Genomic DNA, 69,776 nt, shown 5'->3' with positions numbered 1-69,776 from the left:
TATATAACCTTCACTTTGTAAATTATATAAATACCTAACCATTATGCAATACACATGAAACATATGAAATAATATTGAAAGTCAACTCTAATTGAAAAATACAAATTAAAAATAGTAAAATAAAATAAACTTAAAAGCACATTAAATATTGAGATTCTCTGAAATCACAAGTGTAAGTACCTTTAGGAGGACAGCACAGAGCCGGGGTGGAGGTGGGGTTGGAGAGACACTGAGAGAGTTGCATGGAAGAATACATCAGAATCGTCCTTCCAAACCGGTCAGTATTTTACCTTTTCATGTAAACCTTGCTAAGCTGCTTTGTTAAAATATTCGAGTCCTTTGTTTATATTATTTGGATTATCAAATTTTAAACATTCTAAATGTTGTTCAGGTTCATATGCTCTGATATCTTAGCAAGAAGAACATACCACTCAATATGAAATTAAGAGAACAGGAAAGGGTGCCTGAAACACACAAACAATAAGGAGTTGGGCTCTGAATAGAGAGATAGTGCATATTAGCAAGTGAGCTGTGCTAAGCTATTTTTAATGACTGCCTTCCTTCATTAGTACAAATTTCTAAGTGAAACTATGGTCAAAATAATATATGACACAAAGCATAATGAAGAAGATAAACATACATGTTAGGCAGAAACTAAATCTGATAAATTAATTAGAAACAAAGTAGGTGGTAATATTTTAAAATAAAAGAGTTGCAATTCCACTAATGGAAAGTGGTTCTGCAATGGTTCTTCTGCTCATTGCTCAATTAGGTCTCCAACTAAAAATCATTTTGTATTGGAATAATTGTATAAGTAGAAACATTATCTAAATACCTTTGCTGTTTCTTCACAGATATTTGGCAAGATTGGATTATTTGAACAACATTATATCCTGTCAAGGAATTACTGGAAAAAAGCTGTTAAATTTTTAATTTCTGCCAGAACACTTTAGGTGTCAGAATAATGAACTTTTAATACCCTGGCAACAGATTAAATTACATCTTTAAATATGGCTTGACATTTATTTGAAAGAGGTGTATATTTTTCCTCTTTTATTAAATTATGGCTGTCACCATGTAAAGATGAAAAGAATATATTTTTAAAAGGCCACAGACACAATAAGCAGACATCAGGTCTGCTCAATTGGTTAAAAAACTTGCTTTTCTCAGCAGGTTGACTTCTTAATTATCCTACCATTTTAGAGCTCTGCTATATATTTTGCTTAATGATCTAATTATATATTTTCATTTTCCCCAAATAGCGTTGTTGTTGCTTGTATGTGTTTCTGCCATTATATAAATTAAGATGGAATTGGTAGGCAAAGGTTACCTTAAATCTTGGTCACCTGTTCTTGATTTCCTTGGAGATAACCTCTTTATCCATTCCACTACTCTTAATTAAATGTAAGTATGAAAAGGAACTATTAAAATAATTCTTACTGAGTTTAAAATACTACGCATCGCTTATTTTCATTTTAAAATGGAGCAAATGAGTAGATTTAAATTATGGAAACTGAGGCATCTATAAAACACTTAAAGGAAAAAGCTTTAAGGGACAACAGCTTCTGAAGACAAGTATTATGAGCGCCTCATCATAATGCTGGCCTCTGGTTAACCTTTCATTAGTAACTAGATATAACTAGTATTATATGCAATGCTGAGGTTTGGGAAAGAAGAACTGTGTAGTTTTTACATGATTTCCAGTAGGTTGAGTATCTCAAAAATGAATTAAGTTCAAACTTAAAATTAAGAGGTTTCTAAAATATTTTAAAGAGTACAACAGTATATTAAAATAGCACATCTTTAGTAATTCAAACTTAAAATAATAAAGGTATATAGATTGGAAATGATTGACAAAGTAGATCTGACTACCACAGATTTTGATGTCACCTGGCCTCTAACTTCTGTGAAATTTCATGGTGCTCAGGTGTCAACCTGGTCTATTATGTTAAACCTCAAATACAAACCAACTACAATCTCATAGTTTTACATTTTTCTGTAGTCATTTTTCGTAAGTGTAGAAATTTCATTTGTAGATAAAATTCATAATACTGTTATCATCTACCAGAACTGAAGAGAAACATCTCAGATGTCCATCGATTTTCAGCTCTGGGTACCTAAGTAAATCTTTGGGTTTTACAGTGGCCAGCTCTTGCTCTACATCTCATATACATTTTCAAATATGAGGGAAACATGCTGCTTTAATAGACGCATGTCTGTAACCCTCTGTTGAAAACCCTATTAGAGCTTTCAAGTTATTCTGATGGTAGCTTTATATAAATATAACAGGTGTCTGTGAAATTATTTTCAGAATCTTAAGTAAAAATTCATTTACATATTTTACAAGGGCCTAAAACTAACATATCTGAAACTGTGATTGAAACTGGGTGATAAATTCAATTCAGCCAAAACATCGGCTTCTATACACTGAAGGAACAAACTCCAAAGTTCACCTCTAAGATTCTTTTCAAACTTGATCTAAACTTTTAATGTTCCAACAAATTTATTTTACATTAGTTGGTTTCCTGCATATCACTTTATTTAGAATGAAACAAGACTTGAGAAATAGAAGGTTGGATTTAAGATTGGGTTTTATCATTTTCTGGTTGTGTGCTATTGAGCAATTAGTTTCTAGCTCTTGGTTTCTGATTCCAACCTGAATTGTAGCCCTGGGCCCCCTGAGAAGCGAAGAGTTCTCTGAAGGGAGTAGATCATGTCATTATCTTCAGGGCCACTAACTGGTTAACTATTTCAACTCTGAGCTCTAGAATTTAAGTACAGACATTTTTGTTACTGGGCCTTTTGCCATTGTCCTGGAAGTGACATGGGTGTGCACTCTTCTGGCTAATGAGTAGTAATAATTCCATTGCAGATTAAGAAGTACTAATTTCAGTCCGTTCCATTGGGCTACTGATTATTCTGCTTAGAATCCATTTTGCAGTAGGCATGGCCCTTCCAGCACCACACTGTTGCCTCTGCTCACCTATGTATCTTGTTCTCATCTGACTACTGAGCTACCAAGTCGTATGAGCCTTAACAACCCATAGAATACCATGAAGCTTCTCCTGACCCTTTAAGAGGAGTCTTGCCATATGTGAACTCTAGATCATATTCATTTTATGCCACTTAATGACCCTTGTTTATAATGTATTTACTGACTATCTGAATTTCCATATTAAATTTGAAGACCTAAACTTTGCTTTTCTGTGATGTTTAGGACAATGTTTCGAATATAGCTAGCGCTGAATAAATGTTGAATAAATAAATCAAAGAATGGACAAATGCAAAAATTATATTTTGAATACTCCTTAAATATGTATCTCTTCTTTATGAACAAGGAACCATAAGACTAAAATTCACTGCCTAAAGCTAACCTCCTATTATATTTTAATTCTGTTTGCGTATGACCTTAAAATGCTGGTCCACTGAAAGCTATTAAAGAATATGAATGATTCTCTCTAGTGATTGAATTCAATTCATTTTTGACTATCAACCAAGGCCTGAAGAAAAGATCAGTTACTCGCCCCTTCTATTCATAGGAATTGTAAAAAAAAAAAAAATGTTATGCATGCCCAACCACTATTCCAACTAAGAGCTGGATTCAAATAACTTCTAAAATATCAAATTGTTTAAATGGCAAAAAAAAAAAAAATCTTACTTTTAAGATGCTATATTTCTATATAAAACTAAATACTAGAATTAAACCATACCATTAAACTATGTTACAGGTGGTTAATGCTTGTGTATCAAATGCCAGCTTATGATATAATTATTAAATTAAAAAATATATATCGTATACATGGCCATTTAAAATATGTATGTATCTTATGATTCAAATATTGTCAAATTAGACCACAATCATTCACATTTTAATGACTGACACTCCAAAAAAGTGAAATCCAGGTACAATGTTTTTCTTATTTTTAAAATCAAAGGCATTAAGTAACTTTAGGATAGGTTTTATCTTTCTAAAGAAGAGAGAGAGTCTTATATTTTTTAAAACATGTACGTGTCAGAAACAGACTGAAAGATACAGAGAACAAATTGATGGTTGTCAGCTGAAAGAGGGTGAAAAGAGTAAAGGGATTAAGAAGTACAAATTGGTAGTTACAAGATAGTCATGGGAATGTAAAATACAGCATAGGGAATATGCTCAATAACATAGTGATAACTATGTATGGTTCCAGGTATGTTCTATACTTATGGAGGGATCACTTTGTAAATTATAAAAATGTCTAACCACTATGCTGTATACCTGATACAAATATAAAATAATATTGAATGTGGACTGTATTGAAAAAAATTTTTAAAGTTTTGAAAAGTAAAAATTAAAAAATAAAAGAAAATAACTAAAATATGTACCCATCATTTTATTTTTAAACATGTTCATAAGAAAGAATATCTAAGATGTAAGATTTTTTTTTATTATATTTTTAATCCAGGTGTCTGTGAAATTATTTTCAGAATCTTAAGTAAAAATTCATTTACATATTTTACAAGGGCCTAAAACTAACATATCTGAAACTGTGATTGAAACTGGGTGATAAATTCAATTCAGCCAAAACATCGGCTTCTATACACTGAAGGAACAAACTCCAAAGTTCACCTCTAAGTGGCTCCATGGCCGATACTTTTCCTTTTATTCCACTTTCTAAAATGCTCATTCCATCTCCATCACTTTTCTATGTAATTCTTCAATAATTAACTGTGACTTGCTTTTGCTTTTAATATAAACTTATGATATAATTACTAAATAAAAAAAATAAGAATGATGGTCCTATTAAATAGTCAATATGAGATAAAAAGCCAATTAAATCTCCAGTGGTAGTGATACTTAAGAGAAAATAGCATAAATGGATAAAGGTAATTAGTTGATTGGTTTATAGATCTAAAGTTCCCCAAAGGATGATTTAAATGCACATAGTGGCCCAGAATGCTGAATTTTGCATTTGGGAGCCTTTATTAAACTAAAAGATCCTTAGAAATCTATGCTCCCTCTCGGCTTCATATCCAAGGGAAACTCAAAGGTAAGTTAATTCAGTCAGTGTAGAATAAACTGCCCACACATAATAAATTCACTTCAGAAGATCTTTGTCAAATAAGCTGGAAGCTACCCTATTATAAATACTGATGATCAGATACAAAGCCATAAATTGGAAAAGGCAGAATTTCAGTGGTTCGATATTTGACAATATATTTATTGTTCTCTGTAGAACTATAGTCATTCTGTGTGTATCTGTAGACTACAATATGATACAGCTCCCCTGACTAGCTAGGCTTATAAAGTATGGCAATAGAGAAATACATGTGATGTATTACTCCCTTCTCTTTAAGCTGTTCAGAATTAATGACGCAGCCTTACAAGTGTTGCAAAGGGAGCCATAATTCATAGATCATCTGCTGCATATATTCTGAGTCAGAAATAAGACAAAAGAAAAGAATAAAGGGTAGATAGGGGACTCAGTCATGATACCATGATACACGTAGCTTACATGTAGGAGCAAAAATTTTATATTTTAACAATGAAGTGCAATACTTTAAGCATAAAGTGAATCAAATCAGATATTATTAGCTTTGCTTCTTGCTAGTTACAAATATTGAACATGTATTTTTTTAATAAAAATTAAAGAGGATTTACTTCTCTGCTGAAAAAAAAAATCTATACTTCAGTATTAAACATAACTTCAGGCTTTTTTAGTCTATGGGTGGCTTAAACAACGATATTTATTTTCTCATGGTTCTGGAGTCTGAAAAACACAAGATCAAGGTGCTAGCAAATTTGATTTCTGGTAATCACTTTCTTCCTGGCTTATAGATGGCCACCTTCATGCTGTGTGCTCACATGACCTCTTCTTTAGTACAAGCAGTAGGGAGAGAGAAAGCTGTCTCTTCCTATAGGGACACTAATCCTATTGGATCAGGGCCCTACCCTATGACCTCATTTAACCTTATTTACTCCTTGAGAAATCCCATCTGGAAATATAGCTCCTGAAAGTTATGGTTTGATATATGAATTTGGAAGGGACGCAAACATTCAGTTGATGAAAGCTTAAAAAGATTATTTTGTTCTCCTATGCTTATGCATTACCCCTTACACATTATATTCTTTCAAAAACCAATATATATTGTTTGTATGTGTGCATTTGTATTTTTGTATTCTCTACTTTTATATGAATTCAAAAATTTACTAAACCAAATTTATATTTACTATGAATAAACTGGCTTTTCTTATCTACTTTGGTTTCTTTTTGTACATCATTTTCCATCTTTTACATAAGTGGAATATATATACATGACAGATAACTTACTTTCTTTTACATGTCTCTTAATTCTCTAAAGATGCAATGGCTTATATTTATTCGAAACTTTAAATTCTACCTTCTTAGAAATAAATATTTTAAAATGTTTCCAGAAGACATATCTTGCAATTTGATTAAAAATTTGTTTCCATTGAATATGAATTATAACACTGTTGAAGAAATAGAGAAAATAAGAAGTAATTATTATAGTACATTGGAAAGACTTGTATGTGAATCCCAGGGTTGCCACTTTGTGGATGTATGACCTTGGGCTGGATAGTAAGCCCAGTGAGTTTCTGTTTAGATATCAGAAAAGTATGAAAGTTATTTAATAATTGTCTTTTCCATATATAAGGTTGTGCCATGACAAAATTAAATACTATACATGAAAAATAGCACACAAAATCAGTCATTACTGAAAGAAACAATTAAGCATAAGACTACGTTTTTAAAAATTGTTTCCTTTCCTGTAAAAAAAAATAAAAACATGAATAATGAAGAATAAAAATTTTCATGTGTTTAAAAAATTAAGCATGACAGGATTCTCTCCCATTTTTATTAGGTTTTGAAGATTTTCTTCTTATATTTTTTAACTTATATTTTACCTATATTTTACCTAACTTTCAAATTTAGTAACTATAATAAAAATATTTAGAATTACCAATTTAATGAGGTTTTGTTTGGTAAATATTTTAGTTTCACCTGTACAAATTTAAATATAAGTGGCATATTTATTCACATAAAATGGCCTTTCTACAATGGCATAGTATGAGAAAAACAAATATATAAAGGATAGTTATATATATGTATACAGTCATCCATTTTCTTCTGTGCGTGACTTAACTCTATTCCTCTTTGTGAATTTGGATCTTTAAATCCTCCCATTTTCAGTCATCGTTGTCTCAATTTGTCCCTATGTATGCTGAACATTCATTACTATCTTGCTATAGCAAATCTCCTCTAATTGTATAAGCTTATAATGCCCTGTTCTTAGTAAGAGTTGCCCTCCTCTGCTTCTATTTGCTTGATAGTCACCTTACTCTTAATTATGTATTTTTTGTCATTTTGTTTTAGGTGAGATAACCGCTTTCAGTATTTCCTGTAGTGCAGGCCTCATAGTGGAGAATTCTCTCAATTTTTGTATGTCTGCAAAGTTCTTTATTTCTCCTTCATATCTAAAGGAGAACTTAGCTTGATACTTTATTCTTGACTGGTAGTTCCTTTCACTTAATAGTTTGAATTTTCATTCCACTCTTTTTCTGGCTTGTAAAGTTTGTGCTGACAAGTCTGATGATAAGCTAATGGGTTTTCTTTTATAGGTTATCATCTTCTTTACCCTGGCTTCCCTGAGAATTCTGTCTTTGTCATTGATTTTTGATAATTTTAATAAAACATGTTTTGGTGAAGGCCTTTGTGGGTTGAGATAACTGGGTGTTCCGTTTACTTCTTGAATTCCAAGCTCCAGCTCATTCCTTAGATTTGGGAGATTCTCCTCAATTATTTGTCTGAAAATGCTTTCTAGTCCCTGCTCCTTTTCCTCCCCTTTGAGAATGCCCATTATTCTTATTTCTTCTCCTGATGATATCAGTGAGCCTTTGTATTTCTCTTTCATTATTTTTCATTCTTCAGTTTCTTTCCTCTTCTTTCTGATTTATTTCTAGATTCTGTCTTCGATATCACTGATCCTTTCCTCCATTTTGTCGACTCTATTTCACAAGCTTGCTATTTCATTTTCAATTCTTGTAGTGTGTTATTTTAATCTCCAAAAGTTACATTCTGTTCTTTTTGAGGCTTTCAATGTCCTTGAAACCTTCATTCTGCCCATCTAGTTGTTTCTTCAATTCCTGAAATTGTTGATATGAACCATTTTTGATCTTTAGTTTTTTCAGAAGTACCATCCTGAATTCTCTGTCATTTAAGTTGCATATATCTATATCTGTAAGCTTATTTTCTGGAGATTTTTCTCTTTCTTTCTGAGATGCCTTGTCACCTTGGCTGTTCATGGTGTTTAATGAACTATTTCTCCACCTGGGCATTAATGGAAGTGTATTCTTTTTTTTTTCCCCAGAAAGAAGATTTATTATTTAAAGGTCTCTCTTTAGCCTGTTGCAAAGAAGACATTTTTCTTTTGGTTTCCAGTAGGTGGTGTCTAAGCCTCTTGGATCCCTGCTTTATAGAAAGCCTTAATAATGTCTTTTTCTTCCCCCTTTATAGATGTTTAATCACACTCGCTACCCTCAGTCTCAGTCCCTGTCAGTATTAGCGAAAGTTTCAGTAGTATTTGCTCAGATTACCCTGGGACTCCACGGTGTTCATTCTCAGAGGATTATCAAGAGAGGGGCCGTCTGGGTTAGAGAATGGGGGCTGCAGCTTAGCCTCGGTTTTGCAACTACAGTTGGTGAAATTCGACTGTTGTTTCTATGCCATCCCGACTTTTCTGCTGTCCCTGCTTCTCCACTTTCTGCCCTGATTATTGGGCACTGCTGCTGGCCGTGTGGAGCTCACAGCTCTCCCAGACAAGGCTGTCTGGGGAATTCGCCACTCCTTCTCCCCTCTCTCTCTTCCTAAAGGGAGCTCTGGCGGCTGCGAGATGCAGCTCTTTTATTTTCCCAGTTCACCACCAGACACCCGAGATTTTGATCTGTTATAGCTCTTATGTACACATCCCACGCTCAGACGTCTTGGTGTGCGGTTTGGGTGTTTTTTATTGAGCTTTAGATGTTCAGTTTATTGTCTCAAGGAGAGAGATCTGGGGACGTCTCTCACTCTGCTATGTTTCTCCAAATTCAGTATGAAAAATAGACCCTCTGGTCATTCTGCACATTCTTTTAACATCCCACCATTACGTCTTTCCACAAAAAAAATGCCCTCTTTAAAATTAGCAAGAAGTAAGGAATCGTGAAAATGATCTCTTATTGGTTAAAGAAAATCTTACAGTTTAATAAAAAACTTTTCTGAGAAGTTTGCTCACTGACCCACAGATGACACATAATGTAGCAAATAGAAAATAGGCATGTTCTCATTGCACTTGTGAAAATCAAACCAAAAGGTTATCAAAACTGCTTTGTAAGTATTATATGAAGTCAGAGCAGACAGAGTCACAAAAAAGAAGAAGCCGCTTCTGGTTATTCTTCTTCTTTTCTGTGGATTTTGATAGCCTGGATCCAGGGATTGTTTATGTATTAAAATACGTGAGAATTATACTCACATTGGAAGTTTGGTATTCAGTAAGTAGTATGAGCTGACTTTTCCAAAAAAGTGTAAAGTGTAAAGGAAGTTACTTGTGTAAGTGGAAGAAAGAGATTCCACACATGGAACTTACTGGGTTTTCCCATATTGTATTTGTTCTACATGGGGGATTTCTATGTGACTAAGGATTTGCAGATTTTCTATAGCTCATTGTATTTTAAAGCAGAGAAAAGAAAAAAAAAAAAAAAGACAATATCTTCCTGAATTGAGTTTTGTGGATCTTTTGTGTCTTTACATTAACCTATGTGGTTGATTGAAAGTATGTTAATTTTGGTGATGCATACATGAAATAAGATTTTCTATTTTTTTTCCTACCATTTAGATTGCCCTATAGCTTGTCAAAACTCGCTTCTGTGAATGTTATGATATGAATTCACAGGGTACTTGAAGGTATTCATTATGTGAAATAGGTGTGTTTTTACACAATTTTGTATAAATTAAACATATATTATTGAAATCAGATTTAAAAACACACAAATCAGGTATTACTTAAGACATTGCTGTGTGAGTCCTCTTGAAAAAAGAAATCTTTCATAAGGTAAAAAAACATAATCAGTATTTTAGTCTGTTTGAGGTTGTCTACATACTTAAAAGCAAGATCTGCCTGTATTTACTTTCTCTCTGGATGAGTGAGGAACAAAAACATTGAAAGTGGACTAAAATAGTCAAAACCAGAGCAAGTAGTTTAAACCATACTCTGAAATCAGTGCCAAATATGGGAGAGGAGTGAGGACAGCAGAGTGAACGTGCTGCATAAGATGCCTGAGGGAGAAAGTGAAGTGGATGTTTTTAGCAACAGAACAAGTCTCTGTGGTTGGGCAAGCCTGGCTCTCAGGCATAATAGTCTCACACCTGGCAGAATTTTAGGAGGTTGGTTTGAGGGAGCTCTGAGTCCCCAGAAAACTCTGTCACCAACCCCTTAGGCAGGTCATCAGACTACTGAATTTTGTTTCCATGGATTGATTGCAACAAAATCTGCTCTTTTTTAATGTGCACATGGTAGTAATAGCATTCATCAATTACATGGTATTTTGCAAATTTTTTTAAAGTTATTTTCCACAGTCTCTCTTGTAATCCTGGCAAAGAGTCTCTAGGACTTTCATATGAATGAGTTTATCAGGTAACTGTGAAAAACATATTGACTATCTGATTGTGGGGGAAAACAAAGGAAAGGCAAAGAGAAAAGTACAAAAGAAAGAAAGCGTATATTATTCATCATCTATTCATCCATCCATGTGGCATTCTTTATGTGCTGGGCAGTGTACTGACACAAAACAAGAATGATCCCTGTCTACTTTCAGGAAAGTCATAGCTTCATAAAAGAGATGATATTAAACTAATAAACACATAATACTCATTTACAAATTGTGAAAAGAGTGGAAAGTGTTGGCCGGGGACAGCCTCTGAAGAAGGGATATTTAATATGAGATTTGAGTATGTAATATGTACTTACCATGTGCATAGATCTACAACAGGAGGTGCTATTATTATCCAGTTATTCCTTATGATCATTTTTTGTCTTATAGGTAGAGAAACAAAGTTGTCAAGAATTTAAAAGACTGCCTAAAGTCACACATTTTAGTAAACAATGAATTTAAAGCAAATACTTGGCTTTAATGTGCTTAACCACTGCACATTACTGCCTCACAACTTAAAGGGGAATAGACAGAAATCTGGCAAGTCTCCAAAGCAGAGAAATCTGAAGATAAACTTCCAACTCTCAGTCTTGCATAAATTCGCTGGACCCTCAAGCAGAACAAAATAATCAGTCAGCATCATTGCAATTGATCTTACTAATTATGAGCTTCAGGGACTTTAACTGTACAAGTTGCCAAAAAATGTGCTTACTGTAAGGAGATAATTACTATAGGTGACCCCTGAGCCAGAGGTCATTTGAAAGTTCAAAATTCCCTTATCCCATTCAAATTGAGCCAGCCTTTATCTCTTTGTGATAGAGAATAAAGACAGTGAGTCGATACAGAGAAAAAACAAATTAACAAACGATATGACACTTCCTATGTCTAAGATTTTTTAAAATGTTCAACTATTTAGAATAATTACACCTAATTACATAATTCTTGTAAATTGGTGAAGTGACATAATTTATATGTTTAACAAGAAATGTAGATTAAATAATTATAATACATAGCTGTAATTTATCGATAATGATGGGCAAATTTTAAACTTTGCAAAATAGTGTAATGTGAACCTTCATGGAAATATGTCTCGCTATTTCTATTTCCTATTTCTAACCAAGTGCAACAGATTTGAAAGCTATATAATGTAAACTTAAGGGTTTCCCTCTGTTTCTAGGACATCCTAAATATAGAGTATTCTTAAGAGACTAATGTGGTTTTAGCCTCTTCCCAGTAATCTTCTATAAAATAAATTGCCTTAGAAAGAATTCAGGACGTCAGCTATTTCTCAACTAAAATAACCATAAGGCTGAAAACTCTGCAGAAATCAATGACCAAATTGACCGTGGAGCTCTCATTCATGTGTTATTTGTTAAGTTATGCAATATATATTTATCAGTGGTCATTATGTGCCACGTGTTTTGTAGGCTGAGTGCTGGACATTCTATAGTGAGCAGAGTCCATGGAAGCCAGAAAAAGAGAAGAGATGAGTAAGCAAGGCATACCCAATATTGCTAAGTCTTACCAAGAAAGGAGCTAACATAAGGCTCTTTCCACAAGGAGCTGATGTTGGTGACTTTTTTTGAGGAATTAGAGTAGAGTGGCGAATGTTAGATCCAGAAGGAGTAGGCTTATAGACAAGTCAGAGATTAAATTGAAAGAATGCTTCTTTTAAGAAGTTTCATAGTGAAGTAGAAGAGTGAAATCAGATAGGAATAGAAAAGGGAGTGTTGAGCTTAAGGTAGACTAATAGCTCCCCACACTCCCAATGGGACAGGCTTATTTGAATCTTGGTGGAAAGCACAATAGAAGCAAAACTTTATCAAAAACTTTTTGTGCCAAATTTTCACCTTATCCATTATTCTCATATATTCATCATCCTGCTATTATATTCCTGTTGTACAGCTGAGGATATTGAGTTTTACAGAGGTTAACTGTCTTGCCCCATATTGCTTGGCTACTAAACAATAAAACTTTGAAGAACTCTGGGTCTGTCAGAGCAGCTTTTTTATAGGTAGGATAAAACGTAAAAGGATGAGAGCATACAATCAAAAGGTCCAGGTCCCAAGAAGTCTGTAATAGATATAATCCAATGGAGAAATAGAGAGAGAAGACTCAATTTAAGATAATTTAGGATATCAAATTACCTAAAAGAAAAGAAAATCAACACTATTTTACTAGAAAGAAGAGTTAAAAATAGAAGTAAAGATACAAGTTAATAGACTCAGTGAAGAAAGTTGATAACACTTTTATGTGATGGAAAGTTGATAACACTTTTATGTGACTTCTTTTTGTTTATAAAATTAAAGGTCCTTTACGATACAGCAAATAAATGAAGGTGCGAAGACTTTGGACTAAGTGGCGAATGGTGCAAAGTTTTAACTCTGAAGAATAGGAGAAGGAGCTGCTGTAGAATTGCATTTGCTCATCTTCATTCAGGATCATGTGAAGGTTGTTGACTGAATTTAGAATAGATGTGAGGGCCAAGAACCAGGCAGATACACAGTTGAGGGTTTGCCAAGCAAGTGAGAAAGGACATCAAGAATACTGGTGAAAGGTGGTTAAGGTCACAAATGAACACTGGCCTTTATTCATGAATGAGAAGGAAGTAAAACAAGAAGGGAGCCAACAGATAAAAGTAAAGATTCTAAGGACTGGAAATTCTGATTAAACCGATATTCAAATCTATTCAGGGATTAAATGAGAAAACTGAAACATAAAGAAGCTGTAGTTACAGTAAAGAATAACTAAACTTACAGTTTCAAAGCTCAGCCAAAATGGAAGTTACTCCCTGGTATTAGGAGAGAAGATAGCTCCTAAAGGATACTATTTCTAAGAACATTTACTCTTATGTTATATCAGATACCACAGTTATATCCTCAGTCAATTCCTTAAAAAAGAAATATACATTCTGGAGATACACCTGCTTATTAAACATGTTAAACTAAAGATAGGTTTTCTGATGTAGGATTAACATGAATAGCTGAAAAAAAAATGTTTTGTATGAGTTCTTGATGTCAATACTATTTTTGATAGTGAAACTATTTTAAATAAAAGTAAAAAAAGTGTGGTTAAGGGCCAATACTATACAACAACTGAATTGATTAATTCCTGCAATTTGTGATCACAGCTGCTTCACATTGCCACTTAGACAGGAAAATAGTAGCTTTTTGAATCTCAATAGGTGGAAGCTAGATAATAAAAGATTAATCAAAAACAAGTAAATAAAGCTGAAATTAGAGGAAAAGAGAAAAAAATCAGAATGCAGTAAATGTATGTGAGTGGTATGAGAAGAGAGAAATTCACTTTTTAACTAAATGGAGATATTTCTCAAAAGTAATGATAAAGTTCAAATGATAAACTAAAACTATTGTCAAGCCATCACTGAAACATAGAGAATACATAATTAAATTATGACAAGAATACATATAATTATCAATAACTTAGAAATTGTTACCCAGAATTTAATAATTCATCATCTGTAAAGTGAACATAAACTCTACTTTTTAGCCTTTATCACAGTCGAATCCTTCAGAATATGGACCATAGTTTGTGTGGTGAAAATTGCTATTTGGCAAATGATCACTAAAATATTTATTATTTTCATTGCAAATTTGTTATTGTGGCTTTAACTTGTAAGTCAGAATCAAAAAAAGGAATATGAAGGTAAATATGTCTATGTTTATGTGTATATACACATATGTGTATGTTTATATGTGCATGGATGTGTTCATGTGCGTGCTTTATGCACGCACATGTGTGTGTCTATGTGTAGGACTTGAATACAGTGACACTCTGGTATCTTTCTGTGCAAAGTGTTAGTAGTTGTGGTTTAATTATATACATTTTCATTATATAGTCTTCCAGGTAAAATTTATTGAATAATCATAACCATGTAATTCTTAATCATATCTGACTCCTGATGTATAATCTGAGGATAGTCCATATAGAAATGTCTTCTTAAAAGTTGTAAAATCATTGGTATCATCAGTGAGACAATTAAAAATAATTTAAAAAATTTTTAAGCCTACAGCACCAGGTATTCCTAGGTGGTCTCCCATCCAAGTACTAACCAGGCTCGACCCTGCTTAGCTTCTGAGATCAGATGAGACTGGGCTTGTTGAGAGTGGCATGGCCATAGACAAAAAAATTATAATAATAATAATTTAAATTTTAAAAGCTAGAGTTATCATAGTCCCCTACATTTCTTTGTTTCTTCATATTTCCTGATCATGTTAATACAAGGAAAAAGGAACAAAGTGCACATAAAGAGAGAGTGTTTTAAGTCATGCAGGGAAAGGAAAGAAATCCCAGCTGTTTCTGTGTTTTAGAGGCTGGCCAAGAAAAGTCATCTTGGCTAAGATTGGAGGCAAGAGAAGCTGCGTGAGTGGTCTTATTCTACCTCTGTGTTTCACATAGCCATATTATTTCCTCTGAGTGGCTGAGAGAAAGAATGGCTTTCCCTTTTTTCTGATAGCTCAATGGGAACATATAAAAGCTTTCCTTATCAGGCTGCGAAAATTACATTGCTGATAAGTCAACCTACTGTACCCTTTTGAATCTTAGTCTCTAGGTAGAAAATATGGCATTTTTAGACATTAAGACTATTTTGGATTCTTTTGAATTCATCCAAGAGCAATTGAGTCTGATGTGATGTTTTGTTTTGGTTTTTTTTTCCTTCTCTACTGGGATATGAAGAGCTCTTTTATCATCCTAGCATTTGAGTTGGCAGAGTCCCTGGAATAGGTCAGAAAAAGCTCCTACGGAGATTTTTATATTACAGCATTGTTAACTAAATTAATCCTTCTGCCTAGATTTTTTTCCCTGAAGAGATATTTTGTAGAGTTAATTGGAGTCTCAAGAAAAGAACTAACAAAAGGCAGAACTTCAGCTGGGTCAAACAGACATATTATCTCAAAACCAAAAAGATATATTATGAGAGAGGATGCTTGGCTTTTAATACAATTAAAGCCTGAAAGGAAACTTAATTTCATTCAGTCCATTCCTTTTCCCTCAAGGTAAGACAGTTCATGAACATTTCTAGAGGGATATTTTTTAAATCTTATTATTCAGGTTCTACAGACAGAGGTATTTTGTAACTTTTCATAAAATTTCATAGTTATCAAGTATTTTACTCAGTAACCTCTACTCTTCTCTAGCTTAAATATTATATTCTAAAATTTTATTCAATTTTTTCCTACTCCTTCCTATAAGGTAACAGTAAAACAGTCTTTTTCATTGTGCATGGTTAGCCATACTATTTATAATAATCTTAAGTACAATATTGACACAGAAAACATACTTCAGTCTCTTCTAAATAGTTTTAAAAACTATTTGATTATTCTTTTCCTGTACAAGGTTTTGTTTATCTATTAAAACTACATTCTTATATCTTTCATATATTGTCTATGTCTCAGATACACATAATTTTTCATTCTTTACTAAATTGTTGAATATCAAACTTTTATTTTAGTGTAAATTTGTATGTTTGCCTCATTATTAAATATTGAGCTATCTTTAGGAAGAAGGGCACATATACCTGTATATGTATATATAAAGTAGATGTGTGTGTGTCATAGACATCCTCTACTGACTTGATCAGAAAGGATGATGCGTAAAATTATTTTGCCACTAGATGGCACTGATCTGCCTTTGGAATCTGCGACCTTGACAGATATTTGCTTGAGAAGTTATTTTTTAATCAAAAAATATATCACTTTTCTCAACCCATAAACTGTTAAGTTTGCAATGAGTTTTTAATATTTGCAAATATCTGATATTGCTTAGAGCAACCACATAAAGAGATCAGACTACAAATAAATATTGCTCTTTTTTATATTAACATTTTTATCCCTCCAGCTCGACAGTATATGCAGGAAGAGTTCAACATTGAATTTAAACAGGTTTGTCCTTGTCAATGTTTATTAGCATCTTCCTTACTTATCCCTTTTTACTGATTTTAAGTGGCTATTGTTCTGGGAGTTAAAATTTTAAGTTAAGAGACCTAGTTATGCAGATTTGGTTGTCAACTTCTTTTTTGAGAAGGTGTATGTTTGCTTTTTCTTTTTTAGAGTCCTATAACAAATCTCAGTAAAAATATGATTATTTTCCTGTGTTGTGTTTACCTGACTGGTTCAATTGAGATTACTTTTTAGATAGGAAGTTAATTTTTATCTAGCACAAATGAGCATAATAAGAAAATGCTACTGTTTAAAAAGGACAGACATTTTTATTCCCTCAAAATTAAGATTCATTGTAAAATATATCAAAAGAAATATTGGAAATATTTGTCTCGGTTCATTCAACTTTAATTTGCCCTTATGTGAACTAATGAAGAGTGGCAAATGCAATATAGTAAATTAGTTTAGTATATGACATGACCATTAGATGCCAGAGTGCTTCAGACTAACAAAAAATCTACAAGTTTACTACCCCAGAAGTGTGCAACAGGATAACCTGTGGGGATTTAGAAAACTACAGAAACATAGATTCCACGACAGATCTATTTATTGAATTAGAAACGGTTAGGAAAGAGCATGGTCATTTGGTTAAAGGCTTTAAGGACTGCACTCATGTGCAGCCAGATATGAGAACTGCCAGGACTCAAAGAGGAGATTTGATTCAAGAACGTCATCTTACTTAAACATCCTGTACCATGGCTCAACACTCTGGAAGCTGAAGCCAGCTTTCTCCCAGCATCCCCACTTATTAGTCTGTAACCCAAAGCAAGTAACTTGTGTTGCTATGCTTCAGGTTTCTTCACTATATAATGGTGACAATAATAAGGTCATTATTGTCTTCTTGAGGAATAAAGGTGCTAACTTATTTAAAGTGGCTGTAATTTAGTCCTCAATATGTGTTGTTATTATTATTATTGTTATTATTATTACCATTGCAAAAATATAGCTGTTCTATATATTATAAGCTATACATTTGTGTAAATTTATATAACTTTTGCTATATTTTTATTTTTTGTCCAACTCTGGGAGAGAGTCAAATGAAATAAAGTTTATGAATAGAAGGGTAAAGAAAGTGTGATAACAATTTTTAAAAACACACAAAATCTTCATAAATTATTTTATAAGCTTCTTGAGTCGATAGGAAATTGGTCACACAGAAAATTCTTTTATTGATAGTCAAGAATTGATTTCTTGTCTTTTTCTTTTTTTATTGTCATCTAAGATTTATTTAGAAGGCCCGTTTATAAAGGTTAAAATATTACATGCATTTTATGTATAAGGGATTTATATTTTCATATAATCATCAAGACATAGAGCCAATATCATTTAATTAAGACTATAGCTAGACTCTTTTTAAAAGAAGCGCTTAGTAATTAAAACTTACTGAAACTTGAAGTTGGGATTGTTTGAACTCTATCCAAATGTTTTCAAAGCACATATATTATAATTTCTTGTACTATTGTCTGGGGTGCCACTGCATAAATAGAGTTCAAAGAGTATTCTACAATTTCTTCCACCTGAAATTTTCTTTTTTATCTGTTGATTAAAGCTATTTTCTTCCTTCAAATATAGCTCAAGTACCACTAACTCAAGAAATGTGCCCAACAGGCCCCCCCATTCACTTACTGTTAAGTCCATCACTCCCACTGTTTTTAGGCCTCTTGGGACCTTAGGCTACTTTATAGTGCTATTTAAACTCTTTATATATAGCTGTTTCATTCCTAGTTGGACCGTAAGCTTATTGAGAACAAAAAGCCATGACTGGTATATTTTAGTATTTCTAGTCCTAGCATCATGAGCCTTTAATCAAAAATTTATTATGTTGATAATATTTTTTTCTTTAAGATCTTCTTCTAATCTTAAATATGTTTATAAAAATAAAAATATGAAATTCTGGATTTCATGCCAAGTGATCAAGACTTGGATAATTGTTTTCATAGTTTATTCAGTAGGTTGGGCAAAAAGTGAGCAAATCCGGAATTTAGATGAAACAAAATTCGACCCATTGGGATCATAGAAATTTAGTAATTAGGACCCTTGAAACAAGATCAACATCAACTACCAATCTAGTGACAGCAAGAAATATTTTGGAAGGAATCATATACAGACAGAAAATAAACCAACTTTATGTATGTATATGTATTTATAGCAATGTAGATGTAATGATTGACTTTATATTATCTGTGCATGGAGACATTACATGTGATATGATGTCATATGATATCAAATACAGTATCACTTTTTTTGGAATCTCATCTAATAACTAAATTAAGTAGCTTTTACTTTATTTTGCATAAAGAATGCATTTCATGATGTTTATTTTCCAGAATTAAGCCATTTTTAAAAAGCAAACAGAAAAAGTAGAAAGGCTTATTTTGTCTTTATAAATTATAGAAACAAAGTATGTTTTTGATCTTTATCAAAGAGTTAATTGAGTCATTCATTTGCTATTTCATCTTATAGCATGTTGATGTGTGATTTAGTTTCCATTAAGTGTTGCTAGAAGATTAATCTTGTTTAAGATGCTGACTAGGCAAGCAAAATGTTCACTCACTGCAAGCGTTTTTATAATTAACTTAGCCGCACAGATAAATAAAGAAGTAATCTTATAGTTACACGGAAGCCATTATATGACTGATCTCTGAAAAAATACATTTTAAATAGCAACTCGTTGATTTATAGGTGAATATTTATAGAAGAAAAAAAGCCCTCTCACTTGTTAAACCATAACATATTGTCTGAATTTGCAATATTTTTAATTTACATGGCAAAAAAAAGGTTGAAGACAATACGATACGTGTTAAACAGTATATAGTATATTACTGATTTATAATGGTAAAATGTGTATGTGAATGGGTATAATTTTATATAGTCATTTTATCTTTCCTTATGCAGGAAGGAGACTGCTATTCCACTCTTAAGATTATAGATCAAATTTGAGAAAGGAGATATTTAGTTTAAATTCCTAAATTTCTGAAGTTTGTCTCCTATTTTGAAATGGAAATTGGTCTCAAATACACAAATAGTATTAAATGGATAATGAGACTTCTATCCTGGGAAAATATAACTAAAGCACAACCAAACATAACTTGGATTCCAATACTTGCGTTGAAATCCCAAGAAAGATTTATACGAACGAAAAGTATTATCTGGGGAGTAAACAAATGAAAGAGTTTTCCCAATCACAGACCACTCTTGTCTTTAAACTACTATAATAACCAACTATGACTCCTTGGGACATCAGTCTACTTAATCCAGATTCAAAGAGGAGACAGAAATTGTTCTCAAGTGGTATATTTCCTCTGGCCTTGCTTTTCCTTTTGGACCCCTGATGACTAACACACTTGAATCATACCACATTCCCTTGTATCGATAATAGTAGTTGGCATTTATGTAATGCTTATTTTATGTCAAACACTATTTTTTGTGTTTTATAGTTATTAAGACATTTAATCCTTGTAACATCCTTATGGGGTAGGTAGTATTATTTCCAGAATATAATTTTTCAGATAAAGAAACTAAGGCAAAGAGAATAGCCACCATGACTAAGGTCATGCAGGTGTATAAGTGATGAAGCCAGAATTCAAACAAGAAATTCTGCTCTAGAGACTGTTTTCATAACAAATATTTGAAACTACCAAAAACACACCAGCAAATTAATCTTACTTATATTTCTTCTGGGAATACAAAGAAAAATCTGAAAAATTTATGTGTAGAATGCTATCCACCCCCTTTAATTTCATGTTTTAGTCTTTCTTTGTATTGATCTATAGATGAAATTTGATTCCACTCATTCAGCTTAAGAAAGTGAGGAACTAGCTTTCATATTTTATATGTGAAGAAATAGTTCCGATTCTACAACTGGAGGAGTTTAGCGCCAGAGGTTAACAATTATACTTAAATGAGACTCATTTCAAACAAAGTCAAAATTAAGAAATCTGATTTGGCAATATGTTGTTTTTAGAAGCCTTGTATTCTATCCAAACCACCCTGTCCTCAGGGTATTCATTAGTCTACAACTAGACTTGCGGCAGATGCAGTTCAAATTGGTATTCTGAGCATGTATATACAGTCTCTAGGTAGCTGCAATTTTTAGTTAGGTAAATACTTCAGATAAACAGCTTCATTATTTTGTTTTTTCTGTGTAACAGAATAATTGTATAAATTATAACTAAATTCTATATAAATTATGATCTCCTTGCAATTACCTCCATTAATGGCTTTAATTGACATAATGATTCACCTTTTAGCTTAATACCTGAGGCATTTCCATTAACTCTGACATGAAACACGTATTGTAATTGCTCATGAGGTGCATGTCTAACAGATTTTTTGCCCCTTAAGTATATACAGAAGCCTCTTGACTTACAAACAGGGTAGTTTCTGAAAGGTGTTGTCACTCCCTTTATAAATCCAAAATAAGATCATTCAGGTGTGTGCTCTCACTACCTTTAGAGATAGGCAAAGAATACAAAATTAGTAGAGCAGGTTTTATAATTTTGAAAGTTATTTTTTAAAAGAATTTTCTTGAAATTCTAGGGTAAAATTTCTCATTCTTTATATGTAATATTCCGGCCCTATACTGGTGATCACAAGGATAAACTTCTCCAGAAGCAGAGATAAAGAGGAAATTTAATGAATCTACATGTTTGACTGACCTACCACTTCATGGCTTCCTGAATGCCCAGCTCATATGAATATTCAACCAAAGAAATTGGTTACTTTTGGCCAAAATTGAAAGTGCCCAGAAACGAAAATCTTTTTCATTAATCAAAACAAAAAATAACAAAAATATAAATGGCCCAAAGCCAGACTGTAACTAGAGGAGTATTGAAAAATTCTATTAAGTCAGGAAAATTCCGGTTTACTGGATTGTCTCATGAACCTGCCCCGAATACCTGAGATTCTCCTCAGGTCACTGGTCTCCTTTATAAATGGAAAGGCAAAGCACAGACTAGCACATTTACTAGCAAATTTCAGAATTAGAGAAGTAGAGACAAATTCAGATATTGGTATGTACAATGACATACATGAAGAAGCAAAATCAGAGACATGTAAGATTAAAAGTTGTAGAGATATTGACTGAATCATGAGCCTCCTTACAGATCCACAATATCAGATATATTATTCTTGAAGGAAATTGTATCATGTCAGCATTTTGTTAACTTATGAGTCTTATTTTCCTGAGAAGGATTAAATCTTAAGGAGAATACATTTATTCTTGAAAAGCCCTATACTAAAAATAAGTTAAATAGTAAGAAGGGGACACATACTTTCATCAAAGCATCTCATTCTGAAAAGATATTAGTTCTTCATGTTGAAACCTACTTTATTAATGAATTTTATCTAAAAATGCTATAAATCTGAAGTCAGAAATCCATTTTGTGAATATTTCTTCAAAAATAATAAGTAATGGATCCTCTTTGTTAAATACTATAGATGGTGTGTGCAAGGGAAACTGAATTTCTGAATACTTAGATTTAAAGTATAGAAATAAGCCTGCAAAATACTACTCAGGTAGTTTTTATGAAATTATTACTTATAGTTAGCATTTATAAAAATATAAAAACATTTATAAAAATGGTGATTTCACTCACATGGTTCCCACTAAGATCTATATGCTAATGACTCTGAAATATACTTCTCTGGACTTGATCCGTTATCATCATCATCATCATCATTACCACTACTACTTCTAAAAAGCTTCAACTAGAAGAGCAATATAATTAGGTGTAGTTATTTTACTCTGCTACAGTGATGTCCACTACTTGTTTGAGTAGATGATTTGTGGATTATGGCAAATGTGTCAAAATAGACAAGGAGGTAAAAGGCAGACCTGATGACAAATCTAAGAAGGTTGGTCAGTGGTACTGAAAGCCTTGCTATGATTAGAAACATTGCATTGTTATTGTGCAAGCCTACATATTTGAGTGATTTGTCCAGTGTACTCAGCTGTATGATTGCAGAGGAGCAATGTGGGCTACAGCATGAATCTAAGGCTGGAATTCTACTGGGCAGCTCCAGGGGAATGATAGAGATACAAAGTAATCAGGGATACTGATTTGAGAACAATAAAGATGGTAAATCAGGCCTTTGGAAGGAAGAAGGGCAGAAAAGATCAGAAGGAAGGTAACTGAGATAAAATGAAGGAGGCAAGAGCCTGGATATCTAGATGGGGTCAAGTGGCAAGTATGGAATGCAGAAAAAAAAATGAGGAAAATTAAAAAGTTCTAACTGTCTCTCGTTATTCTACTTGCCACATAAACTTTGGTGAGAATTAAGTCTGATTGTACATGTCGAAAGTTTAGAGGAGTCCCTGGCATATAGTAAGCGTTCAATAAATTTATCTAATAGTAGTGGTGGTGGTGGTGTTGGTGGTAGCAGCAGCAGCAGCAGCAGCAGTAGTAGTAATAGCAATACTAGTAATAGAAGTAACAGAATCAATAGTGGTATAATGCCTTTCCTGCTCCATTGCAATAACTATTTCTTTAGAACCTAACTTGTAGTATATCCTCCACAATGCCACCATTACCCTCTGTTTAAAATTTCTATTAGCTTCCTATTGGCTTTCTATTGATTGAATAAATTGAAATTATTTAGCTAGATATACAAGAATCTTCTGAGTTTAGACCCAGCACTGCCATGTCTCCACACTCAAATTGAGGAATTGAGCAGATAACAGATAATAAGGTACAACCATACTGAACTTCTCATCATTTTATAATACAGTAAGCAATCACATAACTACTCCAAGTTTAGTTGCCCATATTGGAAATTATTTTTGTATGCATGTGTGCTCATGTGCTCGTATGTGTGTGTTTCATGTATATTCTTCCCTGTGAAATTAACTCATTCAGATTCAACTAGTCAGAATTTATTTTTCTTCCCTTTTGTTTCTACTTAATCACGTATCTATTGCAGCTTTTTTCCACATAACTTAGCAATTTGTCTGTCCTGATGAATCTTAACAATTTGTCTTAAAGACTCAGATACTACTTAATATCTAATATTGACTAACTAAACATTTGGAGAATAGTGAATGCTACAGTCTAAACTAAAAAAAATAATACATTCAGTTAGCTAAATTGTCTTGTACTTTTGCTCTGATCTCACACTTTTATTATGGAAAGACACTTTTAGGGAAATTGTCAATAAACAAACTGCCTGCTTATTACTAAAAAGTTAATGTTATCCAGTCGTACAAGTTTAAAAGTTAATATTGATTCTTAACTCTTTCTAGACAGTACAATATCAATAGATTGACTAATTTAAACTAGCTTCAATTCCATTCAATATATATAATAATTGTATTCTGTGTATGTGAATTTAAAATGTGTATATATAAAATTAATCTGTCAAATTTATAAGGAATATGTATCTATTATACTTTTAGTTGATGAATTAAATAGCAAAGAAAAGCAAGAGAAAAGCAAAGCAAAGTATAATTTCTCTAGACATTATGCAGAAATTCCTTTTTCTTTTTAACCCTACATAATTTTCTGGCCTGATTAGAGAGAGTTTACAGAGGCTTTAACTCTGAAGGAAAGTAAGCTTAACAGTGTGAAGGGATTCTTCCATTTCAAGTCAGTAGTGCCACAGTTCAAAAGGAAGACAGCAAAAGGAAGATACAGCAGCAAAATGCTGTTTAAAATTACTTTTGTTGGGATTTTCGTGTGGTGAAATTAACTCAGTGGGGCCAGAGAAATGTGTAAAATGGTAATTAACTTCTTCCCGTTGCTGGCATATGTCTTGATTTGTAATTGCCAGAAAAACGGGTTGCACGTACTGTACTTTAAATCATATTCCCAACAATAGGATCTAGTACAGACATGCGTGTAAAGGACATGTCATACCCTCCTTTTAATTTTCCACAAAATTAATTTTTTTAATCAGATCTCTTTCATTAGAAATAAGTAAGTTGGCTTTTAGATAGCTTTGTCTTTCATTAAAAAAAAAAGATGTAATAAAAATATATATTATATTCCATCATTGAATTGTACAGGGATGAATTGAATACTCACCAAAAACCTTATAGAGAAAGAACTATGGGAAGTGTTATCCTAAAATGATTAGGAATTTGAACCAAAAACTTGAAAATTTCTTTTCATAAAGTGAAATCTTTTTGCCTTCCTTTAACATTATTCAAAATCAAACAAACCAATCCAATTTAAAAAATGCACACGCACACACTTTGCTAAACTGAGGTATGTAGCCAGAAATCTGTGAGCTGCTTAATTGCTATTAGCCATATAGACAATTTAAATTTAAATGAGATTTTGACATTTAAAAGAATATGAGTTTATATCATTGATTTTTATAAAGTAGACCTCGGCACGATGTCGAGTGATCATTGGCAGCTTCCTGAACTACTATGTAGTTTAATGTTTTTTCTCATGGTTGTCTCTGAGATCAAATGAGATAATCTATTGGAAAATCATGAGGCAATATAAAGCCGTAAAGCAAAATTATTTTATTCAACCCCAATTTGTCCAGTAGAGGCCTTAAAACTCATTTTTTAAAGAGCTTTTTTTGAGTTATAATTTTCATACCTTACAATTCACCCATTTCAAGTATATAGTTCAATGGTTTTTAGAATTTTCATATACAACTTCCATAGCAGTCAATTTGAGAGCATTTTCATCACATTTGTGGGATATAAACCTAAAAGTAACAAATGAGCAGGACAAACGAACAGAGACTCATGGACATGGACTATAGACTAGTGGTCACTAGTGGGGTGGGGGAGGAAGTGGGAGGTAGATGGGGTAAAGGGTGTCAAATATAGGAGGATGGGGGAGAGTGAAGTGGGTAAAGGGGATCAAATATATGGTAGCTGAAGGAAACTGGACTTTGGGTGGTAAACACACAAAGAATATACAGATGTCAAATGATAATGTACACCTGAAAATTATATAATCGTATTAACCAATGTTACTCCCAATAAACTTAATTTAAAAAATAAAATAAAATAACAAAAAAAGATTCTTTATTTTTTAGCTATTGCTTGCCTTATTCTCCAATCTCACCAGCAATAAACAATTGCTAACCTACTTTTTGTCTTCATTGAATTGCCTCTTTTGGATTTTTTGTTTAAATGTAACCATATAATACATGAGATTTTTGTAAATAACATTTTTCACTTAGCATAATGTTGTCATAGTTCATCCATGTTGTAGCATGTATATAGACTTTATTCCTTTTTATGACCAATTAACATTCATTCAATTTATCCAATGATAAACTGAGTAACATTTGGGTTGCTCCTGGATTTGTCTATTGTGAATAAAGCTACAGTAAACATTTACATACAAGTATTTGTGTGGACATATGTCTTCATTTCTCTTGGGAGTGAAATTACTGAGTCAAATGATATTCTATGTTTAACATTTTGAGGAATTGCCAGAGTGTTTTCCAAAGTGAACACACCGTTTTACTTTCCCACTAGCAATGTATGAGGGATCCAATTTTTTCATATCTTCATCACCCCTTATCATTGTCTATACTTTTTATTATAGCCATCTGAGTGGGTGTGAATTGGGATCGCATTGTGGTTTTAATTTGCAGTTCTTTGATCAATATGACATTGGATATTCTCTCTTTGGAGAAATGTCTATTCAGATCCTTTGCCCATTTATTTATCAAGCTATTTATCTTTTATCATTGAGTCCTAAGTGTTATTTATATATTTTAAATACAAGTCCCTGAACAGACATATGATTTGTAAATATTTTCTCCCATTCTTTGGGTTATATTCTTACTTTCCTGATAGTGTCCTTCGAATCTCAAAAACTTTTAATTTCGATAAAGTTCTATTTACCTAGGGTTTTTTTGAGAGGTTGTCTGTGCCCATGTATGTTTTTTGTTATTTTTTACTGTTGTTGCTCATACTTTTGGTGTCATAACTAAGAATCCATGGTAAAATCCAAGGTCTACCCTGTTTCTTCTAAGCATTGTATCAGTTTTAGATCTTACATTTAGAAATTTTATTTATTGTGAGTTAATTTTTGTATATAGTATGAGTAAATGTCTAATTTAATTCTTTTGCATGTAAACAAAGTTTTCTCAGCACCATTTGTTAAAAAGACTATTCTTTTCATGTTGAATGGTCATTGTACCCTTGTTGAAAATGTTGACCATAGCACAGAGGTTTGTTTTTGAACTCTCAATTATATTCATCAATCTATCATATGTCAGTACTACACTGTCTTGATTACTGTTGCTTTGGAGTAAGTTTTAAAATTGGGAAATAGGAATCTTCCAACTTTGTTCTTTTATAATATTATCTTGGCTATTCTCAATTCTATGCAATTCACAAGGATTTTTAAATTAGCTTTTCAGTTTCTATTAGGAAGCCAGCTGAGATTCAAATAGGGGTTGCATTGAATCTATAGATCAGTTTGGGGAATATTTCATCTTAATATTAGATCTTCAAATCCATAAACATGAGCTGTTTTTCCATTTGTTTAAATCTTTTTTTATTCCTTTTAATAGTATTTTGTAGTTTTTCACACATAAATTTTATATTCCTTTTGTTAAATGTATTTTTATATATTTTATTCTTTTGATATAAATGGAATTTTTTTATTTTATTTTTGATTGTTTATTGAAATTGTATTGAATTTAGAATTGATGTTTTAATATATTGTTCTTTTACTCTGAAGCCTTACTTAACTCACTTAGGTATAATCTTTAACCATTTTTAGTGGATTCTTAAGATATTCTATATAGAAGATCATATCAATTGTGAATATAATAGTTTTATTTATTTATTTTTAATCTGGATGCTTTGGAATTATTTTTCTTGACAAAATGTCCTGGCTGGAACCTCCTGCAAAATGTTGAATAGAAGTGGAGAGAGCAGACACCCTTTCCTTGTTTCTGATCTTAGGAGGAATGCATCCAGCCTTTCATCATTAACCATGATACAAGCTCTGGGTTTTTTGTAGATGTCCATCAGTTTGAGAAAGCACCATTTTATTCTCCTTTTTAGAATTTTTTGTTTATCATGAAAGAGTGTTGAATTATTTCAAAAAATTTTTCTGTGTCTATAGAGATAAACATGATGTGGTTTGGGTTTTTGTTCTATTGATATAATGAATTATATTAATTGTTTTTGGATGCTAAACCAACCTTACATTCCTGGGATAAATTTCATTTGGTCATAGTACATAATTTTTTTATATGTTGCTGGATTCAGTTGGCTAGTATTTTGTTGAAGATTTTTGCATCTATTTTCACAAGATATATTCGTCTGTAATTTTCTTTTTTAGTGATATCTTAGTCTAGTTTGGGGTATCAGGGTTATACTGACCACATAGAATGAGTGGGAAGTTTCCCTCCTCTTCTGTATTTTGCAAGACTTTTGAAGAACTGCTATTATTTTTTTAATGTATGGTAGAATTCACTGGTAGAACCATGTGGGCTTGGCCTTTTCTTGGGGGTATTTTTGTATTTCTAAATCAATCTCTTTGATATATATCTGTTTAATTATCTTTCTTCTTGAGTCAGTTTCAATGGTGTGTCTTTAAAAATTTACCCATTTCATCTAAGTTCTTTAATATATTAGCACATGATTGTTTATAGTATACCTTTATATTGCATTTTATTTCAGTAAGTTTGGTAGCACGGTCCCCTCTTGTATTTCTGATTCTAGTAATTGGAGATTTCTCTATCTCTCTCTCTCTCTCGTCTCCACTTTTGGTCAATCTAGCTAAAGGTCTGTCAACTATGTTGATTATTTTAAAGAATAATTTTTTTATTTCATTGATTTTTTTTCTCTATTTCAATATTTACACTTTAATTTTTATTCCTTCTATTTTTATTAGTTTCTTCATTCTGCTTGCTTTAAGTTCACTTTGCTCTTTGTTATTCCGGTGTCTTAATGTAGAATGTTAGGTCATTAATATGAGACGTGTTTTGTTTTGTTTTGTTTTAATATAGGCATTTATAGCTATATATTTTTCTCTGAGCATTTCTTTATCTTCGATCTATAACTTTTTGTATGTTGTCTTCATTTTTATTCCTTTCAAAGTATTTTCTAATTTCTCTTGTGATTTCTTTGATCCACTGGTTGTTTGAGAACATGTGGTATAGTTTCCTCATATTTGTGAGTTTCTCAAATTTCTGTTACTTTTTTCTAGCTTTATTTCACTATGATCGAAGAGCTTATCTGATATTATTTACACTTTTTTACATTAATAAGGTTTGTTTTATGGTCTAGCACATGGTCTATCCTAGAGACTATTCTTTGTACACTTGAATATATATTCTGCTGTTCCTGAGTGGAATGTTGTAAGATGTCTGTTAGGTCCATTGATTTATAGTGCTATTTTAGTCTATTGCCTTGTTGATATTCTTACTAGTTGACTATCCATTATTGAAAGTAAGATATTAACATTTACAATTATTACCAAAGTGCTGAACCTTGATGAACTTTTAGCTAATGCCATGTCTGTTGAACAAGTGATTAAAATTCACTCTGAGTCTTAATATTCTCATGAGGATGAGCAAACATGAACTTCCAGTTGATCTTCACATGCTTCTAACTACTGTGTGATTCTCTCACTTTTATTAGATTTAAGTCATAAATGAAATAAATCAATAATTCGTGAAAGCTTGTGCTAAAATATCATAGACATTTTAAAATCTTTTTTTTATTTTAAAATCTTTTGCAAAGATTTTTCAAGGTTATCTTCTCAAGCACAGTCAGAATCGGAAATCCTAAGAAATCAGGACAGAAACATTGTTTTGACTAGATTATTAGCCACTATGGTGCTACAGTTTTTGAATGTTATTAAAGCAGTATAATGTTAGTACTTAGATTCAAATGATATTATTTTTCAAATTAAATTTTTGTCTTTCAAACTGATTATTCAATCCTAACCAGTCCTGTTTTGGAAAAGAAATTTGGAATTTTGATAGTACGTTTCATGTGCTCTTTCCCTTTTGAAATGGGAGAATGCATACAGATATTTGCTTTGTCCTATACATTCGCAGTTTCTAAAATATTGGCGCTCAAATACATAAAATACATCATTCACTGGTAACTTTTGTTGAGAAGTGTACCATACAACATTAGCCAATGCCTGCCTGAAATAATTGTCACTGGAGAGAGAAAACTGTTTATAACTCAAAGTCAAGTACAAACAAGGCCTCCAATTAGATCCCTTTCCCATTTTCCAATTAGAACTAGTTTCTTAGTCTTATGCTTCCAATCTCTTTGTACACACCTATATTATGACATGTTTTTCATTGTTTTGTTTCCTGCTGCTCTCTCCGCTTAAAGAAAGACTGAATGTTTGGAAAAGAAACTTTACCTCATTTCTGCTTTTAACCATAGAATAATACTTCACATGTAAGAGGTGCAAATAAATGCTTGTATTTTAATAATAACACAATTTATTGTCACTTTGGCCGTGATACAAAATGTTTCTAAATTTTGTATTATTATCTATGTGTATTTGAAAGTAACAATAATATTAGAGTTGGCACTCTATCCCACCCAAGTCCATATGTGTGCTCTCCCACATAGAGCAACTTAACTTTTATTCACTATATACTACATTTTTCAAGGCCTGTGTTTCATTCAGTGCCTTTGTTCAAAATGAACCTCTTTATTTCTGGTTGGTGTGCTCAGGTGAGTGGGCAAGGTACTTTTTCTCCTTAGCAATTAAAAGTTATATGCTACATTTGTTGTTACACTTTTGCAAGATGTTAAAGCAATTGTTCTGCTCCTGCTTGTGGTGGCTTTCCATTAACTCAACTGTTTTATGGGTATTCTCTGGTCCTATCTCTTCTACATGGGTTTCAGGATGTTGATGTTGTATTAACATCAACTGTTATTTGGCCAATAACACTGTGTTGCTATTTATTATCTAGAGTTGACTGTGTCAAAATTACTGGACATGTCAGATGTCACTTTTGTTGCAACCTGGCCTAGATCCAGGTTCCAAGTTAAATCCCTTAATTAACTTAGTGATAAAGAGTTGTTTATTTCTCTATCACATCATCATCTTTTGGTTCCATTTCTTGAGAGGATGATTTTGGTTGTGTTGCATGTAAGCTAATACTTGACCTTGATTGTCATCAGAAATATTTTTAGCCCAACAAATATACTGACATTTTAGAGAAGTTTAGGTTCTCTACAGAAACCTAAAATCAAGCAGTTGAAGTGTCTAGTGGCTTTTAAAGGCATGCATACATTACTATTTAATGTATATTATTGAAATATTTATAAAATAAAACTAAACACAAAAGAAAATTACAACCTGTTCCCTCTGTGTTATCAAACCCTGGATATAAAAACTGTTAAAACATTGGGCATATTTTTTTCCAGACTTCTTTTTGTCTATATATTTATGTATCTATCTATCTATAAAATTATATATACAGTTTTATACACACACAAAATTTTGCTATAAGAAATGACATACTATTTTGTGTCACTTTTTTTTTTACTTATCACCATATTATGAACTCCAAAAAAAAGTAAAATTGCATTGAATACTTTGACTATCTACAATTCAAATTGCCATAATTATCATAACTCTAAATAAAGTATCGATTAAAAAACAATTTCAAATTTAAGTATAAAGTATAACTCAGCTCTTTTTCTCTGAATAACAATTCAAACTACTAAGTAGTATAATACATATGCATTAGATTCTAGAATATGTATCATTTTATAAAATAATCAATTTAAACTTTATATGCCTCAATGATCTAAGGTCGTGAACATATTTGTGAAGCTTTCCCAAGGAAATAGGGCTTCATATTGGAACCTTTTTAATTTAGAAATTTTATTGGACAAGTCAAGCTTAATTTGGAAAGTTGATGTTAATATAACATTATAAAACTTCTGAGAAGTGGTTTTATCTCTACCTAGAAAATAATTAAAGCCCGGAAATATTCAATTAGATGCTAAGTATCCACTTAGACTGCTCTGTTAAACATATCTGTTTAAATATATATATATATATATATATATATGACTTTCAAAAAGTTAACAAAGGTCTTCAGGTTCTGATAAAAGTCATAAAAAATGAAGCCAAGAGTCATCCTGGCTGTTTATGACTGATAATTTTTTACATCATTATAATTGTAGAATTACAAATCAATCCCAATATACTTCTATTCATCCCACCTGGGTTTCAGACCTCTAAAAAAATCAAAAGTATGAGAGAACAGCATCTAGAGAGTCCTGAGACCGGTCTGAAAATATGTCTATAAACTTTGCATCATCAAATACCACTTTTATTAAGTCACCACCAACCCTATTTTGTAGAAATGTATTTTATTCTCATTTTAACTCAAAAATTAGATGACAGTATTTCCCTATGCATATAAACAGTAACCAATATATAGCCATTTACATCAAAGTCAAGACAGTAAATTTATATCACTGCATTTGTTTACCTAGAATTTGATGTCTATAAAACTGATTCTAGACATTTCTCAGAATTTTTTTCTTGACCTAATCTCATATGAATTCTCCTCATTAGTAATATTTGAATATGTTGACCAGTTGTAGAAAATACAGTATTTCAAACTTGCTCTCTATTAAATCATGAAGTATCTAAGAGCACCCCTGTATGCGAAGCACTATAAAACTCTAAAAAGTATTTCTTAATATTTAGCAAGAGCAAAAAATTGTCTTTAATAAAAATGGCAACAGCATATAAACTGTCCAAAGCTGAAAGACCTGCTTTAGCAAAATTGTTGACTACCATGGAATTTATGGCAGGGTAAGGGAGAGAGATTGCAGCTTCACCGCAGCAGGAATTTAGTCACTTGTATTATCATACCATGATTAGAAAGTGGCTGTGGTAGGGTTTTAGATAGTTCAAGTAAAAGCAAAACAGTGTGGGTCTTTATCTCTTTTCCCATTTTATGTGCCTGAAGGGAGTTTTTGAAAGCTACTGGATAGTTTCCCATTCATAGGTACCACACAGGTAATTAGACCCAGCAGTGGAAGTGAAAATCTTATTTCTAATGAAGCAGTCTGAAATTTTATGTCCAAGAGAGCAAAAGCCATTTAAATAAAACAAGGAGGGAAGTGGAGTGAAATAAAAGACTGGCCAAAGATGTCAGTTTCTTCAATGACTCACGTGTCAACTGCCTAAACCTTTGCTCCTATCAGCAAACACATCCCAGACACTTCAAATGACTAAGAACAAGAAATAGTAGAAATGGTCTAATGCAGTATAAAGATGGTAATCAAAAAAATTTCAGTATCAAACCAAGACTAAGGAAGCAATCTTTCTAAATCCGAAGCACAAATACTTATAATGACAATTTCCACAGCTTTTTAATAAATGAATTTCAAGCATATTGATAAATTAAAAGAATAATAAATATCACCTTTTTCTATATTAAAATTATTAAAAGTTTAGCACATTTATTATCTCACTTTAGATATATATATACATATGTGTGTATATATATGTATGTATGTATGTGTGTGTATGTGTGTGTGTGTATATATATATATATATGTGTGTGTATGTGTGTGTGTATATATATATACACACACACATACACACACATACATACATACATATATATATATGCATATGTGGGTACATTTGCTTTAGCATTTGAAACTAGATTATAAACTTTAGCATACATACCCAAATAAAATCATTTATTTTCATAACCATAACATCACACCTTAGAAAAATAATAATTCTGTATTATACAATGGCTAGCCCATGCACAAATTTCTTACGAATCCTGAAATGTCTTTTATAGCTGCTACTACAGTTTTTAATTATTTTTAATTTTAAATTGATGTATATATTGCATTTAACTCTAATTCCTCTTTATTTTATGATTTCTCAGTCTTGGGACTATCTAAATGTTGGGCCAATAATTCTATGCTATGGGAGGGTGAGAGCTGTCCTTTGGATTGTAGTATGTTTAGCAGGATCACTCATATGTACCCACTTGATGCAAATAGAACTCCCCTTACCCCAGTTTGTAACATTCGAAATTGTCTCCAGATGTTACCAAATGTCTCTAGGAGACAAAATTGCCTTGGACTGAGAACCACTGTTCTATTTTTATCTAGAAGGGTACCTCTGTCTGCACCTTATGTAATGTCAGTTATCTATGTCTGAAACAAGTCTATATTTTATATCTGTATTATCTTAACATACACCACCAGCCCTCTGTGGACTATTTGGGAATTATGTGTCTCAATAGAAAACAATCAGCCTCCAAGCAATTATAAAAATCACCTGAGAAACCTGCCAAATACCAATTCCTGAACTTTTATCCTAGATATTCTGATTCAATTCTGGATTGTGACCTGAGAATCTGAGTATTTTATAAGGATGCCAAGTTATCTCTGTCTTATGTCAAGTTCGAGAAATAAACAAATGTGTGTGTTTTGTGACATGAAATCCAAGGACCTTAGAAAGGTTATACTTGACAAATCCATCCACTCTATTTTAATTATTTTAAATGTCTTTTTCTTTCTTTGGTGTGCTCACAGGTCAGTCATAGATTCTTTCCACATCTTTGTTTGCTAGTCTTCTGTTGAATTTTCTTCTTTCTACCACTTAAACTTGGGGACACGTATGTCTTTAACCCTCTAATTTTGTATAATGCAGCATCCAACAGTTAGTGGTTTCAGATGTCATCAATAGTGCAATATTTTCCAAATGTTTGTGTTTAATGCAGACCTCCCACTAATCCTGTCATAATCTCAAGTCTACTTTTGTGAAGATTTAATGTTCATCTTGATTCTAACATGCTTCAACACAGTTTAGCATCTGTTCTGCCATAGTTGCTTGGTTTATTTCAAATTTCAATTTTAATTTATTACTAGTGGGAATGAAAAATGATACAGTCACTTTGGAGGACAGCTTGACATTTTCTTAAACAACTAAACATACTCTTACTGTATGATCCAGCAATCATGCAACTCAAAGGAGTTGCTTATGTCCAAACAAAAACCAGCATATGGTTGTTTATAGCAGCTTTATTCATTATTGCCAAAATTTGTAAGCAACCAATATGTCCTTCATAAGGTGAATGAATAAAAATAAACTGTGATACATCCAGACAATGGAATATTATTCACCACCTGAAAGAAATTGAGCTACCAAGCCATGGAAAGACATAGAGGAAACTTACATGCATATTACTAAGTGAAAGAAGTCAGTCTGAAGAGACTTCATACTGTATGATTCCAACTATATGACATTCTGGAAATGGCGAAACTATGGAGACAATGAAAAGATCAATGGCTGCTAGGAGGTCATGGAGAAGAATGATAAATAGACAGAGCACAGAAGATTTGTAGGACAATGAAACTACTCTGTGTGATACTGTAATGATGAATATGTTATAATAAACATTTCTAAGCCACAGAATGTACACGAACAATGAACCCTAATGTAAACTGTGGACTTTGTGTGATAAAGACATGTCAAGGTAGGTTTGTCAGTTGTAGTAAGTGTACCACTCTAGCGAGGGATATTGAGAGTAGGGGAGACTGTGCATATGTCAGGGGAACAGGATGTATGAGAACTCTCAGTACCTTCTATTCAATATTGCTGTAAACTTAAATTACTCTAAATTATAATATCTATTATTTTTTTGTTCTGCTAATTGCTCAATCATTTTTCCTGAACTTTAGACCGGCTTCCATGTAATCATTGTACTCATTTTATTTTTCTCTCCTTCACTCTCAAGTATAGTCAAAATGTCCTCTTGATTCTTCCTCTAGAGCAGAAATTCTCAAACTTTCATGTAAAAGCAAAACGCATGGAAAACTTATTAAAATGCTCATTCCCAGTCCTCATCCTGAAAGAATGACATTAAAAAGTTTGGGCATGTAGTACAGGAATATAAAATTTTAACAAACATCCCAGGTGATTCTGTAATAGGTGATCCAGAAACCAAGATTTGAAACCTCCCTCATTATAGTGTCTGAAATATTCACCATTTTCTCCCATTTTCTATGACTTTAGCCTATTCTATTCACACAAGGGTTACAATAAATTCTTTGCTGGTGATCCTAATTCCGGTCTCTTTTTGCTACAATTATCCCTTTGTAAACTGCTAAAATAATCTTCTGCAAATGCCATTTTTATCACATCACCTTCCTGCTCAAGAATCAACTACTCCTACTATATCAAGTCTAAACTCTTGGCCTATAATTCAAGGTCCTCTGTCAACTGACACTTTTGTACCTCTCTAATTTTATCTTTTCTGAGTGCAGACTGACTCTACCCTCTAGCTAAATCCAGCCAACTTTCCATTCTTCCATGCTGCTTATTGGCATGCCTTTGAGTTTCCCATTAACTGGAATGTCCTCCCTTTTATTTCCCCCAACACATAATAAACATTCGTTCCTAACTCACCTACTTCAGGAAAATTATCCTGATTAAAATGTTTCATGTAGTTGTTGTGCTAATGGAATCAAAATTAACACACTGGACTATAATTCAGATGGGTAGAAATAACAAAAGGAAGCTCTAATATAATAAAGTTGGAATAGTATATTACTTTTCCAAATGGCTTATGAAAACAAAGGATTATTGCAATAAACATATTAATCCAAATTTTAATAAAAAAGCATATGAAATAAAATACTAAAAATAAGTGAATTGAAAGTTTAGTGTAAGTGTGATAGTTGGAGCAAAAACTATAAGACACAATGAGATATAAAGAACCAATCAGAAATAAGTGAATGCAGAAAAATAAGGTAGGGAGTGTTAACAGGTGAAATGAATGTAGCGGCAAATGGCAAATGTCAGATGGAAACTAGACAAGAAAGCAAAGCTTCAGTTGCTCATCTAAAAAAACCTGAATCCTTCCCAGAAGCAGTTTGGTGGGGCATAGATATTAGTATTACTATTGTATAGCCATAGTCCCCATGTCCAACTGTTGGCCACCTTAAAGCAGTCATTCTTTGAGCCTGTGTAATAAAAACACTTCCACCAGAGATTTCATCTCAATGACATGCTACATGCAAATCTAATTCATTTAATACCACTAGATTTATTTCCAGATGGTTCTTTGCATTAGGAATTCAGAAGGGTTCATGGTTTTCCATGCCCTCACCAACACTTGGGCTTACCCATCTCCAAATTTTGTTAATTGAATGGGTAAAATATGATATCGCATTGTGTACCTTTATTGAATTTATATAATTACTAGGGAATTCATGCATCCCATAAAATACTTGGAAGTCATTCTGGTTTTTCTATGTATTGCCTAACCACGTCCGCCTGACTCTTTTGTATTATCTCTAATCACTTCCCCATATTCACTCTATATCAGCTGTGTAAAACTCCAAAATTCCCCCAGAAATTCCAAGTTATTGCTAGCCTGCTTAGGTTTGCATATTTTTTTTTTCCTTTTTCTGCTAACTTTAAATATCCTTTCCGTGCACTTGCAATGCATGTCAATTATAGCACTTTACAGATATCTACAATTTTCTCACAAGACCTTGTCTTTAAAAACAAACGAAATTTTTTTTGCATATCTAGCTTCTCAAAAATTGGAATTAGATAATAAAAGGTAGTACAAACACACATTCCTGAGTAATTTTCTTCTTAACATCCTAAGAAGGAAATTATTTTCTCTCTCTTTCCTAGATGAGAGGAGCCAAGCCAAGCCAGCATTAGGTGCCTACTCAAGGGGTTTTGTCAAGCTCTACAACCCATAGTCACATCCACCCTGAACCCAGAGGCCTCACAATTTCCCTTTTCCTGGTAACATGAATTTTTGAGCTCCAAAAGTTCTTGCTCCCTCATTCAGGCCAAGATCCAAGTTTACCTGAAATGGTTTGTACCTGAGAAAATGAAAGATCGCAAGAGCAAGAGTCAGGCACTCTGAATATTTGAGTCTTGCAACATAGCTGGCGGAAATTACAACAGTACAAAGTAGTCTGGAAAGGACAGAGAAATGAATCACACATGTCTTTGGGGGTGAGGCAGATATATCTTTTGGGGTGCATTCAAATAAAAGAGAGACAAATTCATTAAAGTGATGAGAAAATCCAGCCAAAATCCAAATCCAGTGATGAGAAAATCCAATCATGGCATAAATTAGTGTAGAAAAACTCAAGTGACTGAAACTGAGTGATGGGATAGCAAGTGACTTCAGGCAAGATCAGCAGAACAAAGAGGATGTCTTATTTGTCAAGTGAGTGGGGCCAAGATTCAGGAAATCTGTAGAGTTAGAATTTGATAGACCTGTCATTAAATTATAAAATCAAAGTAACTGGAGTGGAATTTAAAGTCAGTCAGGAAATATTCCAGACTGCAGAAACTATAGTGATAAAGACACAAAACAGAAATCAAGGTATGTTCTTGAAATAACTACACTAGTTATAAACTTTTATTTATTTATTTGCTTCTATAGTAAATATTTCTGAGTGCCTTCTAGAGATTAGGCATTGGCAGCAATCAAGGTTATGCCAGTGAACAAACAGATGAAAATGTTGGATTTCATGAAGCTTAACATTTTAATGGGACAATATAGATAATACACAAGTAAAAAAATAACACATATAGTATGTCTGTGTTAAGAGAAAAATAAAGCAGGAAAGAGAAATAGGGAGTGTCCTCAGGGAGCATAGGTTAGTTATATAGGATGACTAGGGAAGAAGACAATTGAGCAAATGCATGCAAGTGGAGAGGGAATAAGCTGTGTTCAAAAACAAATGCAAAGACTTTATGGAACACAGGTGTGTTCATCACATATTGTGGAAAAGCAATGAGGCCGGGGTGGCTGGAAAAGCATGAACGAGAGGGCAAAAGATCACACAAAGTCAGAGATATAAGAGGATTGGGGAAGATCAAATAGGGTCTTATAGTCCACTGCCAGGAATTCGTTTTTTACTTACACTGAAATGTAGGAGTAGACAAGTATTATGAGCTGACTCACATTTAAATATGATCTTTCTGCTGTGCTGAGAAGAGTTGTAAGTGGAGCAAAGATGGAAGCAGAAAGACAGTCAGGAGGCTATTGCACTAAATCAGCTATGGGATGGTGGCTTAAATCAGGATAGTATTAGTAGAAAGAGGGGAAAGTGTTGAGAGTCTGGACACTTTATGAAGATATAACTAATAACATTGCTGTTGAATTAGAGGATGGTATGTAGGGTGAGAGAAAAAAGATGAGACAAAGTTAATTTCAAAGTTTTGGGCCTGAACAACATGAAAAAGGGAGTTTCCTGTCACTAAGGATAGAAAGGATGCAGGGATATAAAACCAGAGTACACTATTTTGAATATGCTGAGACTGAATTGATTATTAGATAAGCAAACAGATATGTCAACTTAATAGTTTATACCAGAGTGTGAAGTTCAGGTGAGAAATCTGAATAGAAATATAAATTAGAGAACCATTGGAAAACATTTACTTGGTATTTAAATTAATGAGACAAGAGGAAGTTGTTAAGCTAAGTGAGTATAGAGATGGAAAGATAAGAGGGCTAAAAGGTTTTTAGAAGTGGAGAAAGTACCAGCAAATGAAACTGAAAAAGAGTAGACAGAGATATAGGGAGAAAACCAGGAGAAACAAATGTCTTAGCATCCAAGTGAAAAAAAACATGTCAAGGGAAAGGAAGGATTAAAGGAGTGAAAATTAAACAATGAATTTAGCAACATGGAGATTACTTGTGACCTTACAATTTTGTTTTATGTTTTTCATTCTTGATGGAGAACATAATTTCTGTGAAAATGCAACAGATATTCAATGATATCAGTGATATGGACTATAAATAAAGTGAGCAATCAAGCAATATAACACAATTTGTGGGCAAAAATGAGGTGTGCCTATAGAGAGAATACTGATTTTTGAGTTTTTTGTTTTTGTAATGCTTATCCTGACTAAGAGTTAATTCCAAAAATGTAGCTGTTCAAATTAGGTAAACAATGACAACATTATTAAAATTATTTACTGCTTCGTAAGGTAACCAACTTAAAATAGAATACTTATGTAAATTTTGTGTCATGATTTTGTACTCTTTTGAAATGTTTAATATAGTCTAATGCATTTTAATTTCTCCAGATCATTAAACTGACTGTTATTTATTAAATACCACAAAGAGCCAAGAACTTTACACGAATTTTGTCATATGTAGCTCAACATAGATGAGGTCCTTAGCATGATTATGGAATTACATTAAACTGAAAACTAAAGCACACCTTGGAATTATACTATACAGTTGAGTCCAAATTTGGTAACTGATGAAGCAATTTTTAGACAAAATTTTAAAATAGGCAAATATGTTGTGCAAAGTGATCAGATTCTGAGTGGTGCTATGATATAATAGGCAAATAGGCAGTTTATCAAAGAAAAAAACTGGCAAATTCAGAAAACTGTTCTTGAGAGCAAAATAAATCTATTTTGAAAATATGACTGGACATGTTTGACAGAGGCAAAATAAAATTAAATGCAATCTTTAAAGGTAGTTATCTGTATAATTCATGCTTGAATTTCATAAGTAAATTTGCTGGTATGTTGGTTTAAGGTTACTTAATCAAAATTCAGAATCAACAAATAATAAACATCAAGAAATAGCTGGCATTTTATAATTATATAAAAATAGAAATTCAATGGATTTTTAAGTTTAAGATATTGAAAGCAATTCAAACTTGATTTTGACCTTTATATATGCCATTTTTATTACAATTTTTACTGATTTAACATCATAACCTAGTAGTTTTTCCTTAGAATTTACAAGCTAATATTTAAACTATTAAGTAATAAAAGATAAATTTAAAAAATCGAATACAATTAACTTTTTAATGTTCTTTGATTATATTAAAACCTTCAAAATAATAATAAAATTTTAAAGTTTTTCTCTGTGCTTTGTTTATATTTTACAATTTCAGAGTAAATTGAAGTAAACATTTTAACATATCATAGGACTATATAAACATATTATTTGACTTATATTTAATTTATTTAAATAAATATCTCTATACATTTTAATAAAGTAGATTATCATTATTAAAAGGTTATTCCAAGATTATTTCTGAGTCTATATAATATTGTCATTCCCTGATATGATTATCTTGAGCAAATATTTGTTTCTGCAGTGTGCTATACAAATATAGAAGATGTTTATAAAAATAAAATACTTAATGAATTGGTACTAAAGATCTTAAATATATTTTGAATTCTAATACCTCTACAATGGTTACTTTAACTTTTAATTTATAAAAGCAACCCAGAAAACTCAGTAAGATAGAGGAAAAACAGTTTTGCTTTTTTTTTAATGTAAGAGAAAATAAGTAAATTAAAGATTTGTTTCAAATTTGAAACAATTATTTATATGCCACAACACTACTAGTTTTTCCAGAATATACCTTTTAGTGTTTTCCAGTATATCATTGGATCAAAGATCATTAGATAAAGAATATATGTAAACATTTTTAGGTCTCTGCAGAGTCTGCTCATTCATACATACATTCATTCTGTCGTTGAACATAGATTTATTGGGCATTAACTATTGGCCAGTAACTGCGTTGAGACATAAGGATCACCCAGACAAAAGGCCTGCTTTCATAGATCTAATATTTTAGTTATAGAAGACAAAATAAGTAAGAAAAATTAGACATGTTTGATGGTGATAGATCCAATGAAACATGGTAAAAAATAGAAATGGGGATAAAGAGTGGCATGAGGCTGTGATATTAAATGAGAAGATGACAATAGGCCTCTCTGTATAAATATCCAAAGAAGGCAAAAAAAGGAAGAGTTTTGTCTATCTGGGAGCTCTCATATAAGTTTTATTATGTATCAAACACTATTTTAAATGCTTAGCATCCATTAACCTAATTACTTTTTACAATCAACTTGTGAGCTAGATAATAACTCCATTTTACAGTTGAAGAAACTGAAGCACAGAGAGAAATAATAACTTGACCAGGTTATAGGCTAATAGTAATGGAGCTAGAATTCAAACCAGGCAGTTGTTTCCATATTCTGGGTACTTAAAGGTGACCAAAGCATTTCTAGCATTAGAAACAGCATGGGCAAATGCCTGATGTGTGCAAGGATTTTCTGTGTTGGGGGAGCAGCCAGGAGGAGGCTGTGGGTGAATGAAGTGTGGAAGCAGATCATATGGGACCTTGTGGATTCACAATGAGGATTGTGTGATGGGAAGTCATTGTAGGCTTGATTAATTAATAAGGATATGTGCTATCAACTTTGCTAATGTTTGTACTTCAAATCAGTCATTTTTATAGTGCAAGGGGAAAAAAGCAAGAAAAAAATAATAATGAGAAAGGAAAATACAAATGGTCCTTGACTTATGAGGATTTGACTTAGGATGATGAGAAAGCAATATACGTTCAGTAGTAACCATATTTTTGAATTTTGAATTTTTACATTTTTCTCAGGCTAGTGATATGTAGTATAATACTCTCATGACCCTGAGCAACTGATACTCCACAGTGTACTGTGTTGCGAACAATTTTTGGATTTTTTTGTGTGTTTTTGCATCCCATCATTGTTACAAAAACATCTATGTGTGTCTCCTACTTTTGGTTAGAAGAAGAGGGAGGAAACTCAAAATAATTACCTAACTGTAGACTAAGCACTTTTAAGGTAGGCTAAGCTAAGCTATGATGTTTGATGATTAAGGTGTATTAAATGCACTTCAACTTAAGACATTTTCAACTTTTGATGAGTGCGTAGGGATGTAACCACATCATAAGTCGAGGAGCATCTCTATATAAAATCTTTCAGGCTAATTTTTGTTATTAAAATGTACTTTTTAACTACCCCTTAGTATTTCTATTCTCCTTATTCTCTTTTCTTTTTCTCCAGTGCACCATCTAACCTAACAGTACATTTTAATAGTTTATTTTTTTAAGTAGTTTTAGGTTCACAGCCAAACAGAGTGGAAAGTACAGAGAGTTTTCATGTACCCCACCCCGATACATGTGCAGTCTCCCTATTATTAACATCCCACAGTAAACCAGTACAGCAGTTAAAATCGATGAACTAGACGAGCACATTATTACCCAAAGTCCATCGTTTATATTTGAATGATATTTTATTCTTTATTTATAGCCCAGTAAAATTCATTGCTTTCTCTCCAGTGCCTAGAAAAACTCCTTGCAAATGATTGATACTCAAACACTTAAGAAGTAGTTAAGTAACTCAAGCGGGATCTTACTTTATTACCAGGAAAGATTCCTTAAGGCAATATGAAAAATGTGGCCATTTTAAAATCACTGAGATAGTGTAGATTTTCCAGGCTATTTAAGTCTGATATAGCAGTCCCAGTTATGACCTTTGTCTATTCAGCAACTGCTTACTGAGTACCTGTTATATGCCAACCATGCTTCTAAAGACTTGGGACGTGGAAGTGGAAAAGAAGTAAAGATGAACCATCAAGTCATGTGTTAAGTATTCGAGTGGAAGAGTTTTCACTCTAGAAGTCAGAGATTGTGTCAACTCTCTCATTTCCTCATTCCCTGTTCTGATGTTTGATGGCAAGCAATGAACTTAGAATATTTATGTTTGTCATATAAACTCATTTACGCATTGGCATACTCATTTTTAAGATTTGTTTTTGATACTTCATATGGATCTTGCAATTACACATCTTAGGTTTTCTGAGACAGGCCTCACATTACATATCTGCCTCCTTATTCTTTTAAGTATGCTAGTGCTTGTTATAACCTGCACGCTAATTTTTTTTCTTCTGAAATTAGATCACTATACAAATAAAGTCACATCTCAACGTCTGAGAATGATATACTCTTTTATTTTCACCAGCAAATTTCAGTCAGACAACAACTATAAGGCAGGAAAGAAACTGGTATCCTATTGTCCTCAAAGAATTTATTTAGATTCCAAATGTTTTTCACACAGAAAGGGGATTTCCTAGGCATCTGGAAAATCTGCTTCTGTTATTTGGCATTCTCTCCCTATAATACTTTTACAAGCTGTAACTGCTTCAGGTAAAAAAAAAAATTCTTAATCACCATTATATGTTTTTACTAGAAGTCCTACAATATCTGCAGCTACAGTTAATAAAGTAACCCAGGGAAATAATTCAGAAAGATGAAATTAGCACACTTACTTATTTAAAAAAAAAAAAACACACACACACACAAAAACAAGGAACTTATTCCTAATTATTAAAAACATCAGGTCTTCTGAAAATGGCTTGCTTTTAATATTATATTTGTGCTGTACTTGCTTATACAACTATTTTAGTCTTAACTAAACAAAATTGATTGGGTTAAACATCTAGATAGCAACCTAGAGAGCTTTGGGAAAATTTTATAAGATTTTCTAAGAGGTGAAATAAACTTTATAGTATCAAGATTAAATTGTTGATTTAATGGTAAATTCTAAGGTATTTAATTCTTCATTAAGTTTAGATTTACATTTTTATGGTTTTGGAGGTTATAATTTATTTGTGCTGAAGCACTAGTTTTCTAAATTGCAGTTCTGTTCTCTCAAGCATAAAAATTTGAAAATACATTTCTTAGTCCTACATTAAATGCTGTGAACCGTTTTATCAATTCTGAAGTTTACTTTTATTATAACTATAGTTATTATTCCAACAAGTCTAGAAAGACTCTGAACCATATATGTCTGTTTCTTATTGTGGCGCATACATATCAGATATATCTATATATGCGTGGCACATTTCAGAAGTACAAAACTAAAAGATTTTGGAGCATTGTGGATTCATCCAGTGCAATGTTATCATTTTTCAAATGCAGAGCTGGAATACTAAAGATTGATGATCATTTTCAAGGGACATTTACTAGTGAGAGACAAAACTAGGAGTATAACCTGAGTCTCATGTTTGTTTTGGAGCACATGTAATGAGTAGAATATTTATAACCTTGATGAATGCAAACAGGGGAGAAGGTTTTCTGTTACCTAGAAATTGAGAAATGGTTAAGGGAACTGAGAATATTTGACCTAGATAAGAAAAACTTTAGTATAGAAAGAATAACTCCAAAATTTTTTTCAAGATTTGTCATATGGGAGAGAACATAGATTATTTTATTGTCCAAAAGAGAGAATTGAAACCAATAGCAAACAGTTTTTAACAAAACACAACAAAGGAGTCATAATAAAAAAGCAAAATAACAATGGAATTTTTTTTTGAGAGATGAATTCTAGAACCTGTAAATCACCTGTAAAAGAGAAGAATCTCATAAAAGAAGTAACGTATTGGTTTACTTTAAAGACCCGTAGTATCCCTAAAAAATATCTTTAGGATCATGAATTATAAAACTTTATTATTTATAGATTGATTTTATTTACATAAATTTTATGATTTTCAAAGGTTTTGTTGTAAAACTCTGCCTCAATGCAACTCTTCAGTATTACTTTAACTCAAACACTCTGCCAGTATTTTTGAAAAATTATGGTTGAGTTAAAATATCTTTCATTTTAAACATATAAATTGTTTTTATATTTAAAATTGACAAGCAGGAAAAATAAGGTTGATTATTTATGAATTTTCTGACTAGGGCTACCAACTCTCCTTTCCAAATACCATTTTTTAAAAGATGACAGTATAAACCAGAGCATATCACAGACGGTGCCTATGTGTATTAGTATGAGTGATGCTACTTTTATGAGACATTCTCATTTAAAGTAAAACTAGGTCTAAGTCTTTTGATCTAAAATGTAGCTTTCACTTTATGAAAGAGATTATGATAATTAATACATAAGTTTTTTTTTTTTCAAAATAAGGCAACACATTTAACCAATAAATTTTATTTTCATGTTTTACAAAATTTTAATTAAATGCATTTGGTTAAAGTCTCTGAATTGTGCAAATGATCTAAAACACAACAAAGCTTGGATCTTCTCATTGTGTCTAGGTATATTACATAGAAGATTTAAATTATTCTAGCCCACCAAAGCAAATGAAAATATAATCAGATCCAGGATGCTCTGTTTCATGCTGAGTTGTGCTGTTTCCATTGCTACATTGTTGGCAGGAATTGAAATGAAGCAGATTTTGTCCATTGGTTTTTGGTTGTTATATGAATCATTCACAAAGAATGAGCCCTTAACAAAGGATTGGTGAAGACCAGAGAATGAAACACAGGGATTCTACTTTCTTTACGTTTGACTATGAAATTTATTGCTCAACACATAAAAAAAGTAACAAATGGTGATTTATTTTCACAGGATAGAAGATATTATATATTTTCCTATTCTCTAGCCATATTTTTAAAATTCATCTTGAAAAATCCATCTTCAGTTATAGAATCCTGATTAATGGCCAGGATACATGTTTTTATGATTTGAGTATGATGACGAAGCTGAGGAACTCAGGAGCTCTATTTAAATTTAAAATGAAACCAAACAGTTCAAGTTTATTAGCCATTTTGTAATGAATGCTTAGTATGTCATCTCCAATCTATATGCCTTACTTGAAGTCTTTTTTTTTAACAGGAAGACATTTATATTTATTGTTTATTTTTCTGACTAAATATTCAACTGCCAAACACATTTTACTATTTATAAAATAGGTTATATATTTATCTACATTTTACACTTAATGGTAACCATGTCAATCACTTCTATTTTATTTGAGCCTATTTATAGTATTTCTCTTAGAATGAAATACATGACAATTTTTCAAAGAAAGCAAAGCTCTCATATTAATATTTGTAAAGGAAAGGCTACAAAGTCTCCCTTAGATCCTTCTCATAGTGACTGAATTCTCTTAAAATTTCTACCTGTTTCATTTCTTTGTCTGTCATTTAATGTGCAATGCAAATACAAAGTGTCTAGTTTTTTTAATTGTTAATTATATGTTAAGTATTGTACATAAATGAACTCATTCGAGTATCGCAATGCCCCCTCTTTACTGAAGAAGAATGAGAGACTCAGAGAGGTTAAGTGATTTGCTAGTAGCCACAGAAATAGTAAATGGCAGAGCTGTTATTTGAACTCAAAAAACTGGGCCCCAAAGTCAACGCTCTTTATCTCTAAAACTGTACTACCCACATATCAGAATCGTTTGGTTGAATTTGTCCTTTAGAGGTATGATCATATAGATTCCTAGCATCACAAAATCATACAATAATCCAAAAAAGACAAATAAATTTTACTTTTAGTTTTAAAGAACTTCAAATAAATAATACTTGTTGTCCATGAAGGAGAAAAATTGCCCACTGGCACGTATAGAGGGCCCTCGATGGAACTGACAATTACATTGATTTTTCTCTTTAGTTTCTCTCACAGTTATTTTTTTTTTCTTTATGCTTAAATTTACAAACATGTGATACTCCTTCAAATTCTCTTCCATTATGTCAATACTTACATAGCTTTCTTTTTAATTCAGAAGATACTCTTTGATAGTAAGAAGGTATCATTTTACCTTAGAAAAGGTTTTATATATTATCATAATGCCATTTATAAGATTCATTTTACCTTCTTCAAAATGTACTATCTAATGCTTCTATTTTTTGAAGGGGTGTAAAATGAAATAAAACAACATATGAGGATACAGCATAAAATCATTTGAGGCATGCTGTTGCATTTACCAAACCAGGATATTCATGTCACATTCTAAGAATTTGAATATAGGGGCGTGTGAGCTGAAAAAAAAATTTAAATATGTAATGCCCAATTTTGTGCGTTCAAGTGCAAGTGAGCTTTATACAAATCGAAGTAATAATAATAATAACAATTGGGTGTGTAGAGGTTCTAGAATCTACACAGATATTCTCATTTGCATCATGTAAGTGCTCTAAGGAGTAAACAGGAACAGTAGCCTCATCAGTTTTATCTCATAAAAAGTTCTCTATCTGTCCACTTTCTACTCTCTCCATTGCTACCACATTTACCCAAGCCATCATCCACTCTCCCCATGAAATCCGTGATATTTTCCTCTGTAACCTCCTGTACTCTTTAATCTCCCTGAGAGCCATTTTCCGCCTGGAAGCCAAGATTAATCTTTTCAAAAGCATCAATCAGAATATGGAAGTCCTTGCTTCAAACCCTCTAGAATTCCCATTAAAAAAAAAAAAGTTGAAATTCACACGTTTTAACTTTGACTACAAGGAGCTACATGGACATGATACTGATTTTTGTTCTGATGGTATCTGGTACTGTTCTCTTTTGCATTCATTATATTCTGGGTATGTTGCCATCTCTCTCTTTCTTTCTTTCCAGCACTCAGAACTACCTCTAGGCTTCTGTATTTTTCCTCCCAATAGGAAATCCACTCATAGAACTATCATCATTCAGGTTTCAAATTTAGCATCACTCCTCAGAGAGGCTCCTTTGCGCTCCCAGCATCTAAAATAGCTACTCCTCATGTTCTGTTTTCCTACTCACATGCCCTGTGATTTTTAGATCAAATAGGGTAATCACTTTCTGTAGTCATTTTCTTATATATTGATTTTTTTTTTTTTTGTCTTTTCACTCTGAGTTTTCTGTCCCTCTCGATGCAACTAGCTTCTTTCTCTCTCTGATTTTCTGTAGACTTTCCAGGCCCAGATGCTAAATAAATATTCATTAAACTGAACCATAGAATCTTTTTCATTTCAAAAGTCTCCACATTAATCTGTGAGGTTGTAAGACAAGCATTAGCACAATAAGGACATGTCAAAATTGTTCTTCACCTAAACCTTGATGGCCAGCGTGAAGCTAAACTGGGAAGAGGTTAAGGGTATCCTGGTTTTTAGTTAAGTTTTTATATTCTAGTATTCTTTGTATTTTTTACTGGCTCAATTATTTAGTCAGTATCTGTTAGGATTTCACATTTAAAAAATAATTTCTTTTCCAGTGCTCACTTGTTACACGTGCACAGTTGTTATAAGACACTTGTCTTCTTAGAAGAATTATGGTAGTTGGAAAAATTGTTGAGGATTTACCAAAGCAATAAACAGATTAACACTACTACAAGGCATACACATCTGTATTACTTAGTTAAAGAAAATGCATAATTTCGAACTTGACCTATCCCTACTAAGCAACACTGATTAACTGTTGCAGTTATACCTTGGCCTTTCTAATAAAAGAAAAGCTTGAATTTTCTACAAGTTGATCCTAAAATCAATCAATAAGAAAAGATTTCTATTTTATGCCATATCAAAATATATGGCAGTTGATAAATTCAAACAAATGGTAGTTCTACACTGTTTGATAGTAATATAATCTCAATTTTATGTATGATACTGTGTCACTCTTTACAAATGGTATTTAACAGTCTCATTTCTGCCTTGACTTTAGAATTAATGATATAATTAGTAAATGCATGCATGAACAGATGCATGTATAGATAGTTATCTGTGGAAAGGAATGCTTAATAAACTAATAATATGTTTAATTAATCGTTTTAATTGGAAATTAGAATAGATATACCACCTCAAAAAAATGACAAGCTATATTAGCTTTGAAATCACTAAAATTTAAAGCACGTAGGCATATAGGTAAGGCTTTAGAGATCTGAAAAATAAATTAGACTTTTGAAATTATAACTGAGGAGATGCTAAACCAGAGTGACCAAAACTTTTCCTACAGATCTCATTTACCACAGTTTGAATAAATTTAAAAGAAAAAGAAGTTGATGCAAATTTGAAATGAATTATAATTATTTTTGCTTGTTTGTTTTTTGCTTTAGGAATTGTTATGACACAATAATTATTTTAAATGGTATAATTTTTCATATCTTTCTTTCTATATCTACAATAATGAAAAACTTCTTGAATACATCTATGTCAGTAACAATATAAAGGGATGTGAATAAAAAAGATTCACAGTGCTCAGAGAAATCTGCAGGTAAACAGGCCAATATAGGCCTAAATGGTTACTATTACTAGCCTGCTGTCAATAAATAGAGAATCTACTCTGAGCTGAATTTTCTAGTAATAAGAATAGCTTTTTTGATGATCTCATTTATACCCTCTGACCTACTTTTCTTTGCTAGCAAGTGCAGGTATTTGTTGGGAACAATATTTAGGTATATGACCCTCTTCCTAGTCTATGTGATGCCTGCTTATCTGACAAAATCTCCAAGATTCATTTTAAGCACCCTGACATTCTTGACACCTTTCTTGACCTCCCAGAGTGGGCAGTCTGTCTCTCATTTATGCTTCCATAATACTCAGGATCTCCATGGGATTTAACACACCAATTTATACTTGTTAGTTTCCAATTGGGGTTTGTTTATTACCCATATACATGTCACTTGCTTTCTCACATTCCCTGATACAATACTTTGTAGCCTATACAGAGACTGGCTAAGTACCTGGGTTAATTCAGATTAATAGTATATTTTGTTCAGGTAAACCATAGCCCCAACAGCTATTAATCCAAATTTTATGCACATTATCTGAATCAATGGTTCTCAGATTGTGGTTCTTGGACCAGCAGGATTAGTAGCATCTTGGAACTTTTTGAAAAGGGAAATACTCGGACCCACAAACCCATCATACTAAATCAGAAACTCTGGAGGCTGGACTCAAAAATCTGATAATTTTGACGTTCACTAAAGTTTGAAACCACTGACAAACAAAAAACTGCATTTATTTAGTGCTCACTTGAATTAACCTTATAAATTGACCTGTAACAGAAGGATGAAAATGAGCATTATTTATTTTGCATCTGTAATTGGTAATGGGAAAAATTCTAAACGTTTTTGCTTTGAAGGTTAGAATTTAAAAAGTAGTCATGCCATATTTTATTGGAGAGTAATACTTAAGTTTAACTTAATCAACACCTTTATCTACCTTTATTCCTATAATACTTTCAATGTAGAGAATTTTCGTTCTCAGCTTCAAAATCCCAAATATATATGAGGTATCAAATTTAAGAAACTTTAACATTGTAGCTTAAATTTCACAAGAATAATCATGTGAGTAATTTTGCATAAAGTTGACAGTCATTAAAATCTTATTGTATATTATTTATTTATAGAACACAAGTTTTATTGTGTGATAACCATCATATCTTCAGTACCTAGAAACTTGTCTGACACATAATAGACTTCAAAAATATTTGATGAATAATTAATTGAAAAGAAGAAAGAATTTGAGTAAACTCTATTATAAGAAAAAGTAAACATTTAAAAGTTTTTTTTTTTTATGTAAGGATGATGAATCTTTATACTTTGCAGTTTTGGGTATTGTAATATCTAAAACACCTTAAATAGAAACTTGTACCACATATATAATTTTATATTATTAATTTGGAAGCATCCTATTATAATCTTGAAAAAGATTAAGAATAATTTCTATTTTAGGAAAAAAGAATGCGCACTATCTCTCCTTTTACCTCACACATACATGTCCTTATATGTCTTATATTTAAAACTTTCCACAACTTAGGATGATGGTATCATGAAAAGAACATGGACAGGTAGCCAGGAGGACATAAAATCTCAGTTTGCCACCAAAAGTAGGAACCCGTGTAAGCCTAAATTTCTTCATCTGTAAAAGAAGAATGAATGGTAACATTAATCATTTTTTTAATTTTTTAAATATCCGATAGAAACAAGAGTGAAAGCATTTAACATTAAAAGTAATTTTGTTATCTCAGATTTATTTGAAAATTCATTGTATACACCTCGAGGTAAGACAAAAACAATGTGAAGGCTCATAAGACCTAACTGCCCCCTATTTACCTGCCTTTTCTTTTTGAGAAAAATTTGTCCTTGACTTGCATCCAAGGTTAAAGTCTTGCCCCATGTGCAATGGTCCACCATTTAGCAAAACAAATGCCGACACTAAGACTTCCTGGGAATGAACCTTCCTAGCACCAAGGCCCACATTACCCAGCCAAGAGGTTGGTCATCAATGCATCCTTAGGATTGATTTATGAGCAAGGGGGAATTGTGGACAAAAAAAAGAGCCACCTACTAAACTTGACAAGCTAAGGGGAGGCCTGCATGATGCGCCTTACAAACTCATAGATCAAAAGTAACCACATAGGATGGTCTGAACATAAAAATTCTTAGCTAACAGCATGTCATAGTGGGTATTCATGTCTTAGACCTGTAGCTTTCTTGACAAAAGTCAATCTTCAGTGAACCTGCCTATTATCTTTTTGCATCTAAGATAACATACCTCGGAAATGTCAGAGTAATCTTTTTCTGACTCCTCAGGGCACAACTGCAGCACTGAAGCAATGGACCACAGAAATCCTTACTCTTACTTTGTTGCCTGCATACCATCTCTATGTGCTGTAATTTTTAATTATTCTCTATCCTGTACCCACCAATGTAAAAGAAGTATGCATCTCTCCATTTTACTTTTATTCAATCCCAGAGCTTTCCTCACTTTGCTTTCTCCTGCCCCCTTAATTTACCACCAGTGGATTTCATGGAACCCTCCTTATATTTCCTCCTTTGATTCTAATGTATAAAATAAACTGAATATCTACCGTTCTTCAGAGCATTTTCTTAATCTGTTGAGATTTTGCTTCCCAGCAAATTGTTGTCAGTTTGGCTCAAGTAAACTCATAATTTTTTAAAAAAAGACAACAATAATGGCTTAATCTTTAAATAAAGTCTTGCTCCAAACCTTCTGTTTTAATATATGATTAACAAATTAAATATATATTAACATAATTATAGCAAAAATATGTAAACATAACAATGTATTACTTAAAACATTACATATATCTCTCCATGAAAATAACTGTTCGAAAGTTAGAAAATGTATTAAAGGTCTATGCTGATTATGTATCTTACCAGCTCTAGACCTCAAACGGGTTATTTAATATCTCTAAGACTCCATTTGTAATATAAAAAGGATAAGAATAATAACTACTTTATAGTGTTGTTGGAAAGATTAAAAATACTCTAAAGAGAAAACAGGAAATTTTGATAAGTGATAACTCTTATTAATCCGTATTCAAGTACTTACAAACCAAATTTTATGATAAGATCTTTTTTTTACAGTACTCTAAGTTTCAAGTCAGCCATAATTACAATAGCAAAAACAAGAGATCTCAGAGTATAATGTTAGCTTTAGTATTACGATATATTTAAGTTGCTTTTAATATGTTCACATAAAGAAGCAGGTCCATTTCTGCAACTATTTTTCTACCCATCCTTGGACACAGTTTTCACTTTATTTTTAAATAAAAATAAACATTAGGAAAAATTTTTGTACTTAAATCATAGAATTTTTAATTCATTGATTATGTCCAAGTATTTCTCAGCACTATCACAAGAAGCTTAGTAGTTGAACTGACTTAATAAATGTGGGGCATGCTGTTAAATCCAGATATTCTGCTAAGCCCATATTTTTAAGTGAACAATTATAATTCCAGATGTATTCAAAAGCTATTTTTAGCTCAACTTCTTCCTTTATTTCTATTAAGAAAATATATTGAGCAGAATTAAACCACATATTCTGACCTGTGCTTTTCAGTGTGGTGTCCACCAGCTACATGAATCTATTAAGCTCATTCAGAAATACTGTAGATATAAAATACATACTGGTTTTCAAAGACAAAATATTTCATTAATAATTTTATACTTATTTTATGTTGAATAATATTTTGTATATTTGTATATTATCAAAATGAATTTTACCTATTTTTAATTCTTGTGAGTGTGGGAACTAGAAAATTTAAAAATACATATGTGGCTCACATTTGGGTGTCTTTGGCTAGGAAAGTACTTTATAACTATATATGTATATGTGTATTTATATATGTGTGTGTGTACATGCAGAATGACTCTAGATAAAACCAAGAAACATTACTAGCATGGTAGAAAAAATACATGTATGTATTTTCTGAATGAGAATTCTATTTTAAAATTCATTGTTGTGTCAGAAGTTCACTACTTATTTTGAGATTTGTAACTTATTTATATCAGCTCATTAAATAATTAACTAAATAAGATATTTGAATAGATTTAGTTGGTAATGACATTAAGCAGGGAGAGGAAAAGTATATTCAGCCTTCACTTAACCAGTTTGCAAGTAACTGGAAAGATCAAGGACAGATTTTATATCCAGTTTGAGTAAGGAAATAAAATCTTGTTAGGGCCAGCACATCTTCTTTTCACTCCTTTCTCTATTTTCTTTTCTCTCCTTTGCTACCTCATGTATTGAAAACATGACCTATCTTTTGATCACTCTTGAACCTACATTATATAATGCTTTCATCATTTTCTTCTCTATATTTAATAGAAGTTATGGGTCTATAGCTTTACAGCATAATAAAAGCTATTATTCTATTTTCTTGTCTTGGAAAATTTGGGGAAAGACTACAGTTGGCCTGATTAGATTAAAATCTTATTGATTGAACTAATCATGGTATTTTTAGGAAAAGAGAGTATGATCAGTCAGAATCACATGTCTACATATGTATACGTGTGTGTGTGTGTGTGTGTGTGTATGTGTGTATAGATAGATATAGACATAGATGGAACTTCATTTCTGAATTTGAATGTACCTTTGAAATGGAATTTCAATTTTTAAAATTGAAATATATAATTTTATAGTATATAAATTTTTCCTAATTACTATTTTTATTCAAGAATCGTAAGTTTTATGCATATTCTCTTTCTTATAATACCTAGAGAAGAAAAACAAAACAGGTAGCATTCCTCTAAATGCAAAGTTTTATTATGTCTGACTACAGGAAAATACCAAATATTAAGTGCGCAATAAATTGTATTTGGATAGGGATCACTTAAGTGATCTCAAAGTATAGAACCCATTACTCCCCTTCATCTATTTTTTTATTTCTGTCATATTTTTTCTTAGACCGATTTTCTCACACGGTTCTTATTACTATTTAGCCCACTAACTCCTTCCAACAGAAGGGCCCAGAAAAATCTCAAAACTTCCCAGCTAAATACTATCTTTCTGCAATACTGTGAGTTATGCAGGGAAATGACTAGATTGTAATCTCATATTTTTTTCTTTTCGAGAATTTCAGAAGGTATTTATATAAATTCATAATAAATGGAGATAATTCTGTAAAAGAAAGAATACCCCCCCCCAAAATGTTTAATTTATTCTAACTGAAAGAATGAGAGGAAAAGAAGGAATAGAGGGAGGGAGGGAGGGAGGGAGGGAGGCAGGCATTTACAAATAAGAGTAATAAGCAGGCTTGAGAAGGTTGATGATTTTAAAAATATATCATTACACTTTTGGTGATCATTTATTCTTCTGAGTTTTACTTGTAGGCAGTCACCAATCGACATTTGTCCATCATGGGCTATGTATTGAAAAAGGGAATATGAAGATGTACAGTTAAAAATAAAATTAATACCATTTTTTGAAGGATAAGCTATATGCCAGACACTATTTTAATCCCTTTAATTTTGTTATTTATTTTAATATTCATAATGACTGTAAGTTAAAAACTACTATTATCCACATTTTACAAAAGAGTTAGTTCATAGAAGTTAAAACATCTTCCCAAGCTTACTTAGGTAGCAAGTGGAAATATTTGGTTGGTCAGTTTCTTTCTCTCTCTTGTGTGTGTGTGTGTGTGTGTGTGTGTGTGTGTGTCTGTGTATACGCATGCATGCACACGTGTGCACATAAACGTGTGTTTTAATACTGAAGTAATGAAAGCATGCACTATGACTTATGAGACAGAGGGCAGTGCCAGAAAAGGGCTTCAAATGCAGACATTCTGGCTCTAGAGTCCATGACATTAACCTCAAAGCTGTACTTTTCTGAGAGACCTCAACATTTAGTTGGATAGCTAAAATTTCCTTAGCCTAAAGCTATCCAAAAAAATAAAGGGTAGGAATATTTATCAAGCGACATAGACGATGTACGCTATGGAGATTCAAAGAAGGAAGTTATCACTTATGCTGTGTGATATGGGAAGTAGGATAGTATTTGTGATGGTTATTTTTTTGTGTCAAATTATGTGTATATTTGGTCAAACATTATTCTGAATGTATCTTTGAGAGTATTTTCTGGATGAAATTAATATTTTATTTGGTACACTGCGTAAACTAGATTGTACTTCCTAATGTGGGTGGACATCATCCAATCAGCTGAAGGCCTGAATAGAACAAAAGACTGACCCTCTTGTGAATAATAAAAAATTTTCCAGCCTTCTTTCTAGGACATCTGCTCTTTTTGGTTCTACAGCAGCCTGCCAACCTATGGACTCAGAGTGGGACATCGGCTCTATAGAATGTATATATACATAGATGATAGATAGGTAAAGGATGATGATAATTAGATAGATAGATGATAGTTAGATAATTATACAATTATGAATATAGAAGCTAATTATATAGTTATATTTCCTATCATCTGTCTGTCTGCCTGTCTATCATCTATCTATCTATCTATCTATCTATCTATCTATCTATCTATCTATCTATCCTATTAGTACTGTTTCTCTTGAGAACCCTAACTAATATAGTTCTCAAGAGCTTGTAAAATTATGCTGAGTGAAGAATTGGACATTTCAAATGAAAATGTGTGACCAAAGATATATGGGGTGTGATTCCCTTTCCTTCAAACTATACAACTTATGTCAGAAAATTCTATCCACTTAATCTTCAAAACATACCCAGATTTTGATCACTTTTACTACTGCCACTAATATCATTCTAATTGATCGGTGTCACGATAATCTCTTGCCTGATTTATTTCATCAGCCTCCAAAATGGTTTCTTGCTTTCATCCTTACATTTCAATATGTTCTCAACACAATGGTCTAGAATTTTTTTTTAAATATGTGTCACTTCACATCATTATTCTGTTCAAAACCACCACAACATTTTGCTATTCCCAGAGTAAAAGATATTCCCAATGTCCTTAAAAATGACCCATACGGGACTATGATATCTGTCCCTTATTATCTCTCTGTACTCATCTGTATTTAAAGACACCTTCTCAGTGAGGATATCTTTAGCCATTCTCTTTAAAACTTCATTCACCAACTCTGTTTTTTCCTATTCTTCTGCCCTGTTTAGTTTTACTTTCCTCATTAACATTTATCACTATCGAATATACTACACATTTTCTTCTTTATTTTATGTATGACTCTTTCTTCTCTTGAAATGTAACCTCTATGAGGTCGGGGATTTTTTTATGTGTTATTCACTCTACTAACATTATCTAGAGTGTGTGACACAGATGAGTATGTGACAACTCATGTTGCTAAATAAGCAGAACTTACAGAAGCTTGAATCAGTTTTTTTTTATTATTTTTTAAATTGATCATCCAAACTGAAAATAAAATAGAAAATGTAAGTCTGAGGGGAAAAAAATCCAAGTATAGATAATATCGCTCCAATTTTCAGATTTTATAGGAGAGTATAAGACATGGACAGATTTAGGAATTAAGTAATAGAAGGACAACCTACATTTTTAAAATTTATATGAAACAACAAAGCTTTAATTTCCTTGGCATCAGCCCAAAACCTAAAGTTTGGGCTCTATCATATTCTCGTTCTAGGTAGAATAGAGACAACCAAAAGGAAAAAGACCTTTACAAATAATGCCTGTGAATTTAAGCTGCCAAGTTTAACACTACTCTATGAGCTCAAGTCTCTTTTCATTTATCTTTATTTCTCATCCTGAAGTATCTAGATTTCTGAAGTAACTTTAAATAGCTACTATACGACTCATAAATGCAATTGCAGATGATACACCATAAAAGCATATTTTTAAATCTTCTTTATTCATCTTTTTTTTTTTTTTTTTTTACTTGTTAGTAACTTAGCAACGTGAAATGAGTTTTCTCAGGGGCCTATTTTGCATCTATGTAGGGATCAGATTGACAAAATTTAGTTAACTGGAGCTAAAAGAGAGGATTGTTTCATCTACTTAGTGACCATGGAATTCTTTCTATCTCTCTGCACATAAGTGGTAATCTCTGAAAGATTAGGCATATGTAATCATTACGAAATACTAGAATCTTCAGTCTTTTCTATTTGAACTACATAGAAAGGATTATGTAAACTTTTAGAAGAAAGTTCCTAAAAGCACTGAAGGTAAGAATACAATTTTTTTGGCTTTGTACAATAAATCCCTTTACTTCAGACAATCCATTGGTCTTAACTGCATTGGAGATTGCATACTAAATATAGGGATAAAAGCTTGTGAAATAGGATGATGCTTCTGAATCTAGGCCCTTGTCAAATTTTCTAGTGAAAAGACATAAACAGTATTAAAATCTATTTTCTGCCAATATTTTTAAGCCCTTGCAATATTATTAACCATAATTTTATAAATTTTTCAACATCTGCTCTTGGAAAAAACTAAAATTTTATATATTCTGTCATAATTTTTAAAAAATTAAACAGTACTTTTTAGAATATAAATGACAAAATTGAACTTATTGAATTACTTTTCTTTCATCGCCATTATGTATATGCATGTATATGTATATGTATATTTTAATATAGGATGAGGTTAAATAGAGATTATCACATCAAAAAGACTTTAATACTTAAGAGTGGGTACTCTATGTAATCTTTTTTTAAAAAAATTCTAGTTAGCAAAGTTACAAAATCATACTATTTAATGAATGAATACACTTTTACAAAAATATGTGTGTGGTGAAGGTAAGAACAGGTTGAGCTGTTTTTATCTCAACATGAATGTAAAGTACTCTTATTCCAAGTTCAGAGAAGCCTGAAGATATCTAAAAGATTAATTGATGGTTTGGTTTGAATTTCATTGAATTGATCTAATTTGCATGAAGGACCTTAGTCTGAGTATTGTATCTTAGCTTTGAAGAAGAGTTACAAATTTGAATATAAAGTCTTTCATTTGCATATTTAGTCAACAAATAATATCTGGGCAATTATTGTCTTTCAATAGCTCCTCTGTTCACTGGAACTGACCTCTAGGAACTCATATTCCATTGAAAATAAAGACAATAATTAAGTGAATTAATAGATAAAATATATAATCCTTAGTGGAAATGGTTTAGTGAAATAAATAAACCATGGAAGTAAACTTGAGAATGGTTCATGATACGAGATCTACATCTAAATGTGGTCACAGAAGACCTCATTCTGGAGGTCACCTTTGACTTGAAAACGTAATGTCAGGAACATAAGCCCAAGTGGCAATGATGATTGTTTGAACTTTAGTTGTGAGAATGGAAATGGTAAGAAGTGGGTGGATTTGAAAAATATTTTGAAAATAGAGTATACAAGACATGCTGATAACATTTTCTAAATCAAGCTTGGGGGATCTGGAGTTGTGAGGAGAGTGCTAGTCAAAGGCCTGGAAGATAAAATTATGTTTAAAATTTGACTTCTCTATTTGAAAATAAGTGGGGATTTGCATAAATGGATCTTTAGCTAAGGTTATGGATCTGGGCTGAATATAGGGATTTAAAGATATTCATGAATGGTTTTTAATGGTTCTACATCACCAAAGCAGAGGATGTGCTGAAATAGTATATATAAAGAAAGGTGGATCAACTATGAAGTCCTAGAATGCAGCAATATTGAATATCAGGTAGAAGAAGATGAGCAAGCAGTATGAAATTCAAACAATCCAACTAGCAGTCATCATCAAAATGAATAGCCTGAAATTTCTAGGCCTAATTTGGTGTCTGATTCTCAGCAGTGGTTCTTAATACTCTGCTAAGAGGGTTGATGGAGGGGTTGGGAATGGAGACCTTGGAATGGAAATAAGGTATGGGGAATGGAAAGAAGATAGGCTCAGAGACATGAACCTGGAAACCATTTATCTAATTCTGTTTTCAAATTGGGGACTAGATTGCCAGAACAGAAGCAGAGTTAGAGGTCTGATCTCTACTTCTTCTCATTGTGAGGATAATAGAACTCAATGAATTAATCCAGACTTAATGACTGTGGGCTCTGGCTGTATTCCATGAGGTTGGATAAATGACTATTTGGCTAGAATTCCTCAGATTTCCCTCTGGATAATGCTGTAAGCTTTTAATGATTGATCTGACTCTACATATATCAAGTATTTATGGAGTCTATCTGTAACAAATCGCTTCTCAAATTCAGGGGATACAACCATGAGCAAGATCAATAACATTTTGTTTCCATAGACCATATTGAAACCCACAGAAGGAGTAAATAGGATAATCAAAGACAGTATTAGTTATGGTAAAGAAAAAAGTGTGGAAAATAATGTGAGTAATTAATGGCTGGAGAAATGCTATTTTGGGCAAGGAGGTGAGAGAAAGCCTGTCTGAAGAAGTGAGATATAAACTGAGATTGGTGATAAGATGTGACAGAGAAAGGCACTCTGTAAATTTTCAGGGTTGCAGCTCTCCACCTAGAGGGAACAGCTAGATCAACAGTTCTTAGGTTGACGTGAACTTGATATGTGTGAAAAATCAAAAGAAAGCTTATGAGCAAGAAAATGGTGGGTATAAAATGAAGCCAAAGACGCATTGACATTCTATTTACCAAGTTAATCCTAATATAAGTGAGAAAAACTCATTTTTTCCTATCCCTGGACTTCTAAGTTCCAAGGTAAACAAATTTTATATAAGGCCAATTATGTAGAAAAAAATTCAAATCCTAACTGTGTGTTTGGACAATTTATTTAATCCTACATTCTACGTATTTACTCATTTTAAAATTGGAGTTATGCAATGTACTCCATAGTGTTAAATAATGGAATATACCTTAGAATTTTTATGTGGATTAAGTGAATATATATAAAACACTTAAACTGAATCTAACATAGATCAAATCCACAATATATATTACTGAAGACCAGTAAATATGATATACATCAGCTATTACTTACAATTAAATGATAAGTCCCCTTAACCATAAATAAAGATGTCAATGTCCAATAGTAATTCAATGATTATCAAACTACTGCCCAAATACAAAGCAGAGTAATTGAGGATGTAGTGATGGCTTATGAGCCATTAGTCATGAAACAAATAAAGAAAAAAATCAATATAGACATTTTCATCTGGTGGCTCTTGGAAGAAAATCAAAAATGCCAAAAAAGAGAAAACCCAACAGATGTCACTACATACACACTTCGGTCAAGAGTTTTAATTTTCTTTTCATATCAATGAAATTGAGCATATATTTGTTATATTTGAAAATAAATTTCAAAAAATGTATGGCAATTATTATTTCATATAGTCTTCAATTAATACAGACTAAAAGAATGCCTGGGATGAGTTAATCAATCTCAGGAAAACTTAAAATAGCCATACAGTGTTGTATTGATTAGAAGAGTAGGACAAACTCACAGCGCTTCCAGTAGTAGCCCCTTAGCAGCTGAGGTTCCATTTCCAGCTTCAGCACACTCCAGTGATAAGTGAAGTGTGTTATTTGGCTGATCCTATAGAACTATGGGATATCAAAAGGCACAGCATCCCAGGAGAGGAAGGTGAGGGAACACATCTCTTGCAGCATGATGAATAAGGTTCTTCCATACCAGCAGCTGCCAAACAGATGAACAGCTTTTAACCGAGTCAGGGTACACAATGCAAGCTGGGCCCAGAACTAATCAGATCTAATTAAGACAGATATGTTATGGTCCAGTAGTGTTGACAGGGTCGGGATTCCTGTAGCTTTAAATGAGGCATGTTATAATTAGGATCTAATTGAAAATCTGGAAGTGATACAAAATCTTTACCCTTCAGGGCCTAAGAAGAGGTCTGTTTGGGTCCTGGTGTGCACCTTATTAGATTGTGAATGCTCAATTACACAGTTATGTAAAAAAATTAAGCAAGTAGCACAACAGTTAAACATGATTCAAAGGAGCACAGTTTAAATTCACATCTGTCTGGATATGATGCAGAGTTTTTCTGAAAGTTTAGATTTAAAGATTGTCTTTATTTTATATCTGCTATTATGTTGTGGCTATTACTAAATACAGACAAAAATAATGTTTGGGCAATTTGCTTGGGACATTTTTCACTAAATAAATGCTCCTAATTTCTAGAATTTGATGAAATATGTTTGTCCAAATTATTTTCTAAGAAATATGTGGAAGATATTCATAATAATAATCTCATACAGCATTTTAAAATTACCTTTTACCAGTATGGATTGGTAGAAATTTCACTATTAGGTATTTTCTTTATTCAAGTAGCTTAATTTTTAAATTATTTAATATTTTATAACTTGACTCAGATTTTAAATTTATAATACTTATTTAGTTTTAAAGTGCCTCCTTACTCTCCCTGTCACACATACAGACAAACATTAAACAAACAGTCTAAGTGGATCAGGATTTTCCCCTTTACAAAGTTTCAGGCAGTTTTTAAGATCACTCCGGTTACTACTTAATAGCATTATGGATATTTTGGTATTTTTTATTGTTGTTATTTAACATTGACTCTCCAGCTTGTTGGAGCAGTGTTCCTGTGGACAACTGTTAGCTGTGTATCCATCAATAATATCTCCTAGAGATATCTCTTCAGATCAAAAAGTTGCTTTTTCCTAAATGCAATACTAACAGCTAACTTTAAATGTTTTTCAATTCTTCCTATATGTTAGAGCTGGAAGTTAATCTGATGGTTAGATAGCAATCTCAGTGAAAATTTCAATATTATTTTAACTATCTATGGAATGTCATTTTGTTGATTTGCCAAATCTTATCGGTTTATCATTTAATCTTAATAGAAGTTAGATGATAAATCCAAAATTCCAAATAACAGATTCAAGGACAAATACAGTGCTTGCTTCCTCACTGCATTCAGATCTCCTTTCAAGTTGCATTTTATCTGAGAGAATCTCTCAAACCAGAGCATATAAAATACCTCTCCAACCTCTTGCCTGACCTTGCTTTAATTCTTTTTATAGAACTTTATACCATACATGTTAATAGTTTATCATCCTAATGTCTGTTTCTCTCCATGAGCAAAGAAACCGTTTTGCTCACTGCAATTTCCACACTAACTCACACAGTACTGGGCGCATAGTAGGTATATATGTAAATTCGTTGAATGAATGAGTTAAAAGAATACAAAGTTAATGTTTGCCTTTCGTGTTTCATCTTGAATATTAAATTTGAGTTATAAGACTGAAAATTATACATTTTCAACATAAATAAATGTTCAAGTTTCCTATGCCTGAATGATTTCATGTTTGTCCCAGTTGTAGTCCCTAACCTTAAGTTCTTTAAAATGTGGAGTGATGGATCTGTTAGCTTTCATTTATCCTTTACATTTTTATCTACAACTGTATCTTTACATTGCAAACACAAATTAAACAATTTCTGTTTGATCGATTAATTAATGCATACTAATTTTTAGTGAAAAAAACTTGCTGCAAGTACTTATAATAAAAAAAAATGTAATATATTTTAAGGAGGCAGAATATTTGTTGCTCTTGTAACCTGATATAGAGATGGTTTCCTCTACGTAGCAATCAGCTTATGAGAATATATAGGTGTGAAATTAGCCACAGATTATAAAGAGTACACTCATTGTTAAGAGATAAAAGAAAGTTAATTTAAACCTGTCTGATTGCTTTCAAATATAAGGTTGTTGCCTGTATATATGAGCATGTATTAGTTAACATAATTTCTGTCTTATTTTTTGTTACTGTGATGTTATTTATATCAACATTCACGCTACTTCCGAAGTGGATCAGTTCATGAAATGAATTTTTCTAATATAATTAACCCATCCTAACAAACAAATCTATTTTATTTTTACTGTTAGTTGGCTTTCCAGCTATCTACTTGACATACTACTAAGCGATTCCTATCTTTTGTGAATACATAATTGAAATAATTATCATATGTCCTAGTAAGAATTACATTTCATAGGTTATTATACAGTAATTCTGTATTTTAATAATAAAGTTATTTTATCAATTTTGATTTATCAGAGAAATGAATTAAAAGAAGTATTAAGGAATTGAGCCACTCATTAAAATTCTGAAATGTACAATTTATTTCAGTATTTTTTCCAGTGTTAATTTAAAAAGTACTGTACCATTTTCTGAGCAGTGCACTTTAGAGATGTTTCTACAGAATGGCGGCTTGAATTTCACCAGATGTAAAATCATTTGGTTATATAAACATTTTTTTTTCCTGAAATGCATAGGTTTTTTATTTCACTTTTTAAAAAAGGCCTGTAAATGGATAATGTCTATAGGTTGAACTGGACATCTCAGAGGGATCCAAGGATCGGATACACTGAGGTGATTTACAATCTGAGGTAAATAGATTGGCTCAGATAACACCGGCTGATCGATGCTCCCCATCTCTCCAGCAGGAAATGTCTTGAGGAGGCTCACGAATGACTTTTGCAAACCCTTCCTCACATTTTGAGTGTCCCTGACCTCACTGTCTTTTTATTTTCCCCTGAAGAATTGAGAATTGAGGGAATGAAGATTTTCTTTTGCTCTGACAAGGTCTTCATAGTTTTTATTTTCTATACATTTCTACATAGGAGAAAAACGATTGACTGAACAATTTGATAAGTTTACCATAAATAATCTTTCATAATAAATATTGAGCTCTGTCTCAACAGTGCAGGCAAATGTGGAAATATTCTCTTTATATTTTTATGGGGTGTTATAAGTAATTGAAAATAATGTTTGCAATAAAGCTTTGTTTTACTCTTTAATTGGATCCAGTAAATGAAAATTGCTTTACTATTTACTAATTTTTCAATCCTCTCCGGGAACCTCCTATAAGACTTTCAAACTACCTTATTGCAGAGATGAAATATATTGTTGAATGCAGCAATTGTCCTGGGAATGAAAGAATATTGTATATTGATATCTTGAAAAGGAAAAAGCTCATAAAATGATACTTGCCAGATTGAAATCTGAGCTTCTGAATTTTAAGGTCAGTTTTATTTATTTTGTTTATTTACCACCATCTTCTCTTCCTGACACAGCATTCTGTCAACAATGTGTAATAGAATTTTTACAACTGTCATAAAAGACTCACTTAAAATTATGTTTTAAAAGGCTGAATTCGTAAAAGAAAGTCCAAGAACGCATTATAAAGACATCCTGCTTTTTTTTGCTATGTATTTTACTATTAAAGAGGTTTATGCGGTATCAGCTTGCTTATTCCTCCGAGAAAAACTATCTCAGATTTATATCCTGTTACTAATTTTAAGCGTCCTCCTACCCATTTCAATGGCCTTTTGGAGATTAAATACTCTGCAAAATTGCTTTTCAGTTTGACACTGTCTTCTAGCTGCTATCCCAGGGTTTTCCCATTTTCTCAACCTTCATCTATATATATTAACATTTTTAACATATAAGGAAATTATTTTTATTTCTTATAAGCCGATACTGCATAATTTCTTTATTTTTCTAATATTGACATCAGAATGTTGTTGTGCATTTGCATATCAACATTAATAGGACAATTTGATCTATACTCTTCCATCACTACCACTGAAACTTAGAGCAAATTTAACGCTTCTCGGCTACCGCTTCCTCATTATCTTCCAAAAATAATAGCCTTCACTTCACAGTGCTGTATATATCAAAATCACAAGCATTGCATTGCAAGCCTCTGATTTTTAAAACAATAATACAAACCACTCTTATTTTTTGAGTCACACCTCTGAAAATATTTTCTACAATTTCTATTATTTTTTTCAAAAGTAAGATTTTGTCTTTTCCAATTCTTCAACATAAAGGAATTATTAAATTTCAACTTTCCTCGAAGTATGAATTAAGATTTGTTGGTGAGTAAACACTGTCACTGAGACTTTAAAATGTTGAAGAAAAATTAAGGTAGGTACACACATGATAAAATGGCTAAACTTAAAAACATTTATCATACTAGATATTGGCTAGGATGTAGACTGTAACTTTCTGAAATCAGTTAAAAAGTTTGGCAATATTATAAAAGGTGAAATGTTCATGGCCATGTGATCCAGTCATTCCAATCCTATTTATTTACCCAGAAGAAATTAAAGTATATATACACATAAATACATGTACATAAATGTTCATAGCAGTTTTGACTATAATAATCCAAATGTGGAAACAACTCAAATGTGCATCAACATAAGAATGGATTACATATGGTATATTCATACAATGAAATACTGCTCAACAACGAAAAGGAATGACCTCAATACATACTAAGTTGTAGATGAATCTTGCAAAATTATAATGCTGAGTAAAAGGAGCTAGGAAAACAATGATTATATATTACATAATTCAATTTACATAAAATCTAGGAAATGCAAACTAATGTATAGTGAAAGAAAGTGGATTGGTGGTTTCTTGGAGTGGGAAGGTGGCAAGAGATGGGGGGAAAGGAATACAATGGGACACAAAGAAACATTTTTGTGGTGATGGATATGTTCATATTGGGATGATGTTGAGGTCGGGTGTATACATATATCAAAACAATCAAATTATAAATTTTAAATATGTATAGTTTATGGTATGTCAGTTTCATTTTGTTTTTATTTTAATGAAGGGTAGGGTGGCTGCATGGAGTCCTCCCATTTTTCTGTGATTCACATATACCTTTATCACCCATTCTAAATTAAATATAGTCCATAATTAATCCAGTCAATAAGCAGTTAGTTACTTATTCAATATTGAAATACTTTTGGAATAGAATAAAATCATCACAGAAAAAAAGCTAACTTGGATTAATGATTCCAGCTTGTTTTGTTTTAATTAATTAATAATTCTTTACATCTGTTTAATGCTCTACATTATCAAAGACTTTACAACCAGTTTCATTTTATTGTTTAAGACAAGTGAGACTTTTAAAAAGATAAAAATTGAGGGCTATCAGGAAATGTTGGCCTGTCATTTTTTACAAGAATCACATGATTCTCATCAGAACATATGACAGAAATTTTGTTTTTCCTTACCTGCCCTACTCCCAATTTTTAGTTAAATTTAACAATGTATTTTCCCAGGTAGCTTTTTCACACTTTGCAAAAAGGGTTTTATATTCTCCATAATTATAGATGAAGGAAAACATACCCATGATTGGGCCCAATGTTTCTCTATAGTTAATATAAAAAGAGAATTGCAGATCAAATTCAATACCACATTTAATTACATATACTTATTTTCCAAGTTGCCTTGTCATTTTTTATTGTGATTCCAATTTAGGCATCAAAAGTTGATATGAATGATATATTTTCTTCTCCTTTAGTGATAAATTATTTTAACTTCCATTATAAAAAATTGTAATGTTGTACATAAAAATTAAACTTACAAGAATACAGGAGAACTCTTTATGTTCTCTTATTATAATATTACTGGTTTTAAAACAATGTTCCCTTTTGAATGTCTAAATATATAATGCCTGTTTATTCCATCAATTCAGACAAAGTGAATTGAAAGGGGAAAGACAGCCAAACTGATTTTTTTGGACAACTGATTTCAATTTGATTAGAAGGACAGGCCACACACAGAAAGTGTAAAATACTAATAGAGCACCAAATGAGTGAATTGGGGAGATATTTCACTTAGAAAAATATTTTTTATCGAAAAATATTTTTTATACTCCACTTATTATATGTCTAGCTCTAAGAAGCAGCATGAACCAAATAGAAATAAATATTATAGTCCAGTATTTTAAAGTGTCTTGGCTTCTTTCAGAGTATAAATCGGAGAGAAAATCATCACTTTATTTTGACTTAATGAACCTTATCAGGTGGCAAGCAGTGTAAATGTGGAAATGCTTAGAAGGAAGCAGAGTTGTGTATGGAAAGGAAAGCAGAAGTTGATTAGATTACTCAGACATGTGTATGGTGTATACAATTCCTGTACTAACATTCAGTTCCTGGAATTTTGTCTGGCCCCTTCATTTTACATTGGCTAAAAATAAACCCCGTGTGGTGTATCTGTTCTCATTAACCATTTTACTTATCTCCTGACTAAAGTATTGTGGAATGTAGCTTATACAAAGACAATATTGTAGCTAGTGGATGAGTGGGTAGAAATCATACAGTCAAAAGAGATTATGCTTTAAATACTCATTCTGTAATATCATGCTTGTATATGTTAGGATTCTTTTTTCCAAACGTTTGTTTCCAGGGTCGGCTCCATAACCCAATACTTCTCATTCCTTATTTTCTTTAGATATGCCTTTATTTAATATGTTTAAAATTGTTTAAAAAACAATTTTCAGTTTTTAAAAGGAAAAGGGGAAAAATCCTTTTTTATTGTGGTTTTGGAAATTTATGATATATTTCTACCCAGTAGAATAATGCTTTGATTTTTATTGTTGTTTTGGAAAATTTATTAGATATTTCCTTCCATTGGAATGCATGTAATTGTTTTAAGTGAGCTAATGAAGCATGCCAAGGGCAAATATCAATTCATGGTTCATGAATCCCACAGTTGAAAAATCAAAAATAGTTATTTACCTTTAGGCCTAGAATTTTAAATTACTATAAATAAGAGACGTTTCTTAGCATAGAAGATTTCTTTGAAGAAAAGGATAAGCACAAGCCTTTTGGTAGAAAATGTCTAGGCAATGGACAGTTTATAGATTAAAAATCTGCACATTCAATCACATTTCACAATACTGAAATCTTTGTAAGCCATTTACTCATTTTTAAATAAAATCCTTTTTTAATTATTATAAATATTACTTTGAATCTATTTCCTTTCTTATATAATTAATATCCTAAAGGTGTAAATGTCTTTATGAGAATTTAATAGACCTTTAATTCCAATGTCTTTTAATGTTTTTGTTTATTTGTTTTCTACCGTAGTTGGTGTTCTAATCTCACTCTCATTTTTGGTCCTTGCTCAAATGTATCTCACTATTTTTATTTACAATTCTAAACTCTTCTTAAACTTTTGGATGGATTCCATTGAATTGGCAAGAATTCATGTAATTAAAAAAAAAAAACTGTCTAGCTTTCTCATTTTAATTTCTTCTGATTAAAAAATTATTCTACCTCAAGTATAATATTTCCTCCAAAAATGAGTATATTAACTGGCAAACGCTTTATAGTTTTATTTATTTTCAAACATATCAAGCAAACAATGGTAACAGTATTAGTATTGAAAATTTACACCTTTGAAAAATTATTCTATGCATTACTTATTTCTATAAGAAATAACAATGACACACCTTCACCGTGTGTCAGGAACTCAGCCAAGTGCTTTACATATCTTCATAATTTCCATTAAGCTACATATGAATCCCCCTTTTTGGTGAGAAATTTAGGATCCAGAAAATTAAAGAATTTACAGAACAAGACTATAGTTAATGTTGCAGTCAGAATTCAAACTGAGTCTCTAATTCCAAAGCTCTTGTTCTTATCTCTAAATTTCATTATATCTAAAGAAATTGAGAGCATGAAGATCGATTCTTCTAATGTGATCTAAACTTCAGGCTATGGGCTGATATAAATTTGGTGATTAAAATAATACAGCTCTGTTGCTTCAAATGACATAGTATGTAGTCATAATGTCCAGAAATAGAAGGTCCAATTGTGCCAAAAGAAAGTATTCAGCTTCTCGGCATATATTTATTTAATCTGTTTGATTTACATGAGGAAGTATTCGCAATACAATGAACTCAAAGGAGTTATTCATATTTTATATAACCATTAATTTTTTTTTCACTATACTGATTAGGATTGAAATCTTTGTAATACTCAGTTATTTTGGCATCAACAAGCTTTAACCTGTAACTTTCTTTTTCAAGAGCTGACAATGGAAATTTTCAAATAAAATCCTTCATAGATTACTCAGTTAGTGGAACTCCTTCATGGTATCATTAAAATCCAAAGAAGCTTTTGCTTCTTAATTAAAAAAAAAAAAATATATATATATGTATATATATATATATATATATATATATATATATATATTTGCTTTAATGAAGAACTTGCATTTATAATATTTATTAATTTTTAAATATTTAAAACTTGGTTTACATACTCTCAACTCATTAAAAAAAACAAAAGAACAACTTTTTGACTAGCAATTTAAAAGCTATTTAAATGTCACATACTTTAATAGGAAAAAAGAAACTATTTTAATAGAAATTTAAGGCTAAGCTGGCATTCTGTTTCAGAATATCCCAAAATAAAACAAAGAAATTCTACTCTCATGCTAAAGTAATATTTCATTACTATTTGCTAAAAAGAATGGTTCAGTCTTTTCAAAGGGATCATAAAATAGAGAAATAGATAACATGAACTACTCAAAAATTCTGACTCTTAAACCTTGCTTCCTGAGGGAAGGCATATTATCATTTATAATGTGCTTGATCCTTCACAATCTCACCAGAGTCAGGGACCATTAAAAAAAAAAATCAAATAAGGAGTATAGAATGA

General features: G+C 32.0%; 1 pseudogene; it reads right to left on the bottom strand.

Annotated features, from left to right (window-relative positions):
- Positions 1–14,708: 14,708 nt before the first annotated feature.
- On the bottom strand, positions 14,709–14,827 carry LOC120596666 (uncharacterized; annotated as a pseudogene).
- Positions 14,828–69,776: the final 54,949 nt, after the last annotated feature.

This window comes from Pteropus medius, unplaced genomic scaffold, assembly GCF_902729225.1.
Source record: "Pteropus medius unplaced genomic scaffold, Ma_sr-lr_union100, whole genome shotgun sequence".
Classification (NCBI taxonomy): Eukaryota; Metazoa; Chordata; class Mammalia; order Chiroptera; family Pteropodidae; genus Pteropus; species Pteropus medius.
This window is presented reverse-complemented; position numbering and strand designations above follow the sequence as displayed.